Raw genomic sequence first — 60,948 nt, forward strand, 5'->3', positions numbered from 1 at the left:
CAGTCCTTTGTGGTGAGTGTAATTCCTATGAAAAATAATAATATGAAGCATTAATTACATAAATGATAACAATATAAAGCTGAACAGAATACTAAGTGCATTTCCATTCAATTCTTAACAGAAGGTGAAGTTCAGCATATATTCTAGAAGGAAAGAGAGAAATTCAAGTATCTATTTGCCAGGCTTTTTGATAAATTTGAAAATGAAGAGGTCTGTTTTAGTACATTAGAAGCACAGCCAAGAGGCTCCCACCCAGGAGGCCTGGCTAAGAGAGGAGGCAAAGAGAGAGGCCACAGGAAAGGCAGGCAGGAAGTAGATCCTCAGAGAAACAGGAAGTGCTAGCAGGTAATGTTTAGAAGCAGAGATCTGGCAGAGAAATAAACTGCTTTGTTTATTTTTGTTGTACCATTTCCACTAGCATCTAACCAGCAGAAAGAATATTAACATTTATCATCCATGTGCCTGTTTACTTTTTAAACAGCTTACCTCTTGCACTTCTTATCACTCTGGCCATTGTCCATTTATTTATTTTGAACTGTTGAACCATATTAAAGTAAGGTAAGTCATTATTATATTTGTTCATGCATGTATGTCAGTCTCCTTGGTAACACTAATTGTTAGTGGTAACACTAACAATGCTTATATTTCCCTCTTCCCCCATTCCAGGATCCTAATGCCGTTTGTGAAGACCTGCCTAATGGTCCTGCCTTCTGTGCAGACAATATGGAAGAGTGTGACAGATGTTGTCATTGGCCCATTGTGTGCAAGTGTGGGACGCTGTTTCTCATCTGTCAGTATGCAACTGAGCCACGACTGACAACTTAGACTCCAGGCCCAGATAATTGGATACTGTACTACTTGTTGATGTAACACTGAAGCACTACTGTTCTATTCACACCCCAATTGTTATAATCAAGAACACTGTTAAGATGGGACCCACGTTCATAAATGTTCACCGACAGATCTTAACAAATAATGATTTCTCCACTAAAAGACAAGGATTTCATATCTAATTTTATAACAAGTATTGGCAACATTCAGTGTAGGAACAGACAGTTTTTGCTTTAGTAGAAAACATCCATTTGTAGTGATGACTTGGTAATGGTCAAGGGGCAATTTCCTCAAATGCTTCAGTAATTCTGTACATAACTGCTCATAAAAGTATGGGATTTCTTAGTCTCTTTTACTCTAGGAGTAATACTTTTAAAATTACTTTTACAGATACCATCATGAGGCTAGCTAGAGATAATATATACAAACATTCTAGAAACTTCATGCAGTAACAAACACATATACCTATGATAATAACTATCAAATACAGTAAGACAAATAAATGTGAAAACGTGTTCCTCTGAGATATTATTAGTCTGCAAGCTTATTTAACAAGATGTTTCATTTTGCTGTATATTTTGTACCTAATGCAAGTGTTACTCTAATCCATTTGCTTTAGAATGTTTTTAATATGTTTGCCATCTTATTGATCTCATATGTAAGGTAAGCATAGCCACCACAGGGTGACTTTCTTTGTAAGATCGTCTGTCACATATGAGAATTTTTGTAGCTCCTTTGGATTGCAATGTCAAATGGGCTGTCTGGGTTTCCTCTCTGACTTTCCCAGCCAGTGTTTTGTGACTGGGGTTCATCTGGCTGTGACCATGAGACATGGAGTTACTTTTGTTTACTAGACTGTTTTTCTCCCATGTAGTTAGACACTTAATCTGTATCCTACATTCCTGTGAACGCTTCGATTACTTTCAAGTAATTCTGGTGCTAGTTAATGATGTTTTTATCTATCTCTAACATCTAAGTACAATTTTTACTACTGTGGCTCATGTAGAGAAAGTTACAGGAGAATTAACAATTGGGAGGGTTTATAGTACTGAAGTACTTGTGTAAATTAAAAGCTTATAGTTACCATTTTCAAGATGTTTTCTGGTATGAATTTTGTGACCTATAAACATTATCCTATGCTTTTTCATTTCTAGAGCCCTAATTTAGCATATGCTCACCATGGCCTTTAAAAAATTGGCATGTAAAAATTTCTACATTATAATTACTATAATTTTTCAAATTCCAGAATTATTATCAAAACCTGAACTAGCATTTTCTTAAATATCCTTATGGGTGTCAAATCTTCATTCAGTGAAAATTAATAAAACCTTTCCAATTTTCCAAGTCTGGTCAGTATTATGTATGGGTTACTAAATTGGAATTCTATTGCAAACCAGATCAAAAGATCATGTCAAGAAACTAAGTTGTAAAGCTCAAACTTTTTTTTAATGTAGTCACAAAAGAAACATTTCAAATCATCCTCAGAAGAGAGGCCACAGCCTGGTAATAACCACAAAGCATTGCCACTAACATGAATATGGAGACTGTATTATGTTAGTATCTAAGGTCAGTCTCATGACTTTATATTATTTTTTATAATTTAAGCTTTAAACACTTGGATATATTGATTAACCAAAAAATTTAATAACAAAATAACAAATGAATAAATTATAAGCTTCAACCTTTTAAAATAGTTTTGACATATTTTTAAAGATAATTATGTATAATTATATATAAAAACCTTTAATTTCTAATATATATTATTTCCTTTTTCTGAATATTATTATTTTCAAGTAATTTTTATTGAAACTTATCATGAATCATTTTGTACTAAAAAAACTCCAATTATGGATAAAGCAAATCAAAGTTAAATATGCAGATACATTGGTTCTTTTATATGGGGCAGTTGGAATTCAGAGGCAAAGAAATTCCCTCATAATCTAAAATAAAATCTAAAAAACAGTAAATGAGTCCATTGATTTTATTACATTTTATTTTTCTGCTGCTTACTTCATACATCTGGAACTGAAGAATAAGAGCCTTTTCAAATTCACTAAGACCTCTAACAGCAAGAGCATGAGTTATCGTTCCTTGCTGTGTCTCCTGGGAGGAGGAGATGGGTAAATGGCCGAAGTGCTTGCTCTGCAAGCACAGGACTAGAGTTTGGATCCCCAGAACCCACATAAAAGCCAGGTAGGCTTGGCAGTCCTCTTTAGCTCCATCTCTACAAAGACAGAGATGGGAGCCGCGGGGCCAGCTGGCAGACTAGTCATATCCACAAGCTCTGAGGTCAATGGAGAAAGCCTGCTTCAGTGAACGAGGTGGAAATAGAACACTTCCAACATCACACCTTGGGTCTCTGCATGCATCTGTATGCATGTATACCCACACATTCAAGTGTGTGCACACATGAGACAATGTGTACACACTCACCACAATGCACATAAGAAAAAAGAATGCTTTCCTTAAAAATTACGAGACTGCTCATCAGTTCTCTATTCTTCTAATACTTAAAGAGACTCTACGAAACGTTTTTGTCACTTGATGAATAATGTGCAGTGGCTCACAATCAACCACTCTTAATCTTTGCAAAATCTCATCTTACTAATCCTAAATAAACTGCTGTCTCTATTTCTAAGTCTTAAATACAAAAGTAATAATAATATAAATCACATGTTAAAATACCTTGTATTCCAAAGCCAGATTTATCCAAAATTATTTTTGGAAAGTAAGTATGTGAAGAACAATTGCTGATATTGGCATAGACTTTCTTGTGGTCAATTAATCTGACAATAAATCAGATGTTTGGCTTTTTAAAATGTTCTTTAGAGATTGAAAGAACTTTAAAAGTCCCTCTTTAATGGTCATCTAAATCCCACAAACTTATTTCCAAGTCTTCCTTGGAAAGCTGTTGCCTGTAGGAAAGAGACCCCTGCCCTAGACATCAGACATCTTGGTTCCACCCTCAGCACTACCATGACTCCTGTGGTTCACATCCTGCAAATGGCTTAGCCTCTGTGTCTTGGATTTCTTATTTGTAATGAAAAGACTGAATTAAATGGTCTCCCAAGAGTTCCACATCCCACTGTTTTCTATAACAGCAAGATTTGGGTATGTCTCTTCTTACAAATCTAACTGTTTAGGGACTATAATAATGATAATGATGATGACATAATATAGTTCCTGTCAGTTATTCAAATGGGATACTAAATATACATCCACAGATATACTTTCACTGTCCCACTGATTATAGGACTCCTTTTGTAACTTTGACACTTTATGACAGGAATTCCTAGATTTGTATGAGCTTTAATATTATTATTCTATTCCTTAAATTAACATATTACCAAATATTTTCATCAATTAATTTTAAATTAATTTCTATTTTAGATTAATTTGAAGATTTACCAACAAAATCAATGTTTTACCAATGTTGTGGTTTGGACTTTTAAATGGTCCCCAAAAGGTTCGTGTCCAAAAGGCTTGGTTATCTGCCTGTGGTACTATTGTAAGCCAGTAGAACCTTTAGGAGTCTAGATCTAGACAAAACAAGTCATGTCCTTGGAAGTGTGGCATGGAAGAAGATATTGGGTGTAGCATGAATTGTTAGAAGGTCTTATTAACAAAATCAAAGCTGAAGCCAGGTATTGGGGTGAATGCTGGAAGATCAGAGAAGCAGAACAAGCCACAGCCACCACACCTTGCCAGTTCCTCAGCTGATCCTGTTTCCTGAGACTGGAAGCTTCTGAGTCCTCATCCAAATGGATCTCAGCTGAACTGTGCTGCTCAAAAGCCTAAAAGCTTAACCAGCTCTAGTTCCTGGTCCTCACGCCTTAAATACCTTTCTGCTTTCTGCCATCAGCTCCTGAGATTAAAGGCCTGAGTCACCATGCCTGGCTGTTTCCAGTGTGGCTTTAAACTCGCAGAGATCCATCCGGATCTCTGCCTTAGGAATACTAGGATTAAAGGTGTGTGTGCCACCATTTTCTGACCTCTGTATCTAGTGGCTGTTCTGTTCTCTGACCCCAGATAAGTTTATTGGGGTGCACAATATTTTGGGGAACACAATATCACCACAATTGGGATCTGAGCCCCTTCCTGTCTCTTTCCTTTCACTTCCTGGTTACCATGAAGTAATCAGTTTACCACAAGTGTTATCCCTCAGTACAGCCCAAATGCAGCAACCAGGAATTGAAACCCTAAAAGAAAATATGAGCCCCAAATAACCCTCTCCATCTCGAAGTTACCGCAGCTGTTTGCCACAGCAGTAGAAAGCTGATTGAGAACCACCCACCCCCATTGTCATCACCACCATCAGCTCAGATGTCCCAACTGGCCTCGTCCTCTGCCTTCAATCGGTTCTCCACCCTGTGGAGATCCTGGAATGGTGGCAGCACCAAATGTATCCAGGCAGTGTTTTCTGAATGAATAACCAGATGAATAAAGAAAAGCGAGGACAATCTGGGGTGCTTATAGAATTAGGAGAAAGAGTCACATTTCAACCTCCTATTTTATTTTAAAAAGGAGTGTGAAACAGACTGATTTTGGTAAAAGTTTCCTACTCAGGTTTTCATGCTCGTAAACCACCAAGAGAAAACTAAACCTCACATAAGGCATATGAGCTGCAGTCCCTCCTTTGGGACAACACCAGTTGTGCTGGTCACTCTGCTCATTGCTGTGACTAGATCCTGGACAAATACAACTTCAGGTAGGGTTTATTTTGACTTGTGCTTTAAGAAGGGAAACACTGGGTCATGGTAGGAAAGGGGTAGAAGAGGAGTATGAGGTACTTGGTCCTATTAGAAGTCAGGAAGCAGAGAGCACACAGGAAGGCTCAGATAGACTCTCTAGACCCGCCCCCATAGACCCTACTTCCTCCAGCCAGGCTCCACCCTCTAAAGGTCTGTGGCTTCCTGCAGTTCTATCGACAGGGGACCAAATTTCGAATGTGTGACGTGGCTCACTCAAGCCATGCCTGTCTTATTCTTCATTGCCTTACTTGAAACCTACTTTCAAATCTTCAGAACAGGAGTCTCTACAACTTGGAAACTTGCTTGTAGGCATGCTTATGCACCCCTGAGATGGTAGTGTCTTTTGATACCCCATTTCCCACTGAAATAAACTGAAACACAATTTCTGTAAAATTTGACGTGTCAGAAAACACAGCCTATACATTGTGTCACTTGAGTTCTGGTACAAATTAAACGGCAGTGAAGAGCCCATACAAATGGCTCTATTTCTGCGGTTGCAATTTTATCACTGCTGCGTGTTTGTATAAGATAACAAGGGCTGCCAGAAGTTCCGTGGGGTTGCACAGAGCAGGCAGGAGAAGAAAAGTCGATAGAGCGGCAATGAGAACTTACGACAGCTGATGCAATTCATCACAAATCAGGATATAGGACATTTCCTCTAAAAAGCGAAGAGGAGGAGGCGAAAGATGTCAGTGACCAGAAATTCAGGATACAGACTTAAGGAATAAGAATAATTTGGGTTTGATTCACCCAGTGTCTTGTCTCTTCACTTCGAAGTAGTAAAATGAACCAAAGAAGTCTCCCCTCGTCATAGTTTAAAATCATTTTGTACCCTCTAGCCTTTCTCTGGCTAGCATCTGAAATGCTACCCCAGGGATCTTACCTCTGATGCTTTTTAAGTGGAAAATAGCCTTGAGTGGGGTCACATTTCAATTGATTGCAGCCTTATATTTTAAACTCCAGTATGAATGGGTAGTCTAAAGGGGACATTGAACGCTGCAGAAGGGATCCCAGGAAGAGCCCTGAGTACCGCATGGAGTACATACACAGACCAAGAAGAAAGCCAGGTTAGATGCACAAAGGCAGGCGGCTGCAATGGCACTGACCTTAACCCTTCCCAGCTCTGTTTTGGGGACCTCGGCTTCACATTCCTAAGCATGGCTCAGTGGAAACTGAATAGGAGTGGAGAGAGTTCAGTCCACAAAAGGGACTTCTTTTTCTCCGTAAAGAAGAATTGCTTTTGTCTTATTGAATGAAAATGGCCTGGGAGGGAGCCTGGGGGCTCTGCAGGAACCGTGTCCCCTAAAGACCATGCAGGGAGCAACCGCGAAGATGAAAATGGAAGTGTAGCTGTGACCACTTGTGTCTCTTTCACCTTGCCCTGCTCCACTGTTGACCCCAGCTATGGTGTCTGTGACAGAGAAAGGATACCACAGAGCAGCCAGAGAAATCAGAGGACACCACTTCAACAATTACCCCAAAATAGGACAAGGACACCTACCTGCCTGCACTTGGACGTGTTATGTTACGCAGCTTGGCTGCACGGCTGGAGAAGTCAATCTGCCATTATGAGAAAAGGTAGAGGTGGAGAGGGATGAGAGACAGGAAGAGGCGAGACCCAGCGGGAAACAGCACGTCGCCAAGGGCAAATACTTCTCCCTGATATAAATGGAACAGGAAGAGATGAGAGCAACAGGTCACCTCTAGAGCGTTCTTTTCTTTCCCTGCCTCCCAGCCACTTGTCACTGAGCACCTTCCAGTCACAAAAGGGGAGAGGAGGGCAGAAGGCAGGTCCGGCTTCAGCTGAATGGTAGATCAGTTCCAGGCAACTGCTGTCTCCGCTAACTGGGACAGTGAAACAAGGACTGGTTTGGGAAGTTGCAGGGCAGAACCAGGCTGTTTTTCAGGGAGGTGAGTGGCAAGGATTAGCATGCTTATTGTAGTCCTTCACGCATATACAGCTGAGAGTTGCGCTCTCAGTACAAGCAACGGCAGGAAGGTGCACATTGGCTAAGTACTTAAGAGCTGGGAACTTCATCTGAACCTTATGAGGTGGAGTCTACTGTCCCCATTTTCTAGATGATGGAAATGATGCCCGGGAGTTGAAGGATTTGCTCCCGATCACCCCTGAAATTAGGATTTGAGCCACGAAAATCTGACACGAAAATTTTGCACGTGGTCTCCACGGAGACATCTGCTTTCCCTAGGATTCTGTCCATGGTTTCTCCTGTCCGTCCTATTAGTATTCAATATAACCTTCTAGAAGCATGTGTTTTCATTCACCCATCTGAGTCAGTCCCATGACCTCAGAGGTAGGTCCTCTCCCAACCTGAAAGCTGTCCCCCGCTCTGTCTCCTTCTAACACAGCTCAGTACCTTGCTTCGCTAGGCACAGCCTTTCTTTTTACAGTCTTACTTCTCGCTCGTACATTCTGTTCAATGTCAGAAAATTACTTTTCAAATGCTATTATTCAAGGTAGAAGTTCAAGTCCCTCACAAGTCTCTCTACAATGTGTCTCAGCACAGTGATTTATCTAAACACTAGGCACATTGGCACATCTTAACAATGACATCAATTTCTGCTTAGGCTAATCAGTTCTCTAAGCAGAACTTATTTGGTTTCTTTATTTGTTCAAAATTTTCTTTTCTGTGTGTCCAACCCTTCATTTTATTCAACTTTGTCTGTCATTCTATTTTTAAAACCCAAGGAAAACATATATACATTTGTTTATTTTCTTATCATTGAAGATTTTATGATAATTTTCAAAAGTGGGGCTTCATTGAAGTAGAAGATCATATTAACAGTTTAGTTTTATATTGCCATACAGATGTACAATAGATGTATATAATGTGCAATTGCAACAGTAGTGTATCAGTAGTGTATTGTTATTTTATTTTAAGACAGAGTCTTACTATGTAGTCCTGGCTGTCCTGGAACTCACTATGTAGACCAGGCTGGTTTTGAACTCACAGACACCTGCCTGCCTTTATCTACCTCATGAGTGCTGGGATTAAAGATGTGTGCCACTATCCTATGCTGTGTATTATGATCTTGCTATCAGTGTTGGTACTGCGAAAAATTTGTTTATTCTATCAAAAGTGGTTAGCCCTCCAAAGACCAATAAATCTTATAAAAACTTTTATGCAAGTCTTTTAATCTCCTCTACCTTGTAAAACATTTATGTAAATGTGTTTAAATTACATTTTTAATATTTACTTATTTTTTACTTTTTACGTGCCTAAGTGTTTTTGCTTACATGTATGTATGTATGTACACTACAGGCACACTCAGTGCCCAGGAAGGCCAGAAGAGTGTGATAGACCCCCCAAACTGGAGAAATGGACAGCTGTAAGCCACCATATGGGTGCTGGAAACCAAGACCAGGTCTTTCAGTAAGCCGTCTCTATAGTCCCCTGTGCAAATCTTTTCATCTCCACGCCAAAGCCCTGCTGCATGCCAGGAACTTAATGACCCTTAGGACCCAATCCCTTTCCCCTTTCCTTCAGGCCACTTTCCCAATTAGCCAATTGGGAGTAGACTGTGAGGTTGAACCTCAGCCAACAAGGAGGAACAACCAAGATCCCCCTTGAATTAAGAATTAAAGACAGAGGCCATCTTGGCCATGGGTGCTGCTTCCTAATACAGTTTTATTACAGTGCACTTTTTTGCCTTAGACGTTGTCTTCTCAGGGTACTTCCACCGTTTTAGGTATTTCTCTGTGCAACACTGAGAATATTCTTTTGCAATTATATATATATATTATATATATGTAATATATACAATTTATGTAATATATATGTAAGTCAATAAGACTTTAAATTTTCTTTTCCTTTTTTTTTTACTTGTGCGTGTTTGCATGAGTGTGGGGAGTAGATATGACATGATGCACATGGGTATGGTGGTCTAAGGTTGATCTTGAGAATCTTCCTATACACTCTTTCTACCTTAGTCTTAGGCAAAGTCTCTCAAACAAACTCAGAATTCATCATCATGGTTAGTCTTGCTAGCCAGGTTCTCCAGGGGCACAAATATACCTTCTGAAGCTGGAACATTTATGCTAGTTCTGGAGACATGAACTCTAGTCCTCTTGCTTGTGCGGCCATATGTAGGAAATAGATGAATTGAAATTAGTACTCCGTGACACAGTTTCCACGAGGTCATCATCCATGATGGAGTGATGTAGTAAGGGTCCTCCTAGAACAAAGGGAAGGCAACATGGCATACGTAGCTGTAACATAAAGCACACAATTAGAACATTTGCTGCCATATGGCGAAAACAAAGGGACTAAAATGTAAAGGGGAACTAGAGGAGGGTAAGGCAATATTACAGGGTGCTTGGGGTTCAGACTTTAGATGTGAATCCATTTAGCCTGTGGCAGCACAAATAAATGTACTTCTTGACACAAAGTCTTGGTGTCCTATCTCTCTGTTTGAGCATGTACCAACAGTGGAACTTTGAGGTGATGCAGCTGTTTTGGAGTCTCCCATACTCTGCCAGAAAGCCCATTAAACTCATTGGTCTCGCCATGGTGTGATATTACTTTGGTCTGTCATTTTGGTGCTCATCTGGAGTGATTGGACATTCCTTCACATTTCCTCAAGAAAAGTTCAACATCGCCATTTTGCAAGTATAAAAAGTAAATGAGTATTTTTCTAGTGGCCATGAGCATGGCGATTCCTATGTTCATCTTTTACTCTAATTTTTCAATGGCTGTACTAAAACAGTGCAGGACTTTGCAATAATGGTTATACCAGGGGCTGGGAAGGTGGTTCAATGGTTAAGAGAGCACACTGCTCTTGCAGAGAACCCTAGTTAGGTTCCCAGCAGTCACATTGGGCAGCTCATTGCCTGTAACTCCAGCTCTGGTAGATCCAAAGTATGGGGCAAGATGTGTGCACATGCATAATTAGAAATAAGAAACATAAATATCTTAAAATATATTAGACCAGACTCCTGTCACAGGGCAAGGAGACTGTGTTGCTCAGTCTTAACTATGACTAATTCTTATCTGTTCGATCTTCTCTTCCTTTACTTCATCCCTCCTCCCCCTTCTCATTCAGTCCTGTGAACTGAATATTTTAAATGGCTCTAAAGGATGAAGAGTTTCATCATTTTGCCGTGAGACAAAAATTAATTGGACTACACAACATGGTTTTGGTTTATTTATAACTTTGTCTTAACTAGCCTAACAAAATTTAATGTTTTTCTGATTCAACTGTGTAAGATATAATACACCAAAATAAGTAAATCACCAAGTGAATGTGTTTCAAATACCAAATAGTTCTACATACATATATGTTCCTACAAAGCAATAGTTGTAGTCCCAACAATATCAGAGATGGGAGTGACAGTGGACATAGGAAACTTTGACTCAGTGATACATGAAGAGAAGCCAAAGACACAAGCACACTGTCTTCCTCGATGCCGATGCAGGCTTGCAGAGTATCACAAAAATAGCACACGTTTAGGACTCGATGACAGAAACAAGATGAAGTCTCTCCAGAGACACAGAGCAAAGTGGATCGGTATCAGCGCTAATGCTCTGTAATCAGACTGTGCAGATGTGCATAGGATTCAGGAGGTAGGGCTGTGATCAGAGCATTAAAAATAATAAAAAAAAAAGAAAGAAAATCATTTGGATCAGCTGGAAGATACAAGTGAGCAACCAATTGAATCACCTATATATACTCTGTTTAGTCAAGGGTAAGATCCTGGGATGATCACATTTTTAAAAATTAGGTCCTTAAAAAGCGTGAAAGTCTTTTGGTTTGATTTACCCCAGAGGTTGATTGGAAGGTCACTAACAGCATGATAACTAAAAATAATAATGATAATAAAGTCATCTTTGTTTAAAAGGACACAAGACACATACATGTACATACTTGCATGCCCACTCACACTGAATACTATAGCCATAAAGATATTCAAATAAGAGCAAAGACAAAAAGATTATGAAATAATTTGTCTGGAAGAACTTTGACAATGATTAATGCCTTCTACCAGGGGCAGGTACAAAGGAGACAATGCTTTATGCTGCATGGTGAATCAGGGATTTCTTCAGAAACTTCCACAAGGAAACATTCAGAAAAGAAACTATCTCAGCCTAAAGTCTACAGTTGAAGTCTCCGAAACAGATACCCTCTGGTAAAATCACTAGGCTGGTGTGCCTCAATTGCAGCTCACTGGTACCAGGTGTGTTTAATGCAATCCCGTCCCTTCTTAAAGGAAAAAAAAAAAAGAAGAAGAAAAGAAAACAACAACTACAAAAAAACAGTCATGCTGGTTACTGCCCAGTACATAATTTCTAATTTCACACCAATGAGACCAATTTCTAGGGAAAAATGCCATTTCCCTGCAAGCAATTTAGCCAAGGTAACCTGTGGGATTCCCTTTAGATGGTGCTCCCTGTCTTTTACTTACCAACATTTCTTTAAGAGTACGTTGCTTCCTTTTGTTGAATTAGAATTCCCTCTCAGTCACCCTGCTGCATTTCCATGAATCATCCTTTATTGTGAAGTGTTTTAGTGTTTGTGTTTTCTGTTTGTTTGTTTCTTTCTTTCTTTCTTTTGTTTTATCTATGGTTTCTGTACAGGTGAGTAGCATTTACTGGCATGGATCCTGCTTTTTGAATGTCTTAAAGTCTAAAGTTTTCAAGTTTCCTCTCAATCAGTACTTCTTAAAGACACTACAACTTGCATTGCCTGGGGATTTTGGTAAAATGCAATTCTGAGTCAGTGTGTCTGTGGCCCGACCTGGGACTCTGCATTTCTAGACATCGCTACTGTAATACTGAATCTCTAAGTCACCCTCTAAGTGGCATGACTCTAAAAAGCACTTTAAGTAAGATGTGGAAAGAGAGACATACGAAAGAGCTACAGAGAAAACAGTGATGACATTCATGTATTTGGCCTTATGAAAATGTACACCAGGTAATTTAAATATTAGAATTTTCTCTATCCACTTTAAAATGCATTCACATGCCCTCATCTTCTCTGAAGTAAGCAGAGTCAACTAAAGCTAAAGTGTAAAATTTGCAATAAAATCTAAACCTAGTCACCAGCCATATAAAAGCAAGCTTGCAGTGTTATATTTTCTCTGGGAAAAAAAAAGAGACTTTATACGATTGTGGAAAAGTTAAGTTCTATGTGGAAACCAAACCATTCAATAGCTAATGTAAAACTACACACACATACACACATGCATACACCCCAACACTTTTTTAAGACTTACATATTCATCATTGTATCATTGCCTTGAAGGAAGTGGTATGGAGACACATTTTCCCCAGGTAAAAGCAATTTCTGGTAAATAGTTTATTTACTAGGGAACTCACCAAAGGAAGGAAAGTTTCCTTTGTTAAATAATGACTTAAATCCAGATGTGTTTGTAAACAAAGGACTATTGTGGAAGACTCCTCCCAGAGACTTACATTTGTTCAAGGATAATATGAGAGCTTCATATCTCCACTCTATAATTTTGTGATATCAAAACTAAGGCCATTTTTATTCTTTATCATTTCATCATGATCAAAATACACGTTTTGACCCAATATTATTAAAAATAAAAGGAGTATAGTATTGCAATATAATACAAAAAAACTCTGTGGATAGTCTTCAAAACAGTATATATCTTAGCTTTGTTTTATTATATCAAAGTACACTAGGCTACATTATATTATGTATTGCAGCATGATTTGTAGTCAGTTCTGGATAGTATTTATGAGACACTTATATGTCCAAGGAGTCACTATTTATTTAGCTTGGGCAAGATGAAATGTAGTCATTATTGAACTACTGAAAATCTCTCAACTAGATAAAATGCAGTAATTTGCTTCACCACTTGCCTTCATATTTTCTGAAAACTTCTACACCTAAGACTTATTTATAGTAAATGTTTTCAAGTTTATGTTAAATAGAATTGCATTTGTATTTTCATTATTGATACACATCTACTCATATGAAAGAATAAACCAAATATTTATTTATTTTTAACTTCCTGCTTTCAGAATATATTATCCTTTGATTGTGTTATGATTGGCTGTAAGTTTGGACTAAGATTTCTTGTCTTGAATAATGGTAATACAGTTATGATCCAGTTATGAACATAAAGTAAATAGATTGCTCTATTTCATGGTAGCTAATTTGATTTGGTGTATGTCGTCGTGATAAGATAATTACCTGAACCTAGAATTTACATGGGCTTGAAGCACATCTCCCTATCCTGGAATATTGTTAATATACTGCATAAAGCTTTCTAAGAATGAGATAAAGGATAGGAATAGAGTACATATCAAAACTTAGATGAAAACTTAGAAAATCAGTAAAAAGACAGTCCCTAACAGTCCTCTGGCTTCCCTTTATTCACACCCTTACTATGGATTTCTCATTGGTAACATTTAGTTTCTCCTCCCTTGACTTGGGGTTAGGCCACATCATTTTCCTTAGGTCAGGGGACAAAGTAAAAGTCATAATTCGCCATTCCAGTTTTAGGCTTTGGAAGCACTCTCCTCTTGGGCCTCAGCTACTTCTTGGAGCATGAGAGGAACATGAACCATTCAGCTAGCTGGTACAAGGAAGATGAGAAGCATCCAGACCAGCCTCCGCAGACCAAATCATCCAACTGCAATGAACTAGCCAGTGAATCTTACAGAAGAAATGGTAGCTGTTTAAAACCACTGGAGTTTATATAAAGTGGCTTATTTATATAGCCATTTATATGAAACAATAACTGTTCAGTACACCATAAAGTGTAGTTTTTAGATATGTATCATAGTAAAATCATGCTGGCTCCCTCTAACTTTCACTTTCAGTTAGCTATTGTACCACATAGACAGAGCCGTAAAGCCATGATGGACTGCCAGTCTGTCACAAGTCGACCGTGCTTTCAGCAATTTTTGATGGGACTCAAAAACGAATTCACTTTTTTTGTTTGTTTGATTGGTTGACTGGTTTGGTTTGGTTTGGTTTGGTTTGGTTTGGTTTGGTTTGGTTTGGTTTGGTTTGGTTTGGTTTGGTTTTGGAGACAGGATTTCTCTGTGTGGTCCTGAATGTCCTGAAACTCTCTCTGTAGACCAGGCTGGCTTCACACTCAGCGATCTACCTGCCTCTGCCTCCTGAGTACTGAGATTAAAGGTGTGCCCAGCTAAAAACAAATTCACTTTCAATACAGGATTTGGTGCTCGAAAGTTTTCTGGAGATTTCATTCACAATGAGTAACCAGTCAGACTGACTTAGAATTGAGTAGTAAAAGGTTTACTGATTCAAGTGTGAACGGATGTAGTGAAAGCTACGTGGAGATCATATTGTTCCACTATTACTATTTTGAGATTAAATAGAGGAAGAAAAGCTTTACTACGACGCTGTCCATGAAATAGAAGTGTTGTTTGCAACTTGAGTCTGATGGTTTGTTACAGTTCAGACATAGTAAATAGAGCCCAGAGATGTTACTGAGCATGATGATACTTCTTCCCAAAGTCTTCTGATGCCCTTTTCTGATGCCCCCGAAGTTTTCCTTCTCTTCCCAAAGCAAGACTATGATGGAAAAAAAAAAAAGCAGAGTAGAGGCTCTTCATCCCCAAAGTCTTGCTCCTCGTGGATTCGGAGCATAGAAACATAAAAATATTACTGGGTGAGTCAGGGCTAGGCTGCCTGCTCAAGGCAGACGAAGCTAAGAGAATGAAAGAGCAATTTATTCTAGGTGTGCATTCATAAGCAGATAATTTAAGAGGTTCAGAGAGCAAAGATAATGCTTCTTGTTTCTGGACAGGACTCGTGCTGGTAGCAACACCCTGGTGTTTCTCTGAGCCAAGGCAAGCCTAGGGAGTGACTCTGTGTAATTTGGGATGAGACTCTATGCTCCTGCATCATTCCTGTCTTCCCAGTTCATCATCTTCCTTCAGAGCCCTAGGGACAGGACAGAAATAGTAAGAAAGCATCGCTGGTCGTAGACTAGTCAACTTCCTCTCCCTGGAACGAATGCTTGAGTTAGGAACTTGTAAGGAAGAAAGGGTTGTTCTGACTCCCAGTTTGTCTCCAGTCCATGGTCAGTTATTCCTATGGCTCAGGGGACAGATTTAAAGCAGCACATGGTGGGAGCATTGAGTAGGACAAAACTGACTGCTTTACGGTAGGGATGTAAAAGAGAGGAAGCGGAAGGAGCTGGAGTCCTACAGCACTCTTTGTGAGTTTGCCAACAGTGACCTAAAGGTCTCACCTCATAATGTTTCCACCACCTCCCAAAAGCACAACCCAGGGGACTTGGGGGGCAGTCAAGATACAGACTAGAGTCTCTCCTAAGAGGTACATTGAAGGACCATGAGGAATGGTGTAAGAACATCCACTGCCTGAGGACAGACAGGTGATGTACCTTTCAACAGTTGTCAGGCTGTAAAGCAAATAAAGGAACTCCTCCACATACATGCCTGGAAATTCCTCAGCAATTCATAAGCTCGCCTTTTGACACACCACTGAGAAAACAGAGGGAAGTAGGAATCGCCCTCAGTGAAGTTTCTGCCACACCTAAAGAAATGGGAGTTTTTAAGAGAAATTGAGTTCAACCGTAGTAAAGGGTTATTATGGTTCACAAGAGTGTTTAACCGTGTCTATAATGTTTTCCATTTAAATTCTAAAGCAAATATGAAACAAGGCAAAATGATTGTACCATCAAGCTTGATGGGGCCTGATCATATTATTTTTTCACTTTGGACAGTTGGATTATTTTATAGTAAAAATATTGTGTGGTGGTTTAAAAAGGAGCGGCCACAAAAGCTCATAGATTTGAAGGCTGGGTCATTAAGAGTGGTGCTACATGACAGGGATCAGGAGGTGTAGCCCTGTTGGCAGAACTGGGGCTGGGATTTGGGGGTTCAAATGACTAAGCCAGGCCCAGTGTCTCTTTCTGTCTTTTTTCCTGCTACCTGCGGATACAGATGTGGAACTCTCAGCCACTTCTCCAGAACCTTGTGGGCCCACTTGCAGCCATCTTCCTGCCATGAGGATAACAGACTAAACTTCTAAAAACTCTAAGCCCCAATTAAAAGTTTTGGTTTGTAAGAGTTGCTGGGGTTATGGTGTCTCTTCAGAGCAATAGAACATGGATTAAGACATATTGTGAAGTAAAATGAATCCATTCCATTATTGAGTTTGTGGTCTAAACTCCGTCCCCAAAGTTAGCAGCATCCATCACAATTTAGGTAGTTTCACCAATACTTCATTTTTTTAGTTAGTTAATTTATTTTACATCCCAACCTCAGTTTCCCTTTCTTCCTCTCCTCTCATTCTCTCCCACCTCTGCCTGACCTCCATTTTGCCCCTCCCCAATCCACTCCTCTGATTCTGTTCAGAAAAGGGGAGGCCTCCCATGGATATCAAGTGAACGTGGCATATCAATCAACTTGCAGTAAGACTAAGCACCTCCCCTTGTATTAAGGCTGGACAAGGCAATCCAGTATGAGAAGTAGGGTCCCAGTATGAGGAGTATGGTCCCAGTATAAGGAGTATGGTCCCAGTATGAGGAGTATGGTCCCAGTATGAGGAGTATGGTCCCAGTATGAGGAGTATGGTCCCAGTATGAGGAGTATGGTCCCAGCAGGCAGCCAAAGAGTCAGAGACAGCCCCTGCTCCCACTGTTAGGAGTCCCATAAAAGGAGCAAGTTATACAACTGTCCCATATGTGCAGAGGGCCTAGGTCAGGCCCAGGCAGGCTCCCTGGTTGTAGGTTCAGACTCTATGAGCTCCTATGAGCCCAGTAGTTGATTCTGTGGGTTTTCTTGGCTGCACCCATACTTTAACTGTGTCATCTCATGGAATGGTCACAGCATTCCTGATGGGTATGCATCAACTATACTTTCCTTTTTTTGTCTTTTTTTCTAATTTATTCTTTCATATATTGATATTGTATCCCAACTACAGTTTCCCTTCTCTCCTCCCTGCCCAGGCCCTCCTACATCCCCTCTTCCCCAGATCCACTTCTCCCCATTTCCATTCAGAAAAGGGCAGGCCTCTCAGGTTTATCAACCAAACCAAACATGACATGTCATTACAATAAAAATAATAAAATATTAGTTAAACAAAAATAATAATAAAGAGTGTAAAGCTAATTAAAAACAAGATTAAAATAGTACTCTACAGGAATCTTGATCAGAAAAACATAGAAACATGTCTTTTTAAATAAATTAAGTAGAAAAAAATGCCTTCAAAATATGGAAAGAAAAGCTAGGCATGACATGCTTATAAATTCCAGTATTTGATAAGTAGAGGCAGAGAGATCAGGAGTTTGACTTTGGATGATGATGATGACAATCAATATTAAACCATAGAAGGTCCCAGGTAGGCTTCAAGTCAGAGAGAGATAGGAAAGGAATTATCAAAACATAGCAAGTGTTCATTCAGAATGCTGTTACTTTTCAAGTAAAAACCAGAAAATACAGAAGGAAGGCCTCCATGGAATCTGGGAGACAAGTTGAGGAGGGAAAAGTATGTGAGGTGGTAATGATGATAAACTAGTGACTATCAGCTAGACAGAGCAATTAAATTTAGCAATTAATTGCTAAAATGTTGGCATGTTTGTACACATATGTGTAACTAGTAACTCCCTTGACATGTACCCTTTACCCAAAGGGTCATCAGCTAATTATCAGTGCTCTGAGAAAAGCCCCAGTGTCACAGCTCAAGTCTGGAATGAGTGGTGAATGACTTTGTCATACTTACATACACACACACACACACACACACACACACACACACGCACGCACGCACGCACGCACGCACGCACACGCACACAGCCATTTACAATCCACGCCAAAATCTCTTTTTTAAACTAATTGACAAAGACACACAGGTAATCTAGACATCTGAATGTTGGAAAACATTGAAAAGATTTTGCATCCTGTTTGAAGATGTATTTAGTTTATTTTACCCATATGAATGTTTTGTCTGCATGCATGTATGAGCACCATGTGTGTGTCAGTGCAGAAGAGGGCAGAGGGTCCTCTAGAACTGGAGTTACAGACAGTGTGACCTACCATTTGGAAACTCAAGCCAGGTCCTCTGCAAGAGCAACAAGTTCTCATAACTGTCCTCAGCTCTGAGCCATTGCTGCTGCCCCAGGTTTTGCTTCTTAAGACCACGGATGTTGTATGTGAGCAAACCTTAGGATTCTAACCACAGAGTAGAAAGAAGATAAAACCAGATGAGAAGATGAAGAGGAATCGGGCTGATGAGAATGGGAAAAGGGATGCATGGTAAGATGAGGAGGCTGGAAGAAAGGAGAGAACACAAAAATCACAATTCATTATTTAGCCATGAGCAGAACCCCCGTGTCCCAGACCTTACCAGATGCAGTTATTTGTCAACTTTAAAATGGTCTATCTTTCAACAAAATTTCCTCAGAAGGACTTTTAGTTGTGGAAACTTCAGTTTCTTCATCCCTAAAGTAGTGAGAATTAAGATTATCCGTGTCCTATGTAGTTCAGTATCTCTGCTAACACATAACCCACAAGCTGACTTTAACGTTGCTTCTAACATGGAAACAAAGCAAATAAACTGCAATTTCCACTCATTTCTGGTCAATGATTTAGAGAAAGTTATTAACTTGCCTTCCAGCCTAAAGTTATCTGTGCAGTACCTATCAAAGGAAAGAATTGTTTACGTCATCTATTCACTGAAATCTTATACCTAAGTTAGCAAGTTCTGCATCTTTACTTTCCAGGGGATTGGAGTTGTTTCTCCCAGCCAGCTGTAACAACCAGCATTAAGACTAGCTTGTCTTTGGTACCTGCTTCTTGTTGAGGCAGGTTACTTAAACAGTTTGTAGGTTTTCCACTCATTAAGAATTCATCTTGGCATTGACAACGCTTCACTGATCATTATGATGCCAAATGCCACTGCTGATTTGACTTGAATCTGTATCGTGTCCTCTGACAGGGTGTCCCGTTCCCCCCACCCCAGAGGTGGCTTTCCCTCTGCTGAAAACTAGTTAGGCATTTGTGGAGGACCTCTCTCTCCTGAAGCTCCTTTCCTGCCTGGAATGCAAGACAAGCTCTCCCCACTCCTGTGGACTTCTAAGACAAGCTCTCCCCACTCCTGTTGACTTCTAAGACAAGCTCTCCTGACCCCTGTGGACTTCTTCTAAGACAAGTTCTCCTGACTCCTGTGGACTTCTTGTAAGACGAGCTCTCCCAACTCGTGTGGACTTCTTCACAGTCAGAATTACTCACCAGCAGCTGCAAACTGAGTAACAATAGGTGGGAACCAGTTACTACATTTACCCTAGAACAGAACCAGAATTGCCTTGCACCCGATATTGATGAAAGAAAATGTATATTGATGAAAGACAGGGCACTCTCAGAGATCATCTGAAGTGGCCAATGCAGGCTATGTGAAGCCAGAAAGCATCCTTTTTCCGGTCGTCTATCATGTGCATTGGCACACAAGTTGATAGAAGACTTCAGAAGAGGTAACAGCAGAAATGAAACCAAGGGAACTTGTCTTTTGGAATATATCTTTAATCTCACGGTGAATAACAGCCAGTATAAGTCATCTCGTGTTTATCACACTGATTTTCCCTTGCCATTCCTTTTATGATCCTTTTATTTTTACAGTGCACAGTTAATCACCCTTATTTGATCAGTATAATATATGCAGTTGTTGAAAGATCACATCATTAGCAGTATGGTTATCACATGCTAATCAAAATAATTAATTCAAAAACGGATTGCCTTTTTTTCCCCATGAGCAGGGGCCGAGTCTGCTTAGATCATTGGTCTTTTCCTGTCTTTCCAGCTGGATGATCAGTTCTTCCAGGGTGCTATTCTCTACTCTCAGGCCGGTGTTTCCTCTTCATCTTCCCCCTGATCCCATGTTGCGGTCTACTGGTAGCCGTTCTTAAAATTTATCCTCTTCTAGTGTGCTATGGAAGTGTTTGCTTGTGGATGCTTAAGTAAAAACATGGTTTTCAGTTTGTAGGGGGTGAATTTCTTAGCTGCTGCCTCTAGTTAGTTACTTGATTCTTTAGTAAAAAGTTTATTTTATTTTTCTTTACAATAAAATAAAAGGAGGTTGGCCAGATTTTGAAACTGATATATTATTTGTTAACTTAAAAAAAAAGTCTAGTCAGTTTGTCAAAGACTGTCTCCTCTCAGTCTCACAGCCAAGTGTATCTTTCTGGGCAGGGATCCTCTAGGGCTGAGGGTGTAGTTCAATGGTAGAGTGTTTACCGCCAGGTAGAATGCACAAAACCCTGGGTTTGATCTCAAGCCAGGAAGAAAAATCCTCTAGGTAACAAACAAACCTCTAACTAAAGTTTTCTACAGTTGAAAATATTCAAAGTGCTTATGATTACAGCATGACCTGTTGTTAGAAATTTCATTTTCATTTTTACAGAGATCAATAAAGACATTACAGGCACCCACGCAGATTCCTTCCTTGTGTTTATGTGTAAAGTACTCCTTCAGTTTCCTAGTCATCTTGCATCCCTTCCTCTGTGAAACTGGGAGACAGATCAGCCCTGGGAGGTAATGGAATGTGGGCGAAGCCTTAGGACAGGGCAGGATTCCTTCTGCGCCGGATGCCCATACTGGGCATCTCTGCAAACTCTTGTGCTCCCTCCACCCCTGCTGAGATGATGCACTGGGAAAACATTCGCTCTCCCAGGGATGCCTCTCTGTTGGCTTATAGCTGGGAAAACGTTGCCCCGGGTCGAAAATATCTGCCCAAACAGCCAGAGCTGATGAAGGCTTTCTCACAGGCTCTCAGCTCCCCGCGGGCGCTCCCCGCCCTCTGCTGCCAGAACCTTGGGGATGTGCCTAGACCCGGCGCAGAGCACGTCCCAGCCAACTGAGAGCAGAACAAACCACTGGCCGACAGCCAAGAGGCTCCCTCCCAGCCACCGCCCCCCCGCCAGCGCCTTTTCCCCCCTATACAATACAAGATCTTCCTTCCTCAGTTCTCTTAAATCACAGCCCAGGGAAACCTCCTCAGAACCTGCAGCCAGCCACGCGCCAGCATGTCTGGGGGCAAATACGTAGACTCCGAGGTAGGCTTGGGTGAGGGCGCGCCGGCTCCAAAGTACCTGCTTTTGCTATCTCCCACTCCAAATGCTCGGGCTGCTTTCCTAAGCCCGAGTCCTCTCTCCACCTTCAGCGCACTCCGCTAGTGCTGGCACCGCTGAGGAATGGGCCTGGGTGGGGAGGTGAAGAAAAGCTAGGAACGTTTTAGGGCTCCCTTTTGGAGAGCGGACCGACAGAGCCCACCGGGAGGAGGATCAGCGTCCTGCGCTGGTAGTCTGCCGGACTTAGGAAAGTTTCCCAGGTGGCACTGTTCGCAAGACCCCCAGGGACAAGCCCCTACTACTGGGAGGCTGAGAGCTGGTGCTGTGTGTGTGTGTGTGTGTGTGTGTGTGTGTGTGTGTGTGTGTGTGTGTGTGTGTGTGTTTGGAGGGGGGGGGGTCCTTTGCCCACAGTCCTGAGGACAATCCCCATCAGGAGCCTAAAGTGGCCGGCTTGGGCGGTGGCGGCGCGCGTGTATTGCACTTAGCAAAGTTCTTGAGCACTTCAACAATTTCTGTCCCTGGGCGGCGGCCGGGGGAGTTCCGAGGTGGGGGAGCCTCCTTCCTCACAAGTACCACCACCATTGGCAACTACTTCTTGGCACTCAGGTGGCCTAAACGTGGAGACCTCCGTTCCCAAACGTGACTACAGCTCTGCCTCGGGCAGACAGCCTAGGGGTGATCTAAGTAAGGGTGGGTCAGGGAGTCCTTCAGGTGACATGTCCTAGAACATTGGGGGTTGGGGGTGGGGTCTGGCACATGCCTCTGCTCGGAGATGAAAGTATATTAGATTTTGACCCACCTAATCCACCCCCACGGCCTAAAGAAAACCATGAAGCAAAAGGGGCTAGAAGGGTAGGGGACGCGGCAGGTGCGAGGGAGACACACGGAGGAACAGAGACGATGGGACCACTGAGTCTGTATGGTCCAGTTGGATCTTAAAGTTAATGGTGGAAGGATCGTGGGACAAGATTAACAGGGCCAGGGTGGGGCAGTGGAGCAGGTGAGGTTGTGGGGACGCTGGTGGTCTGGCAGAGAGAAGGGAGGCACAGCAGGCGGAACGCGGACCCCCAGGCTGGGGAGTCGCGGCGGGGAGCGGCGGGGTGCAGGAGGACGTGCATGGGGCTTCGCCCTGACCCCTGGCGGCGGGCGCGGGAGGCAGGCGCTCCCTGCCTGGTACCGAGGGGTGTGGTGTCCTCTCCTCCGTCCTCTTAAAAAGCTTGAGGCGCTGGAGTTTTCTGTGCGCAACGCCTTCGAGGCTGAAGCTAGCGAGCCTCGGAGCTCCAGGCTCCCCCGACAGCCAGGCTGACTCCTGACGCTTGTTTTTCTTTCTGAACTTTTCTTCCCACCGCCGTTGCCGCCCTCCCCTGGCTTGGCCGGCTGCCCTCACAGGGACATCTCTACACTGTTCCCATCCGGGAACAGGGCAACATCTACAAGCCCAACAACAAGGCCATGGCAGACGAGGTGAATGAGAAACAAGTGTACGACGCGCACACCAAGGAGATCGACCTGGTCAACCGGGACCCCAAGCATCTCAACGATGACGTGGTCAAGGTAAGCCGTGGTGGCTGTCTGGGTCCCACAACCCTACTCTCGCAAGTAATTGTGCATCTTTTCATAGCTTCGTCACACAAGCACTGTTTCCTAGGCTTGGCTGTCTGTGAACCCCTGCGGTCCCTTGTCAGAAATATCTCGTCAGGCTTCCTCCTCCTCCTGGCTAGTTCAGCAGGAATTTAGCTAAAGTGAGCCTTGCGGGAGTTCATAGAAGCTCAGCCACAGGTGGGCCCCCACATTCCTTGGGAAAGGAAGATGATTGTGGTTCATCGCCGTGTTATAAGTCCAGTGACAGGTCATTTATGTGTTGGCAAAATAATTGTGTGAGACTTTGTACCACCGGTGAAGGTCAGAATACAGAATGAGCATATTCCTTCAGCTAAAATCATCTAAAGTGATTAGCTTAAAAATATTAAATGAGTGGAAATGTTTAACACTAATAACATATGCAGATAATGTACATATTTTGTATGCATATTACATGTATATGAATAGTGTTTTAACTATAAAAACACAGCACATGTGCAAGGCTAAGCCAATTTACCAAACTGAAATAATTTCCACCTCAACTTCTGGATCCCTCTTGCTAAATGTGGAAAGATGCATCTGTGGTGACAGCCAAGGTCAGCCTGCCCTGGGCTAACAGAACATTCAGGTTGGAGTTCTGTTTTGCACTTTCACGATACACTTGTTGAGATTACAAATACGTTACTTTCCTGGGTGGTTGGCCGAATGCAGATTTGACACAGTGGTCTGATTATCATTGTCATTTTGTTATTCAACTTTGACCCTTCCAGCAATGCTAGCTCAAGGAATTTATTGTCTGAATCCGTGTGGGTTGAGAAACGCTGGACTTGAGCTGTCCTTGGCAGAGGGCTTCCTCTGAGTGGCCTGGAGGGCCAAGGAAAATCCTGGCCTCAAGGGTTCCAGTGGGAAGCTGCTGTCCTGCCCCGCCCCTAATGCACCCGGGAGCCGCTCACGGAGTTTCCTCCCACAGCCTCCTATCTATGGATGGGAGGAGCTCCAGCACAGTTTCACCTTTATGAATAATATATTTCAGAAAGAGAAGCGGTTTAATCTACAACCGGAGGGAAAGTGTACCTGTCAGAATTTACTCTCTTGGTTTGCTAGTAGAGAGAAAGGGAAAATTGGACCGTTTTCTGCTGGCCAGATTGTGGAATATTTAAAACCAGCAATGAAGGCAACTCATAAACTGGAAGTTAAGATTGCTAAAATCTGTTTAGTAGCCACATTTCCTTAAAGGGGAAAGGACGTGTTGCTTCTCAGCCATCTTGTGCTGGCTGTTTTGGTCAAGGAGGGGACTGGAAGGATTTCAGATGGGCTCCCTTGGCTGGACCCTCCCTGTTGCTGCCCTGTGCTGGGAGAGGGATTCCCTGGAGCCAAGGAGCCTCCTGGGATGAGTCAGAAAGGCCAGCAGTGTGGATGTGGGTCTCCACAGAGCATGACTAAGTGGAGAAAGAAGGCCCCGCTGGGAAAAAAAGACTTCAACACAGATGGAAAAAAGGCATGACAGGCTTGGAGGAAATAGCAGCTTACAAAATATCATTTCAAGGGCGAGTGTGGGGATCCTCACATTAGAGAAATTAGAAAGCTACAGCCACGCCTGCCTACTTGCTCACAGAAACAGGAGCAACTCCAGACAGTCAGGCAGACAAGAAAAACTCACCTTGAGAAAAGAATTTGGCAAGATTTAGGCAGAAGCCCTACCTAGGAGGATGTCTTCAGAGAACTCTGGCTCTGCAGAGAGACACCCAGGCTACCCCCGCACATTCTGCACCTCCCCTCCCCCACAGTACTAGCTAGAAATTTTCCATCATCATAGACATCTCTGCTGGACAATGTCTGGCTACGGTGTCCCCTGCTCTTCACGAATACCTTCGTATCAAGATGAAAAACACAGCTAAACAAGCCCTCTCTGTAGAGAAGAAATGAGACCCAAATTTAAAGTGTGAACAGCATAGTGCATTGTGCACATCCTTCTAGTCCTGCACGTCAAGTATGGAGGCGTGGTTGGCCTCCAAAGCCTTGTGCACTCTACACTTGCTCTTCAGTAACACAGAGCATAATTACCCAGGCCACTGGTGGCAAGAATATCAATTTAAATGTAGAATTGATTGCCAACAAAATCATTTTTGTATAGAGGTTCACCATTCCACATAACGATTTATCTGCATACATACATTTACCCCAAAATATTGCGATTTGAATGTTTTCTTAACTTTCTTCTACTGAGTGGTTAAAACTCAGATCCACCATTCTTCCTCTAACATTTCTAAGTTTTCTTATTATATAAGTATATTATGTTCATAATATACTTACTACATGTGATTAGAATTTGGAAGTAAATAAAATGCTTTAAAATGTATGATTCTTATATCTTATTAATTATCCATCAATTTGTTACATTGTTATGATGTGTTAGACTGGATGCTTGCTATTTAATTCTTAAAATAAATCCAGCAAATAAGAATATTACTGTTAATGAGACAAGAAATGCACATATTATTAAAATCTTAATCCTAAAAACACACACAAGCACCACGGGTCCTCTAGTTTTGCCTTAACTGCCTTGACACATGTAGCTAGATTTTTTTATTTTTTATTTTATTTACTCTCTCACATGTGGTTTTATGTTTTTACTTCCTTTTTTTTACTGGCATGCAGTTTTATGAGGCTTTATTGTAAACCTTGTCATTTTAGAAATAGACAAAATATATGATATAAGTCAAAGTAAATAGTATCACATATTGCAGGATAAAAATGTTTTTAAAATAGTGATTACCATTGACTAACTGTCAGGAAGATGCTGCTATGGAAAGAGCAACAGGTAGATGGAAGATTCATTACAAACACTTTAATGGAGAGGGTCATGAAGGGCGTACAATCTGACCAGGGGAGGACCACAGTCTGCATGCAGTGCTTAGGGGGTGCAGGAGGATGCAAGGAAGATAGACAGGGCTGTCTCACACAGACACTTTTAAAAAATATTTTCATACACATATTTCATATATTATGTTTTGAGATATATTGTTATATATTATATAATACATCATATGTTATCATATTAAATTTATATACATATAATATCATATTATAATATAATAATATATTATATTTTGACATATATTTCATATATATTATATTTATAATATACGTTGTATTTTAAGCATATTCTCTTCTATATTTCCCTACCATTTCCCTTCCATTTTCACCCTTCTTCTTCCCATTTGTCTTCTTTGTTCCCCTAGACACTTCTACATTTTTTTCTAGTTTTTGAGATTATAATTACATCACCCCCCCCTTCCCTTTCCTCCTTCCAGGCTCTCCCATTGTAACCCCTGGCTCTTTCTCAGATTCATAGCTGCTTTTTCTTTAATTGCTGTTACATATCTATGTGTACACATATTTCTAAATATATAGCTCCAACCTGTTCAGCCCACATAGTGTTACTTGTGTGTATATGTTTTCAGGGCTGATCATTTGGTATTGGAAGGATAACCAGTTGGTGTGCTCTTCCCTGAGGAAGACAATTTCTCCCACTCTTAGTTACTTGTGATTCTTTGTCTAGGGTTGAGGCCTCATGATCTTTCCCCCTTCCTTAGCACATCTATTGATGATGCTATCCTTGCTCAGGTCTTGTTCAGTCAGTCATGTTGGTGAGGATTCATGGATGTTGCTACTCTGACATTCCTAGGAGACAGAGCGTCACAGTAAACTTCCTGTTCCTCTGACTCTTAGAATCCTTCCGCCCCCTCTTCCACAACAACCCCTGGGTATTAGGTATGGCTGTACCATACAAGTCTTACCATCTCACTCCGACTGGAATCTAGAGATTCATTTGGCACAGAAGAAGCCAGTAAAAATGGAATGAGTGATTCTGACCAAACAGCAGAGGCCTGAATCTCACACTCACTTGAAGGGTGTAGGCTCCCCAGCCAGCCATGCAAAGCTGTGGAAGAATTCAAGTATCGGCTTGGTGTGAGAAGCTGGAGTTTTGGAAAAGACTGGGGTGAAGTGCAGGTGTGATGCAGTCATGCTGGGGAAGGAGGAAAGAGTTGAAATACAAGTGGCCCACAACGCACAATGGTTCAACCTGATTATTCAGTTTTACAAAGCTACAACAACATAACAAATTCAGTAGGAACTATTCTTCAAAACTGTGAATCTTGACCTTTCCCTAGTCGAGTGATTTGTAGTACAATGGTCTCTTGTGATGCTGGGCAGTGGCAGGGAGCCATAGCTGCCAGTTGGCCACAAGATTACAAGAAGAAACAACCACCAGTACTACAGTGTACCGGTGGCTAAACTATGGTGTTCGGTATGTTAGGCCCATTAAATGAGTCCGTGATGTGAAATATTTTCAACTTAAGATGAACATAATCAAATGTAATCCCTAGTAATTTGAGTAGTATCTCTATTTAATCCATGATCCAGATGTGAAGATGAAAATGATGGTACATACACTGGGAATAGAATCATCTAACACAAAACAACATAATTTGTGGGAATGTAATAGCTACCATCCAGGCTTCTAGTTCCCCCTTTTGACATCAATAGAAATTAAGGGTTAATGAAGTTTAAAATGTTTCCCATAGTTTCAAGGAGTGCTCAAAACAGATATTTTGAAATGTATGACTAAGGAAGAATAGACAAGATTACATGATTCATCATGGGTTATTGTTGTGGGGAAGAAATGAGTTTAGTTATTCTGAGATTAGCATTGAGACAAATCAGAACATCTGGGAAAAGGTCTTTGTTCAAAAGTAAAAATGTATACTTGTAACTTTCTCTCCTAAAACATGAATGTAATGATTCTTAAATACATACACAATTTTCGTTAATCATGTAGTGAAGGCATGTGTGTGGTGTGCAGACCAATATCAGTGGAGTTTCCTGATGCATCTATAACCCTTTTATGTGAGAAAATAAATAGTCTAGAAAAATTGTGATTAATGTCAGATAAGCATCACATAAAATTAAGGCACTTTAATATACATATAATCAAAGCACATTTCCCAGGCCATGGTAGCATCCTTTTCTGTTTAAATTGATAGCAGTTGTATGTGTTTTTTTCTTTGTTTAAGATTCTTCATAAGATGGTAATTAATATTCTGCCACACCTGAAATCATACCTGGAATTCAGGAATTCCAGTTTATAAAACCACATTGCAGTCATCTCTGATTGGAAGTCTTTACACATTACTGAGCAAAGAAAGATACTAAAAGGAGGAACATTGCTTATTTCTAAGCATATGAAGTGACTTTAAGTTCAGCAGAAACGATATGTGTGTGCACGTGTCTGCACATGTGTGTGTGTGATGTTTTTTAAAAAGTTGCCCTTTTTATCTCTATCTCTTAACTAAGGTTAGAAAGCAGTGAGAAATTACCCAAACTTTGACTTTAACTGTATAAAATTGTGTATTACTTATTATATCCAAGTATACTATATATCATTGAATTATGCAGAGTTCATGATGTGGGATATTTTTCCATTAACAGCGAGCAGTGCTGGCTACATTTTAAGAGGGTTGAGTTATGAACACCTGCAGTGGGGAACAGGATCTCAAAAGTCCAGGAATTTCCAAAGCCACCTGCTTATGCATCCTGTCCACTCAAGTGTATAACACAGCAGGCACGTTTTAGTTCTTCTGAGTGTGCCCCACTTTGAAACGGCAGTTCACTATGATGAAATGCCTAGAGAGAGTTGATTGCTAGGAAGAGGAGCCTGTGTAGACTGACCAGTGGGGCTCTGGATGCTTCTATAACGCTACGTCTGCAGTAGGGAAAGGGTAGGGAGGATGAATTCCTACGAAGATGGCTTGTTCCAGGATGTATACATTCTTTTCTCTGCTCTGGACAACTTGTATATATATGCATATATGTATACAAATGCACTCTGTGGAATTGTTTATTATATGATACGCATTGTACATAAGATTATATATTCTATCTATATATATATATATATAAAAAACTTATATGATGCCAGTGAATTATCTTTGCAAAGATATTTTGTCTTTGAAAGATACATATGTCTTTGAAAAGAACGTAGTAAAAGAGCCCTCCTCTCCCACAAAGGAGGAATTCAGAGATATCCTGGTATAGTGGGAGGAGTACTGTGCTAAGAAAATACTTATAAACAATGTTCTCTTTTGGAGTTCTGTAAACTGTGATTAGATTGTATAAAATATTACAGTTAATATTTAATATTCTTTCCTCCCATATTGGCTTTCTAATTTTCCTATTGAAAATGTGAAATCTGAAGCCTTAAGAAAATGTGTAGCTCCTTTACAAACCCTAGGGGTTTCACAAATTTAGTCAAAACATCAGAGTCAAGAGAGGAATTCTTAAAAATCCAGATGCCTGGGAATACCAAGATCTCTTAAATCGGAACATATAGACAGCAGGCCTGAGTACCTACATTTTCAGAGCTCCAAATGATTCTCCACACGATTACGTCATTAAGTCAGCTTTAGAAAAAGTTGTACCCAAGTTGGCTTAAGGATACATACTCAGGTTTCTTCTACCCCAAGAGAACAGATGAGTCACGTGGTAGAGGCTTTATTTTTTGTTTTGTTTTATTTTGTTTGTTGGTTGGTTCTTGTTTTTTGTTTTTTGTTTTTTGGGTTGTTTTTGACATTTTCTGTGACAGAACACTATTTGAGGGTCTGGAATTTTAAACCTCACCAGAGAATTTTGAAACAACATGGAGTACTCCCAAGTCAGCCTTGCTCAATGGCTCTCCATCTCTTGAGGCCATTTGCGTTTAGAGCCAACTGGAATCCCAAAGCCCCAGGGTAGCCTGAGTGAGGCAACTATATATTCCATGTTGCCCCATACCAGACAACACTGATCAGTCTTGGGCAACCAGTTTTTTTTAAACCTTGAGCAACTATCAATTCATACCCAGAAGTGCCTCAATTTGGAAGAAAAAAATGTTCAAAAGCATGATCAAAAATGCATTGGCAATCACCTGTTACTGATTCTTACGCCTGGGACACACTAGAAATCTCTCCACTCACTTGTCTAACAGATGGTACAAAATTTTCACATCCCAAGTGTACACTGCCTCCCTCCCTCCACATTCTCCAGCATCACATCTTTCCTGCCCTTCACCACAGCCAGCAAGCTGCTCCATTATCTGGATGTGCAGTTTCAAAACTCAACCTACCCTATACTACCCCATTGGATTCTTTCCTTAAATCACAGGGTTAAATAAACTGACATGCCTCCATCACATACTTGTCAGTGACTCAATCCAAAGACTAAAATGTTTAACTATTTTTCAGTTAGTCCAGGAAACATAAAACAGCATATTTTCACATGAGCCATTGTTTAGGGAGGGGGAAATGTTTTTGAATTCTGTTTTAAAGGAAATCTGTGTGATCCATGTACTGGGCGACTACCAAGGGATTTAGTTGGTAGAACAGTGGTACACCTGCAGAGAATACATATTTCCTGCCTCTCCCGGAAACTGTGTTGATGGTTCAGATATAAAATACATCTTGCTTTCTTTATTGAACCTGATGAAGATGTCTCTTGTTGGTCATTACTTCATGGAAAGGGAAGTTCAAGTTTCCTTTTAGCCATTGCTGCCTGTTTTGGTGATTAAAAACCAGGCGCTTTTAATTTTGAGGATACTTAAATATGCTTTGGTGGAGTATATCTCACAGTAATTTAAAAGTTAACATTTTAAAGCTGCATTAAGTATAAAAACCTTCGCTGAGCCCAATAGCAGCATTATATGATAGCTAGACCATGACAGACTCAATGCTAGATATTTGTGTCTAGAAATCATCCTGGGTCATGTGTGTTGCAGATGTCAAACACAGGCGCATTTCTCATTTACAGTGAATATTGAAAGACACTGAGCCCAAGTAGTGAAAAAGCAGGAGATGGAATGCAAACAAACAAAAATTTAAAAAGTTTTATAACCTCTTTGTCCCTCGCTAGCCACCTGCTCTGTGCTAGGCTGGGCGACACACAAATATCAACTCCAGCTCCAACTTCCCCCAAATTCACTTCTTTTTACACAGTGCTACCATGTATTCATGCATGGCAGGCTTAGGTATGAATTCATACATTCATATATACAGCCAGGCTCAGGCATTACCTGAGCAGCTAAATCATGCTCCGTCCCCAAGGGTATAGGATTTAGGGGAGAGATATGCACATAGGTAATTGTGAGTAAGATCATATAACTAAAGCAATCAGGCACAAAGCAGAGAGTTCTTCCTAGTCTTCAAAATCAAGTGCATGTTTGTGCAGAAAAGGTTCCCACCAAGAGCAGCCAGGGAGGCGAAGGTGCCTGGCGCCAGCAGCAGCTTAGTGTGGCCAGAGCCACATGCAAACCAGAAGCCAGTTCAACACAGCCTTCTTCACCCAACCAGAGTATTTGTATCTTTATAGGCATCGGTGACCCACAAACAGGTTTTGGGGCCACACAGTCAGCTGATGGTACAAGCCCTTTCAAGGGCTGGTTCCAGCATCCTGGTGCTAAATGTGTGTGTAGAAGGGAGAGAGGAATGGGACACCCCCTCCAGCACTTCTTACAGCATGGCTCAATGGGACTTACTCCTCCAGCAGTCCTGTGAGCTACATACTTTTGTTACTACTATCAACAGCACACCCATTTTGCAAAAAGAAAATGCAGATTGCTCAGAGCTGCACAAATAGAAAGTAGAAGAGTCGAGATTAGAACCCAAACAGTAGAACATAAAAGCCTGGGCTCTTAACCATTGTAATCCTATACCCTTCTGCAAACAGGTCACACTCCAGGGAAACAGTGGTGCTATGAAATAACTGAAATACGTGATGGCAGCCTCACCTTGACCAAACAGGCATTTTTGATGTGGTCTCCGTTGGGAGTGACAGGAATATCACTGTAGGCCCTGACTCCAGATTCTGATGGGTTGGTAGGAGAGAAGAAAAACTGATGTACAAACCTATGTAAATCCCCAGGGAGGTAAAGGACACAAAGTTGCAAAGACCTGAAATAAGCACAAACTCCTGGGGCTTCTCAGTGAGTGGAAGTAGCATTGATAGGAGAGCTTTTAAAGTGCCTGGATTATCCAGACTCATGAAAGTACCTGGGGCGGGGCTGGTCTTGCTGGATGTGAAGGGTGGGGTAACCACCAGCGAACAACGAAGCCAGTCCCAACAAGTACAAAACAACTGTTCTGAAGGCCCTCAGTTGCCTGTTCAGTATCTATAGACATACGTGCCATGGAGCCATACATTGTGAAAACAGGAAGCTATTGAAATAGTTAGATGCTGGTGGGAGAAAGGTCTATTGAGTTCTGCAGGGAGTTTCTCTGAGACTTCCTCCCTAGGCATTACATGTTTGTTCTAAAAAACAAATGCCAGGAACAAAAACAGACTTAACTAGTGCATTTTACAAGGCAGCGTTAGTCTCTTAGAAGAACTGAAGTGTTACATCAGTCATGCCTCACTGTTTGCCTTCCCGAGGCTGTCAGCCATAGAACACGGCCGGAAGTGGGCATACCCGCACAGAGCAAGGAAAGGGCACTACATTTGTTAGAATCATCGCTGATTCCTTTTGTTACTTCAGTAAATTCTTGTCTTGTTTGTTCCTCAAAAAGCCAGGCTTTTTGTCTGTTTCGTTGTTTCGTTTTTTGGAGATGGCATCACTGAAAACAAGAAGAAAAATAAAAACAAACAAAAAACAGTTCCAACCAATTCCCCAAACTATTTTTTGATAACCCCCTTCCATTTTCTGTAGTTAAATAGATCTGAGAATGAATCGTTCCAATAAAACATGCTCAAGAAATACCTAGGAAGACCAACTCCCCACCAGACCCAGAGTACATGGAGTCCCAGAACACTACCCCACACCCCACCATGCAGGACTCCAGCCACCCTGCAGCAGCAGCCTGGGATGCCCGAGAGTCGGCAAAGTCTGCTCTTTCCTCTAGCAGTTATGTTCTCACTGTTAGAGCATTGTATAGCTTTCCAGTCACGGTCTCAGGGCTCACTAAGAGCAAAGTGGTTTCCTCTCTTTCTTTTGAGGAGAGTGGTCTATCTCTTTCTAGCCCCATTTCATATCTGAGTTCCGCAGAGCCAGGCAATGACCCTCACTTCTATAGCTGCCCCAAACCTCCAGGTAGACCCCACAGCCCAGCACTGAGTCAGCCACCAGAAAATAGAGGCTCAACTGAATCAACACTCTGAACTTCTTTGACTGATTTAGTCTTTTTGTATGAAAACACAGTTGAATTACAATATCACCTGGCTTCATTTGTGCCCTTTTTATTGACTACAGCTTAAAATTTTGTAAGAAAACAAAAATCTGATACAGTGATAAAAATGTCCAAATTATCAGTCAAAGGAAAATGTGTTCTATATGTATATATGCCTAAAGATACACATATTTGTCTGTATTTATAATACTTGTATATGTATTTTTAAGATGTATTTTTTTCAATGTTATTTTGATTTTTTTAAACTCCAGTATCAGATGAACACAATATCGTACATCTTCCTTAGACCTTCCAGTGTTGACCTCCTGGGGTGCCACAGATCAAATCCAAGCTCCAGGGTATCCCAAGCACATTCCAAGGATGCCATTGGCTGCTGCCTGGCTTCCCCACTTCTTCCTTCACTTCTGCTTTATCACTCTGAGATGATGAGCATGCAGAACCTGAGGTTTACTTGCTTAGAGGATCTGAATTGTCATCCACTATTCCAACAGCAGAGACATTTCCTCTTATCCCAGAGCTGACCTCTTGCAGATCACAGATCTTGTCTCACAGAAAAAGGTAAAAATAAAACCAGAACAGAGACAAAATGGAACTCTGGGGTCAGATGGTACTACTTCATTACTGCGTCTGTGCATTGAACAATGAAAGATAAGCTTTTATCTCAGATATGCAATCTATTCTTGTCTCCTATAATAGCAGATAGATTTACTAGAATACGTCTAAGAATCATCAGCTTGACTTCCAATAGGAGTCTCAGCAACAGAAAGAGTGTAAAATATCTGCATTATTATTCAGTTAAAAATGTATAGGAAGAGGAAGTGCCATCAAGAAAGAGTGTTGAAGTGTAATGAGAATGTTAGAGGTGATGTATGACTTGGTTTCAAACATGCAGGCCAGAACCACAATCTTAGTACATACAATGTTTTGTCAGAGACTGGAGTGGACAAGTTAAGAGGTCTTTCATCTCAGAAATGACACCAGTTATTAATATCCTTGATTAAAACAAAATCAAAGTGATTTTGACAAGTTACAGATAGACTGTAAACATAATGACCATTACAAAGCACAATTTTGTTAAAGGACTAGAAATAAAATATATAATGAGAAGCAGATAATTAAACATGAAAAACAGGAAAGAAACAGGGAAAGATGGTCCTTTTCAAGGGAACATGTGATGTGGAAAGCCAATATTCCCGTTGAGCATAGTGGAATAGAACTCTCCGCCATAATGGTTCCACAGTGTTCTGAGATCACGACCTCCTTTGGGGACCAAGACCTGTTTTGAGAATCACTGGTGTAAATATGCCCTTAATGGATGCACACACAAAACCCCTTGGGCAATGGGAGATGCCAATTATGTATGTCCATTGCTCCAGAACATTAAGCATCTCCATAATCAAATAATGCTTTAAAGCAAGTGTGATTTGATGTCTCAAAAGAAATGTCACCTTCAAGATTCTTTACCTTACCAGGCTACAGACTGCTTGGTCTTGAAAGGGAGTGGAGCCTCTGGATGATATTTTGAAATATATTTTGAAAAATGGTATTTTGGAAAAAAACAAGGAATGACAGCCCTTTGCTTATTGTCAGATTACTGGGAGATTTACAATAGAAAAATTATTCAGATAGAGCCATCATTCAAGAAAAGAGAAGCCTAACATTATTTGCTTTTAAAAAAAAAAGTATAAAATATTATCAAGTAGTAACAGTGGTTAATCCCAGGAATGTATCACAAGAAGCAGCTCCCTGATAGTTGTGTTTATTTCCTTGTCTATACAACTTCTCAAATCTTCCTCCTTCCCTCTACAATTACAGTTTTGTGTATGACAGCACACACATGCAGCCTGACACAGACATATATGAACACCTTCCTCTATTTCAGCAGAGTACCTGATTTGCTTGGGTAAAGAGTTGAGTAGCTTTGCTTTAATCAGCCTTGTAGAATGAAAGAGGTAAACATCCAAAAGCAGAACACTGAAAAATGCATGCATTGTAGTGACCAAAAGGTCAGCACGAAGCATTATCTGTGTGGCAAGCCCGCCCTCCACTCCCTCCTACACAGCACATATTCACAGAGCTGGCTGCATTTATAAACCCCATTGTGGTAGAACCTTGAGATGTAACTTCATGCAAGCATGTGGCTTCCACGGAGAAGCTCTTCATCCAGCCTCAAATCATCTGGAGAGCATTTTAAAACACTGTACATCTGCACATTGGATGCAGAAAATCTGATGTAATTGGTCTATGGTAGGGCCCAAGCCCCATGGAATCTTCCTTTGTAGCTCCTAGATACAGCTGATACATAGTCAGAATTAAATTCACATTGGGTTAGACTCTTGAGATTTATTAATAAAAAACCATGTGTCACAGTAAGATTTTCACAACCATAAAGGCAGTAAGGTATTACTTCACTAGCTCCTTATTAATGGTGTGCAGGAGGGTCTTAGCCATTTTGCCAGAATATAATGTTTTCTGCTGTCGCAGCTATATGAGATACACTTTCCATGCAGAGTGAAGTTCATGGTACTTGTAAAATCCAGCTATGGACTGCCTTCTGTGCATTTGATTATGCTTCTCTATTCTCCCCCAAGAGGACAGTCTGTTGTTTGAAGCACCAAAATGTCACCTCCAGTTCTTTTTTCTTACCTACCTTGGAGCTATCAATTCACACTAGTTTTTCTCCTAAAAATGCTGTAAAACACCTTTATACCAGTAGCCAAGGGATCTTCAGAGAATCCACACCAGGCAGGTGTTTCAAAGTTCTCCAGTGCTTCACAGAGAAGAGAATCCCAAGTTACTGACTGACATTTACTGATGCCAGTCACTCTTCAGAACAGAAGGGGAAACTAAGTCCAAAAGCATAATTTAATTCTAGTCCTCTCTTGGACATGTATCTCCAGTGTTATTTGGGGCCTTGGAAAAGTCCTATCTATTTCCTGTGTCTATAATAATCAAAAGGAAGAACCAAGACAATGCCTAATAACTTTCATTTCTAAAGATTATTGTATACTTGTATATTGTATACTTATAATTCAAGTATACAAACATTCATACAACAGTAGAAACCCAGAAAAATACCTGAAAAAGAGGGAGATTTTGCATCAATAAATTGTGTGTGTGTGTGTGTATGTGTGTTGAGACAGGGTCTTATTAAGTAACTGTGGCTGCTCTGGGACCATCTATGTAGGTGAGGCTGGCCTTGAATTCACAGACATCCACCTGCCTCTGCCTCTAAAGTACTAGGACTAAAAGCTTATGCCACCAAGCCCAGCTAATCATCAATAGTATTTTTATTATGAATTTCCTAAATTTTTCCATTTGGCATCCTCTTAATACTGCAACTACGATGATTAATTAAATCATCTTTGAAAGACTAAACTCGAAGGTGGCCTGCTGAACCCATGTGTTCCACAATATGCACTTAGTTCTGAAGACGATCTGGAGCTGGGGTTCACGTCACGCATCCGGACTCTGTACTTCGCACTCTTCTCTTTTACTGCCTCCAGATTGGTCGCTTATGTTCCAAAATGAACCAGAAGTCAGTTCCAAAGTTGGCTACAAACCTTCAAGTTTTCCTTTTCCTTTTTTGCAGCTAGTCAGTTCATCCAAGTTCAGAAAGCAGAGAAGTCAAAGTTGAAGCTTGGTTAGAGCCGTGGTCTAATAAAGACCTAGCTAAATAGAAAATTCCTGTGAAGCCAACAGTTGTCAAGTTCACCTAGTTCCTGTGGCCCTGTTTCTGGAGTTCCTTTAAGGCCCATCTGTGAGCAATAGGATCAGATGACTAACAGGCAAAAAAGGCAGCATTACTTTGAGTCATATTTTCCTGTCAGGGAGCTGTAAAATTTGTTTCTCTCCAACTGACATAAAGTTTAGCATTTAAAGGCCCACATGATTGCAATCCCATCACTTAGCACCCCGGCTGTGAGACTCTGAAGGTAAACATGAAGTCACTTGAGTTCTAGGCCACCTGAGCACTCTTAGAAGGACCCATCAGCTCTCACAGGCAAAGCTACACCCAGACCTGTAGGTTGGAATCCGAATTTTCATTATACACAAAACTCAATTAAGCCATCTTTCTTGCCGTTAGTCAGTCTCTGTGTATGCTTTTACCAAAATTATTATACCTGGATTGAAAAAAATGACTATACCAGTGAATTCAGTTTCTAATCCATGAGCCAGATAATAACATATTCAGAACTCTGTTTCTCAAAGGGGATGTAAGGAAGACAGTGATTGCTCTTGTAAGGAGGAGGAGGTATGACCTACAAATGCCCAGTGTGGTGCTTTAAAGGAGAAAGGCCCCCATAGGCTCATATACTCAAATGTTTGATTCCAAGTTGGTGGAGCTGTTCAGGAGGAATTAAGTAGTGTGTACTTGTTGGAAGAGGTAGTCACTGGGGGTGGGCTTCAAGGTTTCAGAAGCCCATGCCAGGCCCAGTCTCACTTTCTCTGTCTTCTGCCTTTGGATCAGTTTGTAAGGTCAGCTGATACTCTACCACCATGCCTGCCTGCCTGCCATATGCTTCCCCCACCCTCATGATGGTCATGGATTAACCCTTGAAACCATAAGCAAGGCCCCAATGAAATGCTTTCTTTTATAAGCTGCCTTGGTCATGGTGTCTCTTCGAAGCAATAGAAGAGTAATCAAGACAGCAAGTTTCACTAATTCATTCATATATTTAACAAATACTGATTTATGAACCACTGTATTTCATAAACGTAGAGTCTAGTAGCAGAAACAATACACACACACACACACACACACACAAAGAGTAGGGAGAGGGAGGGAGAGAGGTAGAAAGGGAGAGAAGGAGAGAGAGAGAGAGAGAGAGAGAGAGAGAGAGAGAGAGAGAGAGAGAGAGAGAGAGAGAGAGAGAGAGAGAGAGAGGTATACCATTAAATATAGAGTGATAGCCGGTTGGTGGTGGCGGCGGCGGCGGCGGCGGCGGCGGCGGCGGCGGCGGCGGCGGCGCACGCCTTTAATCCCAGCACTCAGGAGGCAGAGCCAGGCAGATCTCTGTGAGTTCGAGGCCAGCCTGGGCTACCAAGTGAGTTCCAGGAAAGTTGCAAAGCTACATGGAGAAACCCTGTCTCGAAAAACCAAATAAATAAATAAATATAGAGTGATAAAGATATAAAGTGATATAAAGTTGAAGTGATAACCTGGGTAGAAAAAAGGGTTCAAGTGAGAAACCAGTGTGAGACTAGAAGGAAATCTTCAAGGCAGGATGAGATATAGAGAAGTAGCCAGGTAGACAGTGTTGGGGGAAGCAAGTCAAGCACATCCCACAGCCAGTGAGAGGCTCGGTAGCAGGAATGGACTTGGGCATGGGCCTGGGTCTAGACCTGTGCCTGGGACATGTCATCCTTCATTCCTCAAAATTCTAGTAACTAGTGATCTGGAGCCATGAGGGATAATGACTTCCTCTCTTACCTAAAAGCAAATGAGTCCATCCCAGAATGACAACACTCATCCCTGGCGATGATTCCTAAGTGAGTCTGCAAAGCCAAAGTTCATGTCTATTTAATTATACTGTCCCCTTTTCTACGACCCACAGCCACCCTTATGACCTTGACCTGGCCCTGTCTCCTCATTTCATTTATTCCATCCTCAAAAAGCAAATGCTTCCCAAATGTTAGATGGATAAATAAAGGGCTCCACTAGGCCACGGCCATGCAAAGCAAACATCCCTGCAATAAACAGAAGCATTCCAGGCTGCAGATACTTCTAAACTGAAGGTATCGCCTTATCCTAGCATATTATGATGTTTTTAGGGCAGGATTCTCAACCAGGTGCAATTTTTCCTCCCTTCCAAGGGGATATCTGGCAATGTCTGGAGACAGCGCTACTTGTCACAATTTAGATGTTATTACCGGCATCTCGTGAGTAGGCTTCAGGGACACAGATAATCATCCCACAGTGCACCCTCACAACGGGGGCTTATATAAACCTAAATATCAAGCTGCCAATCATGTCCGTGTGGACAACCCCATTGTAAAGGTCAGGGACTGTGTCTGGACAGTTACTTTGCTTAAAGTGTCAGTTCTGTACAATGGGCTGTGATCCTCCTTGCGAGGATACTCGTGTATATCCTTCCCCCTGTTTCCCGAGTCGCGTCCGGGCCTGCAGGGATTTATTTGATTCATTTTCTATTTGTTTAATAAACAGACTAAAAGCACTGGAGGAAAAAATATTCCAGCCGTGAGGCAAAGTGAATGCTGTTTATAATGCGCCTTTGAGCGGAATGGTAGGATGCTGCATCTGCCACCAGGAAGGACACTGTGACGGTTACAAAAGGAGTCCATACTGTTTAAAAAGCTCAAGCAAACACATTTAGGGACTACGGGAGTAGCCTGCAAATGGCGAAGACATGTCTGCTTGTTGTATCTTCAATAAAATGTAAAGAGCCTTTTTTTTAATATGGTAATCATTCATATCTATCCCATGGCATGTCCAGAAGCTTAAAGAATAGCAAACACCAGAGCATAAACACAGAACTCAGTGAGCAAGCCAGACCTTCAGATGAGCCCTCTAATTGGGTGTTAGCACAAAATAAGATTTCCACACATTTAGTGAGGCAGGCCTTTTCTGTTGGAGACAGCATTTACGACGCTCTGGATGGCTACAGTTATTCCTTCTCCTGCATGGCAAATGTAAGTGGGCCAGAATAGTCAGTCCTCTCTGTCCAAGTTCCCTAACACGCAGTCTCCAGCTTCCTATCTCTGGTCCTTTCTTGGTCTATTTTTACACTGTTGTCTGTTCTCTGTCACCTGTTTGGTGACACTCATCATCAACAAGTGGCACTGAATGGACACCAGAAGTCTGTGGAGAATAAAAGGAATCAGGAGGTACTCAGCCTGCTTTGTAGAGAGACATCTGCAGCTAGACACTTAGTGATAAGGAAAATGTGAAGGTGTATGAACAAAGTATATTAGATTCCCTAAGGAGACTCCTGGCCAACAGGCCTCAATTACATGATCTGGTTTTAGGTTCCCACCCAGATCACCCTAAAAGAGTGCACACTGTATATGAAGAGGTGTGGAAACACTCAGGAATCCCTAAACCCTGACATTGAAAACAGGGATGTATATGCATTTCCTAGGAGTTCCCACCACCCAACTGTTACAAGTGGGGTGACATTAAAGCAGCAGATATCCGTTGTCTCCTGGACTGAAGACAGGGGGTCCAAAGTCAAGGCACTGGGAAGGCCATGCTCCCTGTGAAGCCTCTGGTGGATATGTCTTTTCCTTGTTTCTGGTGGTGTGTTGAGCATTCTCGGCAGATTGTAGACAGCAGCTACTTAACACAATTCCCTGACTCCATCGTCACTTGCCTTCTCCCTGTGTTTACTGGAAATCAGGGTTCTAATTTGGCTTGTAATGGGGACATAATTCAATGCATGGCAAAATATAAACTAGGAATGTACACCTGTGTTATCAGACCGGGGATATTCAGTCTACAATGGGGAAATGTAATGTGAACCTCAGAGTACTTCTTACTCCTTCCTGACCAAGACCACTGGACTAGTGCTCCTGGTGCAGCTGGCACTATCCTAGACATATTCCATAAGTTAACCATAAAATAATTAGAATATCCCTATGGCATTGACACCACCATACCTGCATGTTCTAAATAAGAAACCAAGGCAAGGAGCCGATTAGCTGTTTGTGTGATGTGATACCACCACGAAAGAGGGCAAATCCAGCCTCTGTGGTGTTGACCTGGAAAATGTATTGCATTTCAAAAACAATACACACATATGCTATTACGTTAATTCAGATCTACATACTGAGGTTTGTAGATCTCTCTATTAGCAGCTTTGTTTTTCTTTCCTAGACCTCCTGCATCAAATTCCAAGTGGGAGGGAAAGATGCCCAGATACCACACACAGACCACTGATTCTGATTCAAGACCCAGAAACTTGGGTTTTCACAGTATCTCCAGGAAACTCTGAAGTATTTCAGTGTTTGAGAAACTGTCCGTCAGGGATAAGGAAGAAATAAAATGCTATGGTTAAAAGAGAGAGAGAGAGAGAGAGAGAGAGAGAGCTGGGCGGTGGTGGCACACGCCTTTAATCCCAGCATTCGGGAGGCAGGCTGGTCTCCAAAGCGAGTTCCAGGAAAGGGGCAAAGCTACACAGAGAAACCCTGTGTCAAAAAACCAAAAGAGAGAGAGAGAGAGAGAGAGAGAGAGAGAGAGAGAGAGAGAGAGAGAGAGAGAGAGACGGACGGAGGGAGGGAGGGAGGGACGGAGGGACGGAGGGAGGGAGGGAGGGAGGGAGGGAGGGAGGAAGGAAGGAAGGAAGGAAGGAAGGAAGGAAGGAAGGAAGGAAGGAAGGAAGGAAGGAAGAGAACAGAAAGGAATAGCAAGGCAAGGGCCCCAGAGGTTGAAAAGAGTGAGGTTGCTGAGGACTGGACGTGAGGGAGAGAGTTCAAGGCCAGGTTAAATCCAGGCTTCTCACTGCAGACCCTTTCCTGCCCTGTAATCCATACCCCAAACTCTTCACTTGTTCACGATTGTCAACTTGCACTGACACTCTGGTTATGGATGCATCCTTCCCCCTTGCTCCTCCAAAGACAGTCCTGGGAACTTTTGAAAGATGGGGTTACTTCCCATCTTCCACTACAAAGCAGCAGGCCTTCAAGCCAAGAGCATGCATCAATGTTCCTACCCCAGATTTACATCCTCTAAAGTTACGGGTGGTTCACAGTGGGGTTCATGTGACTGTAGGTGTTTGTAACATAATCCAGACCCTCTGCCTTCAGAACTGGCTGCAAGAACGCCGCAGCTTCTTGCCCAGTGGTGCCAGTTTTGTCCAGTAAAGTCTGCCTCTGAGAAAACACATGGGAATTATGGCAATGTTGCTGTGTTCTGGTAACGTTTAATTGCGTTCTTTCTCATCCTCATCCATACCCACATGCTCATACACAATATTATTCCATCAGCTTCAAAGGCCTCTCAACATGTTGGAAATCTGTGTGGGAACAGAGAAGGGGTTTGGAATACACTCTCTGCTTGTGACTAGATTTGGTGTACACATTAGAATTTTAGAAATATGTATTTAATTTGGAAAAAAAACATCCATTTGTTTTTATTGAATATAGGGTGATAGAAGTACACCAGGATTTCTACTGAGTGGTTTTTCATAATAATCATGGTAAATTTTAACCAATTATCCATATTTGTAGATTAAAATTAGGAAAACCTGCTCTGAGGGTGTTTCCATTTGTTTATCCATTAGATCCTGATGTCATCCAGCATATCAGGACCCCAGAGATAGAAGAAGGAAGAAAGTCAGGGCTGCAAGGCCAGAGGATACAGTGTAAAGGCAACAGGGCTGCCGTTCACTGCAGGAGCCATGGCAGGCTCCAGTACTGTTTATCACTGAAATAAGAAAAGAAATCTTGTTTAACACGAAAGCCTTGGAGGCTAGAGAAACAGCTCAGTGGTTCAGAGAGGGAAAAGCTCTTTCTGAGGATACCAGTTCAGTTCCCAGTATCCTTATCAGATGTCTCACAATCACTTGTAACTCCAACTCCAGGGCATGCTACACACTTTTCTATACTCTGCAGGTACCTACACTCATGTGCCTATATACTGACCCACAAGCAGACAGATTCACACACAAATGATTTTGAAGTGAACTAAAAATAAAATGAGAGCCTCAGAACCAGGCTTGTCGTCTTAGCACTCAGAAGGCTGAGGCAGGAAGGTCAGTTCAAGACTAGCCTGGGCTACATAAGGAAATCTTATCTGAAATAATGAAAGTGCAGACCCCAGATCCCAGCCCAGAGAGTCTGATGAGAGTGTCAACTGAGAATATGCATTTTAGCACATTTTTCCTTAGAAAAATCCTCTTGCCATGCGGCTCATGCTGAGAACTTCTGAAAACCAAGAACCATAACTACTGCATTTTAAAGTAGTAAATTTAAAAGTCTAGATTTGCTTGTCTAGGTGTGTTTTCTAGATCAAAATGTCTCTTGGTCTTTGGAGCACATCTGATGTTCTGGCAGGGTTCTCCTGGAAAATAGAACCAGGGGAATGTATGTCTTATAGAAGAGAAGTTATTAGAGCAACTTACACATAGGGGCTGCATAGTCTAACAATAACCAACTGCACACTGGACAGGCTGGGAATCCAGTAGCTTCTTCAGTCAGGAAACTGGATGTCTCAGTAGACCCAAACAGGTCCTGTATGCCAGGAAGATTCCTGGAGAGCTGCTAGTATCCAGTCCACAGTGGAAGGCCAAAGAAACTGGAATTGGATGCCCTCAGAAAGAAACAAATGCAAGCAGACAATATTGCTTTTCCTTCAGACCTCTTCAAATATCAGCTACCATTGGAAGGCACCACCCATCTTAAGGCAGTTGATCCACTCTGGAAATGGGTTGGATTGTAAATACTGGATTGATTTCAGATCCTGTTAAGGTGACAACTAAGATCAGCTATCATGTGCAGTGGGATGTTCTCTATGGCAAATGTGTTAATAAATAAAACACTGATTGGCCAATAGCCAGACAGGAAGTATAGGCGGGACTAACAGAGAGGAGAATTGAGGGAACAGGAACGGAAGGGAGAGACTGCCTGCAGCCGCTGCCGCCAGGACAAGGAAGATGTAAGGTACTAGTAAGCCGCTAGCCACATGGCAAAGTATAGATTAATAGAAATGGGCTGAATATAAGAGTAAGGGCTAGATAATGATAGGCCTGAGCTAATGGCCAAGCAGTTTAAATATATAAGCGTCTGTATGCTTATTTTATAAGTGGGCTAAGGGACTGCTAGGGCTTGGTAGGACCCGGAGAGAAAACTCTCCAGCTACAATCACATTTGGTTTTAAGCTCGAGCCATTTGAGGCATATGGGTGGACAGTCTTTTTTTTTTTTTTTTTTTTTTTGGTTTTTCGAGACAGGGTTTCTCTGTGTAGTTTTGCGCCTTTCCTGGAACTCGCTTTGGAGACCGGGCTGGCCTCGAACTCACAGAGATCCGCCTGCCTCTGCCTCCTGAGTGCTGGGATTAAAGGCGTGAGCCACCACCGCCCGGCAAGGCATATGGGTGGACAGTCTTATACAAACACTGTAAATGGTCTAATTATTTTTCTAAGATTGTGTGGATTATAGAAAGTTTAAGATGTTATATTTCCTTCTCATATACTTAGGGATTTTTGCCTCAGCACCAAATTCTAAGAAATTAGGTATACATTCACTGTGAACGTTTATATGTAAGTATGAAAGTTAAATTGTCTAATATAAAAGATAAAATTAAAATGATAACGTAAGAGTGACTTGCTTTAGAATTGGATTCATTATCTACACCTTCATAACCAATTATCCTCAAATTTAGTAATGTAGAGCAACAAACATCCATCACTCTACCCTTTCTGTGTAGTGGGCATGAAAGTGTGACCTCTCTGAGTAGTTGTTCGGGGTCTCTCACAAGGTGCAAGGCAGTTGTCAGGACTGGATCCTTCCAAAGCCAAGGTCGGAGAGGTAACATATCCAGCCTCATCCACATGGGTGGTGACTAACCCTTTCCTTCCAAACTGTTGGAATGAGGACTTCAGTGTCTCAGTGTTTGATAACCAGAGGCTGCCTTTAGTTCTTACCCATGCCTTTCTCTTCCAAGGGAATCCAATCATGGCAGCTAACTTCCAGCAGAGCAAGCCAGAGAGCAAGAAAGGCACACAATAGCTGTTACAGTGTTTTGTAAACCCACCTTCAAAACGACACCCTTCACTTTTGAAGGACAATCACGACTTCTAGCCACCAACTCAAGCAGAGGGCATTGAAGGATGTGAATAGCTGGAGAGGGATCCTTGAGACCGATTGTAGATACTATTACATCTAAATTTCATTTTTATAGATGAGAAACACATTGTACTGCTTCCTTCAAAGTTAATTTATCATTCTGATATTAATGTAAACATTTCCTAAATTAAGTTTGGCTGCATTCTGTGGGAATTTCTCGCAATGTGGGGAGGTTGAAGCCAGATATGGGACATGTTTCTAAATGTGTACACAGTATGCCTACCAACAGAGAAGTGTGTTCTGGGAATTAAACCTAGAGCTGCAGTTTAAAATAATGGTATGGACATACCACATAGGAAAAGCCACTTGGTCAACATTGCTGGCCCTGTTTCCACAGCTGGTAAATGGCAAAAGAGCATCATTTCCATCCCCTCACCCTTTTACTCATTCATGTCACCTCATGGTCATGAGACGACATCACTTTATGTAGTCAGCACATACTGTTGTAAGCAGGATGAGAGGGGTTTCCCCCATAAGACCCAGTCTTTTTTATTAAGGAAGATAAAGTTTTCCTGGAGGCTGGAAATATGACTTAGCAGTTGAGAATGCTTAGTGCTCTCACAGAGGACCAGAGTTAGATTCCTGACACCCACATTGGGTATCTCAAGACTGCCTCTAACTTCAGCTTCAGGGAATCTGATGCCCTATCCTGGCTTCTGCCAGCTCATCTACACATGTACACACACTAACACACACACACACACACACACACACACACACACACACACACACACACACACACTAAATGAATAAAATGTAAATCTTAAAAAGAAACGTTCTTGAAATTTCTACCTAGCCGACTTACTTAAATCTTATTGGTCAGAACTAGTCACATCTATATTCTCAACAAACCACGAGCCATTTACCAAGAAGACTAGCATAATAATCCCATGTATAAACTAACCATGGCATAACTTTAAGATCAGAAGACCTTTCCAATTACCTAAGTGGTTAGGACTCTGTTGGGACAGCAGTGTGACTGTGTTGAACAGACAACAGATGAGTCTTCAGCAAACATCTTGGTAGCTGCTTTGTGATATGTCCTACATATACATTTTAAACATGCTAATAATGTTCTAATGGATATTTCTTATATTCCAATACAATCCGTTTCCACTGACAGTATAAAAATATATCTTCCTCACAGAAACCAAACGTGAAAACATTGTGCATAAAACCACAAAGGTACCTAAATTTTTCTTGACTACTTCTTATTCAGAAAAAAGATCCATATTTTGAGACAGAAAAAAAAAACTTGACCATGTTTCTTTAATCCTGTGTACATGTAAACTGCCTTTAAAATATTATCTTAAGATACATTTAACAGGATGGGCCTTCTGAGATTTATTGCATTAGCTAAACATTATCAAAACATAACAAGACAGATTGCTTTTCTTGACATCTGTTGCTAGATTTTGTTATGTTTCAGAAACAGCCACTGCTTTGCAAAGGTATTTTAGCATCATTTATAAAAATCTAGTAATATAAACTGTTGACTCCTGAGAAAGCATCCATTGGGACACGGAAATATTGCTGAAGCACATCCGTACTTTTGATCTGTAGGTCTACGGAAGGATTATTAGCAAAATGGCAACATGGTCCTTAGATTACAGGACAGAAAATCATTTCTTCGGTGGGCTAATTGAGCGTCATTAGAGGCACCTCATTCTAACCCACAGGTGCTTACATCACTTGGGTGTGTTCTTGTCTCATCTTTGAAGAAAAGCCAATTTCTAACTTGTATGCCTTTCCGAATCTGAGTGAGCACATGAAGTATTGTTCTCAGTGAGGCCAGCAACACAACAGAACATGGTTCACAAACAGTCACCTAGTCAATGCCAGAGCAAAATTCCACACCAACCAAGGTACAGGCACAATGGAGAAGAACAAGTGGAATAAGCCCCCTGGGAAACAGGACTCAAGAGTGGCTGTTTTGATGGAAGGTTAATCAGTCTGATGCTTTATGTAAACAGTGAGTGCCCAGGGGACTGGCAGAAAAAGGTGCCATCACTTGTCTCACAAATGGGCCTGTGGGGCCTCTGGCGATCAAGACAATGTTTACATTCAAGTACAAGACCAGAAGTTGTTCTTGTTGGTCACAGAACACAGCCACCAGACTGACTGGGAGCATGTGGTGATGGCAGGCAGTGGTAGCAGAAGCCAGGAGTGTTGCTGAGCCTGAGTTCCAATCCTGTGTCTATCATTTGATGAGTAGATAGCCTTGTTCTAGCCAAGACAGTGGTGGTCATTGGTTCCTGTGTTTTAAATGGGACTCCGGTTCTTTATGAATCCTTTGCTTTAAATTTCTATCAATCTACTACATAACTCTACTTTGGTTGGTGTGGAATTTTGCCCTGCCATTGACTAGATGACTGTTCACGTAAAGGAAATATGCTCAGTTCAGTGTACTTTGAATGAAAGTCAAAATATATACTAAAGGTAGTTTTGGGTTTTTTTTTTTAAGTATTCCTCATGGCTTAGTGATTAAAAGTGCTTGCTATACAATTATAGATGACAAAGTTTAGACCCCACCACTGCCCCACAGACCAGCACACCCAGATGAGCAGACACACATGCACACACACACACACACACACACACACACACACACACACACACTTTTAAAAAAGGTATCCATTTCCAATTTTCTTCACCCTGGCTGAAGTATGAAAATGTCGTGAGCACAGTATTAAGAGACATCTCTCTAAGACATATGCAGAGATACTGCCAAGCCAAAGTCTGAGATGGCAGGGGGAGATTTGTGGGTACCTAGAGATCAAATAGGTACGTGGGAAAAGGGAGGCGGGGTGGGGGGTGGGCAGAGCTCTGGCTATTTGTACACTTGGAAATTGTAAAATTAGTATTCTAATTTTAGCTTTTCTACCAATTCACTTGGGACCATGATATTGTCTGCCTCGTTTTAATCATTTTGTGCCTCAGTTTCCATTTCTACCATTTAGCTTGACAGTCCCTGGCTGAATTCCCAGGATAGTAAGAACATACTGTTCCAAGCAATATAAATATAATCAGTTCACACAATTCAAAATATCCCTGTTACCAGATGTCCTGACTTAAAGTGGTAATGCTAACAAGAGCCATTCCTTCAACTACAGAGTGCTTCTGGGTGCCAGTCTACCAGGCAAAAATTAAGCACCAAGGCTAGTGTAAGCATTTGGATTCCCAGCAATGCAGAAGCAAAAGGAAGGTTGACCTGCAATGTGACACATGCCGGCTTTGCTCTCTAGCATCTGGGTGACCTGGAGCAAATTATTAACTTCCCTTAATATCCTCATCTACGAAAAGGAGTGAGAATGGGCATCTCAGAGGCTTGCAAGAAAGGCGATCACAAGCACAGGTTAGCCCTTGTGAGCCAGGGGTAGGCACTGAATTTGCATCTTTTCTGGGCTGTGTCAATCATCCTTGCTTATCTATTAAAACCCTAGTCAGCAGATCAAGGAGCTTGTCAATGCTGTTGCTTGCTGAGAAGTTGCTGTATTCCAGGGCTTTGTACTCACAGGAAGCACTCTCCTCAGTACCTGGATGTCGCTGTAGAAATGGAGGTGGAGAGGTGGAGAGGAGGAAACATCCTCTGGATTTAGTGCTTCATTAGTCTTCCTTGCCTCTGCCCCCATCTACACCTGATTGGGCTGTACTGTTTCATTCTTTTAAGCCACTGTCAATTCTTAAGACTAAATTAGCAACGTAACTATATTTATGTAATTTTTCATTGTTTTTTCCAGAAAACCTGGACAAAATTCTCTGGGATACTTGAATACTGTGCTCACTTCCTGTTTTTGGAAGGCACTGAAAATGTTTCAAAAGTACCTAAAATGAGGGAAAGAAAGGATTTCCAATATGCTTACTTAGATGTACAGTTAAGGAAATTGTTATCAAGAAAGTTTACGTATAAACACATGTTCCTAGATATCTTCCCTAACAGAATATACTTTGACAGTTTAGCCAATTACATATATTCACATATATGTATACATCCAGACATGCACATATATGTTGTACCTCCCCTAAGGCCATGCTAAGGAAAGGTTAAATGTAGTAAGCTTCTAAAGCTATTAACTTGCCTTTTCATTATTGTGAAATACTCTTCACATTCAAATGAAGAGTATTTTTGTTTTGTAAAAAGTGGCTCAGTATTTAAGAAAGCATCAACTTCCTTTAGAACAGAGTTGAGTCTCAAACCAACCTCTTATTCACCTTGACAATTCATTGTCATTTCTGGGGTAATAAGTAATAGACGTTCCTTTTAATAAAAACAATGGGCCATTGTCCTTTGTGCACTCAAGCAGGTGTGCACTCCCAGGACACTTGTAAACCACCATGGTTTATACTTTGATCCCAGATTTATATTTTCCTGAAAATTTTGCGATTTTGACATCTTCAGTTTCACTTACAAAATAATGGCATCTTTAAACAGTTAAAAAAAAAAAAAGGAATGTATTTCAGTTGAATTGAGGGAAAATCATCAGTTCTCATTTTTCATTTTTTTTGGAAGAATTTATTATCATAACCTTGAAAACAGACAATTACAAATAAATATAATACATTATAATTATAAATAAACATATTATTCAAGTATTGATCTGATTTGCCTTGTATTTCCTGTATGGTGCATGTGTGTGTGTGTACATGTACATGTGTATGTGTACAGTTACGTGTGTGTGTGCACGTGCGTGTGCGTGTGCGCGTGTGTGTGTGTGTGTGTGTGTGTGTGTGTGTGTGTTAGAGGACATATCAGGCATTGTTTACTCCAAAGCCACCCATCTTTTTTATTAAGGACAAAGTCTCCCACTGGTTGGGAACTTCACAATTGGACTAGGCTGGGTGGCCTACGGAGCTCTATGTCTGTTGTTTTTGGTTTTTGTTTTTTATTTTTTCAAGTGGGTTCTGGGGGCTAAACTCAAGCCCTTGTGATTGTAACTGAGCTATCTTCCTGACTTCTTACAAGCTGTGAAAAAAAAACACAAGTGGATGTTTACCTCTGAGTCTAGTTCTAAATGTGCTGAGGAAAAAAATACAATGACTATTTACAAAATTATAGCTGAACTATTTTTGCATATTATACTATTAGGACACTGGGCAATAGAGCAAGAAACAGAATGTTCTGGAAAATAAACTTTAAAACTGGTAAGCATCATGTACTTTTTCCAAAAGACATTTTGGTGTGTTAAATCAAAGGTGGCTCGTTGGCCCCGAACAGCGGCCAGAAGTTCTAGCCTTGACTCTGAGCTCTGGTGGCTGCAGAAATAGTCATCAGTTTGTGCCAATTTCAGACTACGCTAGAACCCTTCACGTAGCAGCCACCAGGAAGCAGTAGCCCAGAACTATCCAGCCTTCCTGATGATAATTTGTTTTCAATCCTGTGCTTCATTTAGTTTATATAAAGTCTCAGAGTTAACTATGTCCGTGAGCAGGTACCTAGAAGGGGATGTTAGTACAGAAGGGATGAGTTTGCACCAGCAGAGTTTGCACTAGCATCCCCCCATTGCTGTGACTCTGTCCTTAGACAGTCACCGTGAGTCTCTTCTTCTGTAAAGTGACAGGAACCTGCTATTCCAGGGAGCTTTGAAATCCCAGATCACCAACCCAGAGAAGAGTTTGGTGGATGAAGAGCTATGTGACTGCAAACTTGCTTGCTTGGTTCCCAGGAGCCATTTCTAAAGTATTCACAATTTCTGGACCACTGGTATTTATCTTGATCGCTACCAAAAACTATATTCTCAACTTGTCTAATCTAAAGTGAGGTTCTCTTCTCCTAATTTAATTTTTTTCTTCCTAATTTTCTCCTTGCTCAAATGTTGCCTGTGTTCTCCCCAACAGTTAGATCAGGAGTTCGAAGGTCATCCTTTGCTCCTCTTTTTGAAGTAACCAAATCTTCCCATACTATCCAGAAATTCTTTTCTCTCTTCTCTTGCTTCTTTTCCTTCCTTTTCCCTCCTCCTTTCTCCCCTACTTCTTTCCTCCTTTTATTTTCCTTTTATGACCACTTTCCCATCTTGACTGCACCATCTTCACTTGGGTGTGCCACAGGCTCCCTGCTGTTCTCCTGTAGCTAGAAATTTTCCTGTGTCCTGGCTGGCTGGCGATTGGGACAAATCTCTCCCACTTGCATCCCCCAAGTAAACACATAGAGGCTTATATTAATTAAAACTGCTCGGTCGTTAGCTCAGGCTTACTACTGACTAGCTCTTACACTTAAACTCAGCCCATTTTTATTAATCTCTATGTTGCCACATGTTCCATGGCTTTACCTGTGTGCCATTACGTGCTGCTCCTTGGACGACAGGCTGGCATCTCCTCACTCAGCCTTCCTCTTCCCAGAATTCACTTTGTCTGCTTATCCTGCCTATACTTCCTGCCTGGCTACTGGCCAATCAACATTTTATTTATCAACCAATCAGAGCAACACATTCACAGCATGCAGAGTGATATCATCTATCAGTCTCCTTTCCCCTTTGTCCAGCATACATACACACACAAATCACACACATAAACACACACATACACACACACACACATACACACACACACACACACACACACACACACACACACACACACACACACACACACTTGCGCATGCACATGCACTCACATTACATTGTCAAATTCATTGATGAAATTCTACATGGTTGTGACTGAACTTCCCTGCTCTAAGATCCTCATAGACTCTCACCAATTGGATAACAATATTTTTGTCTCAACCTCTTTCCACCTGGTCATTCTAGTCTCCTCTGCCTGTGACACTCCCCATCCTCATTCTAACTTGCTCCTGAGGCTTGGCTCCCAACATTTCCAATCTCCTTCTTTCCTTTCCCTGTCACGCACATTTCCAAAGCTCTGCTAGAGTCTTGCCTCTCATCTCAATGTCTCAGCTCACCCAGGACCTGATTTCCTGAAATGATTCTGCTAATTCTGTTTGGAAAGTCATTAATGAATTCTAAACTAACTAGTCCTCAGCACTGCATGTGTGATTGTCTTTGAAGGCAGTTAAATTATGTCACATTCTTTACATTTTACCATGTTTTGTGTGTCCTTAGCCATGTTTCTGAGTTTTACTTTAAAGCAAGAAGTTTAAACGTACTCATTTGTTCTAAAAGCAGTAGTTCTCAACTGTTGACACAGTAAAGAAACACCTGGAGAATTTGTTAAAATTCTTTTGGGCTCCACCCTAGAACAATCAGATCTGAGAGGCACTCACATATTCGTTTTTCCAAGTGAGTTCCAAGGAGGCAGATGCCTGATTATTATCTGGCACAGGGCTGGCAAACAAATCTTAGACATTTACATAAATCTCCAGTTGTGTCTCCCCCTTTTCTTCTCTTCACACTCACATTCTGCAACTTCTTTCTTTCAGATCGACTTTGAAGATGTGATTGCAGAACCAGAAGGGACACACAGTTTTGACGGCATCTGGAAGGCCAGCTTTACCACCTTCACTGTGACAAAATATTGGTTCTACCGCTTGTTGTCTACCATCTTTGGCATCCCTATGGCGCTCATCTGGGGCATTTACTTTGCCATTCTCTCTTTCCTGCACATCTGGGCAGTTGTACCATGCATCAAGAGCTTCCTGATTGAGATTCAGTGCATCAGCCGCGTTTATTCCATCTATGTCCACACCTTCTGTGACCCACTCTTTGAAGCTATTGGCAAGATATTCAGCAATATCCGTATCAACATGCAGAAAGAAATATGAGTGACATTTCAGGGATGGAAGTATTCTCAATTCTTTTTTCTTCCTTATTATTTCCTTGGTGCCAATTTCAAGTTTCAAGTTGCTATCACAGCAGCAATTTATGAATGGTTTGTCTTGGTCCAGAACAAAGAAGTCATTTGCTCAGTTTTCCTATGTACTGCTTGTCTCTTGAGCTACTGCATCTATTTTTGACAGTCTGAAATGTTTAAACCCACTCCCACCCTCTCTTTGCATGTGGATCATTGTTTGATTGGCTAAAATACAAACATATCGTTGAAAGAGAAAAACGATTAGAATTGGGGTAGGGTGGGGATGGAAAAAGAGGACCACCAACCTCAACTGCCCATTCTAAAATGATGATGTCATAGAAAGGGAAGACTTCCAGGCTAAGGCCTCATGTCTAGGAACATGAGGGCAGGTTTTAAACAGATACTTCCTCAGCCATCTGAGGAGTTAGCTGTTGCCATTACTCTTAACAATCACAATCTAGTGGGATCTAGTGACCACTGTCAACTTGGAGACAATAACCTTCATGCTCATGGTATCAGTAATGTCTTATTCATCTTGACATTTTAACCCATTATCTTATGTACCTGAATATTTGTTATTACCTATAATAAAACCTGGGTGCCTTCTAATTTTCCATGTTTCCTTTTCAAAGAGGGTGTAACTCATCAGCTCTCATTATGCCAGCAGCTTTCCTAAAAAACAAAACATAGAAAATCTACTTGCTAGAACTCTATACTTGTTTCTGACTCTGCGATACAGAACCTGTTGAAATTGATATCTGTGCTTGGTCATGTAGCATCTTTCTCTATGTCAAACCTGGTCAACATTAACCCAAAGAGATGATTTAAAGCAGACAAATGGGGCTGAGCTCTCTCTGGGCCAGCAGGAGTGGAAGCCAGTTTTTCCTGCCTCTCAGCAACGGAATGAGGTCAGCATGTCTATTCAACTTCACTTATTTTCAAGAACAACCACACTTTCCTGACTCGAAGCTAATTCATCACTGGGATGGTTTAGTGGCTCAACACTGTGCTCCCTTTCCAACTGATCAGTGGGCCTCCAGGGAGGGCTGTCAAAAAGGAGGCCACCAAAATGAGACCGCCAAAACTGTTGCAAGCATGATCCCTTCTACGCATAGCGCTTGCAATAGTCTGTAATGCTGTGACATGTGACCCCTCCCCCTGCCAGGAGCCTTTGGACTAATGCAAGCATCACTTTGCTCAGAGTGAAGATGCGGGAGGGGTGGCAATAAAAGCTTGAGGTGATGTTCTTGCTGGAATAAGTTCTAGTTCTTCTGAACCCAAACTGAGGAATTTCACCTGTATACCTGAGTCCCTCCTGAAAGCTGCCTACCTGAGACACCCAGAAGCTTTTTAGTCCCCCACTCACATTTCAGCTCTGCCCTGGGGGCTATTTTTTTTAATTCCAGGTAGGCTTTTCTTTTAATATATTTCATACATTTATTGGAATTCTGCTTGACTTTTGTTTCCTCCCTCAGTTCCGCTGACACTTTAACTTCCAACCTGCTACCTGCTTTGATTGTTTGCATTGAAAACAGACACTGGCGTGGACACAGTTTGACTTTTCAACTGTGTACATAACTGAAAATGTACTATACTGCATACTTGTTCAAATGGAAAGATAATCTTTATCTTTATATAAGGAGAATCACTTGGGAAATGGTTCTGCGATTCAGTCTATAAACTGTGTGTCCTAAGACATGTCTGTTATTCTAGATGCTTGATCTCATGTAAGTCAGTTGCTGGTTCAAAAAGTTACTGAAATTTTATATGCTTACTGATATATTTTACACTTTTTTATGCTGCATGTCCTATAAATATTTCAAACCTGCACAATAAAAATGTTTAACAGTTAAACAGGTATGTGTGTGTATGTATGTGTATGTGTGTGTGTTTGTATGTAGTAAGCATGTGTATAATGTGTATTTGCATATTTGTATTGTTTTTTGGGGGTAGCAAACTTCTGAAATATTAAAAATTCATTTAAGTGAGATATTTCTGCTAAAATTCATTGCTATTCATGGATTACTTCAAATAATTTAGCTATAATTCATAACTAAAAACAAGGGTTTTTTTTTTTAGCAATTTACACAATGATTTATTACCTATTAACCTGAAACCAAATAACTTTATATTATGGAAAATGATATTGTCATCTAATTCTACCTAAATTTATATTTGGATTTCTGTATTAAAGTTTTCCAAAGAAACAAATATGATAACAATGGAGATTGAGACAGAAACCAAGGTAAGAATGGAGAATAAGAGAATTATCAGAAGAACTTGGTTTTATGATTTTGGATACTGGCTAGTTCTAGAAGGTGAGCCAGGATCCTGGGGATCCAGCTAAAGGCCTATGAGCTCAAGACTCCAGAAAAACTAATATTCCACTTTTTCAATAGTAACAGTGGGAGAAACTAATATACCAGTTGGCAGCATCCAAGTAGAAGGACCTCTCTCTGTCTTGAGGGAAGATCAGCCTCTTATTGTGCTTAGATCTCCAACTGGTGGAATGAGGTCTCCCTAAGGAAATGAAGGCAACAATTAAAACATAACATCATTCAAACCACTCTTGAAGGAACCCCAGGATAATGACTGACCAGAAATCTGGTCAGCCCAAGATCCAGTCAATGTGACAAATAAAATTAGACAGCAGAAGCTTCCAAATTCAATCTAGGTTTTTTTTAAATTCCTGAATTCTTTCAGCTGAGAAAATTTCATGAACATTACAAGGTTCTTCTCTTTGCTGAGAAAACATGGAAGGTGCTTAGCTGACTATTCTGCATGGAATATGAATTTATCCATCTTTTTGTTTCCACTACACACACCCTGATTATCATCACATGATCCAGGCAGAAATGAGACTTTCACTTAAAGGCGAATGAGTGAGGTGTCCATAGACAGGAATAAATAATCCTTCTATCCTGTGATGTGAATGTCTGACTGTCTATATTTGAACAAAAATCACACTGTAGCATGGTTCATCCACACACATGAAACAGGTCCATCACTGGATACACAAACAGCCACATGGTTTGGGGAGACTTTAATTCCATATTGACAATAAAAAGCTTCATATATCACACATTTATATAGTTCCAGGTACATAAAAAGACATGTCAACCCAGGGGACTAGGGCTCAGTCTGAATAACTTACTTATATCTTCTCCAACATGAGTACTGATTTTCCAACATTTTATCTTTCAAATTTTCCACATTTTGAGGAAATATAAATTGACAAAAGACACCCTTACTATTGAAAATGGGTAAAGCAACAAAAGCAAAGATTTGCTTTATGAATACATAAAGGTATTAAATTTCTATACATCAAAAATATATAAAATAAATGGCAAAGAGAACCAGAAACCATTTGCTTTATATATAAATTACATAGCACACCACATTATAATATACTTGAAATATAAATTCTTTATAATTTCCTAAATTAAGATAGTAAATGTGAAAATAAAAAGGTATTAGTAATTTATACACACATGATAATAATAAAACATTTTAATAGGCAAATTAAATTATTTGTGGGGTTTGCTGATATTTTGCTTTAAAAAATAGAAAAGGGACATTTGATTAAAATATCTCATTATTTCTGATTCTCAGATACTTATCATTGTTTACATAAAATATTTAAAACTAGTTGAGTTTGTAAAACTGCCCCCATTTTACAATAAGATTCACAGGGTGTACTGAGTCTCTACTAGTCCCCATAGCTAATGTACTGTAATATTGCTCCATCCCTGTGTGTCACCCACCAAACCTCTTTTCTTAATTTGTTGCTTCGTTATCATTAACACCTAAGAAATCATCACCAAACCAAAGACTAGAACGGTGACTATATTACATATGCATTTCATGTCAACTATCAAATATAGCATGAATCTTAAATGGTCTTATTAATAAGATCAAACCTGAGGCCAGTTATTGGGGTGAACACTGGAAGGTCAGAGAGACAGAACAAGCCACAGCTAATCTCACCTGGCCAACTTCTCAGCTTATCCTGTTTCCTCAGACTGGAAGCCTCTGTGTCCTCATATCCGAATGGTTCTCAGCTGAACTGTGCTGCTCAAAACCTAAAAGCTTAACCAGCCAAATGCTTCTAGTTTCTGGTCTTCACGCCTTATATATCTTTCTCTTTCTGCAATCACTCCCTGGGATTAAAGGCTTGCTTTCTGGGATTAAAGGCGTGTGTCACCATGCTTGGCTGTATCCTTGAACAGATGGATTTCTGCCTCTGGAATGCTAGGATTAAAGGTGTGAGTGCCACCATTTTCTAGCCTCTGTATCTAGTGGCTGTCTGTTCTCTGACCCCAGATAAATTTATTAGGGTGCACAATATTTTGGGGAATACAATACCACCACAATCAAATATTGAAGAACATACTTACTTAGAAATATGGTGTTTTGTCCTGCATGGGGTCATAGACTCTATACCTCAGGAGCCTGAAACAGGAAGATCCAGAATACAGGACCAACCTGGGATGTGTAGTGAGGCTCCATCTCAAGAAACCAAGGTGTGGGGATTGCAAGTGCAAGGGATAGCACGTGCAAGGTCCTGGGCTCTACCCTCTGCACCACAGACCCAACTTGCATCTGTTTTTTGTTTTCACTTTTTTTTAGATTATAATACAATTACATTTTCTCCTTTACTCTCCTCTGTCTAAATCCTCCCATAGACAACCCCTCCTTGATCTCTATCAAATTGATGGCCTCTTTTTTCATTCATTGTTATTCATATGAATACATATATGCAAACATATATATATGTATATATATATATATGTCTATATGTTTCTAAATGTAAGCTGATCCTTTTTTTAATTTATGTGGACTGGTATTTTGCCTACATGTACGTCTAAATGTGGGGGTCAGTTGGAGTTACAGTCATGAGCTGCCATGTGGGTGCTGGGAATTGAACCTGGGTCCTCCGGAAGAACAGTCAGTGTTCTTAACCACTGAGCCATCTCTCCAGCCCCGCTGATCATTTTTTTATATTACTTGTATATTTTGTTTTCATGGCTGACCAGTGGTATTGGTTAACCAGTTGATGTGCTCTTCTCCAGGGAAGACTATTTCTCCCACTCAGAGCATTCTTTAACTGCATGTAGTTCTTTGTATAGGGTTGTATAGCACTCTAGCAAAATAAACTTTAAGACGAAACAATTCATTTAATATAGAAAGACTCACTACATAACTGTGGAAGATTCTATAGATTGATTAGATAGATGGATGGATGGATGGATAGATAGATAGATAGATAGATAGATAGATAGATAGATAGATAGATAGATAAATAGCTTTAACTTAGTGACTTACCTGCATGTGATAAAGTTTATTTTGCTAGATAGTTATGTGACTTTACCATTCTTGCCTGATGTGTTCATTTCCAGTCTTTCCCTTCTGGGCTGCTATGCAAGGCCGCACTGGTAGTACAGTATACAAAACTACACTATACACATTGTAGTGTCTTTCAGAGAGACTGCTATATAGATAGCACCCCTTGGGTTGTACACAGGTAAACATTCTATGGACCTATACATTATGTCTTTTAGAAAACGCAGAGTTGGAACTGGCAGTATGTTGTTTGACTAACAAGTTAAGTTTACTTGTAAATGTTGGAAACATTCTGGTTTTGAGGGTTGCTTTTAAAGAAGCACACACATACCACAGCTTATACCTCTCTTATGGTTTCTCATTGTATTCGGTATAAAATTATCTAGACTTGCATAGTCTTATATAGTCCTGTCCATGCCCATTTCTCTGACCTCATCTTGTCCCATATCCTCCCTGCCTGTGCTCTGGACACACCTATGTTCCCCCATCTCTAGGAGTGGGCTGTACCCTCCTGGCCACAAGACCATGAGCAGTTGCTTCCTCTGCCTCTGCTCCCCGCTTTCACCCTTTAGCTCCCAGTCTGAATGTCAGCAGGGAGATCGTCCATGTCTTCCTTAACTGAGTTAAGTCCTTTCCTCTCAATTCCTACCTTGACCTCTTCCCCTTCTCTTTCTCAGCATATTTCAATTATTTTCTCTGACTGTTCAGAAGACAGGCATTTTATCATAATAGTTCATATTTACTGGATATATTCTTTCTCAAACTGTCCAGAGGCCTATGAAGGCATGAACTATCAAGTTCACGCCCTTATCACTAGTAAGGCCATGAAGTCTCCTAACCAATTCTGAAAAGAATTACAATATTGGCAACAAGACCTTTGTCATTTCTGTTCTTCTTTTATTTCATTTATTTAATTCATTGTTCTCCATCAGAACTTCTAAAGTCCTCATTCAAACATTCTGTGTCAAAATGTGAACTTCAAGGCTGGAGAGATGGCTCGGTGGTTAAAAGCACTCTCTGCTCTTCCAGAAGACTCAAGTTTGATTACCAGCATAAGCATAGTGACTCACAACCATCTGTAACTCCAGTTCCAGGAGATCCAACATCCTTTGCTAGCCGCTATGAGCACCAGGCATGCAAATGGTCCACAGATACGCATGCAGGAGAAACAACCATACACATAAAATTAAATTAAAATCAAAACTGAAATTATTTTGGAAGCATGAATTCCTCTAGCGAAAATTTTAGTGAAGGCTAGCATGGAGGTTTGATGCATCTATTTTTTTCTCACTGGGATAATAGCAAACACATGTTGATAGGGCTATTAAGGAGAAATAATTTCCAGCAGCTGTTGACCTCATCAATTCCACTATGCAATGAGTCATTCTAAGCTACACAGTTACAACTGAGGAAGTGTAGGGTTTTTTTCAATCACAGTGAGAAGAGTGGGAAGAGTTAGACAGAGAGAAAATGAAAAATAGTAGCCAACCGAAGGAGGGATTGCATACTATAGAAGCCGAGTAATCCACGTGCTAAAAAGGGGGGGGTGCATCTACCAAGTGCTTTAATGGAACAAGTGGGGTGCAGGGGACTGGAAACTGCAGAAGGAGTGGGATTTTTACAACAGAAAGAAAATATCCTCTTTTTTGTGCAAAGAGTGGCAGCAGCTGCCAGCGAGAGCCGCTCTATGAACTTCCAATAAAGAAGCCTGCTCCTTGCCTTCAGCTATATTAATTCTGCCAACTATTAATGAGTTAATAGCTGTTCTGGACATTAGTCAGCACTTCTTTCAAAGATACTTCTCTTAAATCCCATATCATATCGCCCAGCATCTTGGAAAAAGTGACATCAACTACCTGCCAACTCTAAGTTGGAGGCTGGGCTGACCATGTAATACAAGTGTGCATTCTGCAGTGTGCACAGCCAATCTGTTCATTGATGGGTGTCATTTGGGGCTGGGCAGAGACTTTTCTTTTGCCTTATTGCCTTTTCTATTATTCTGAATAATAGATTACATTTATTGAGCACATATTGAGCTATACTCTAGGCATATCCTAAACATTTTATAAATACCACAACAGCCTTGACTTTCTTATTACCGAAGTCCAGTGGATACCATTGATCTGTTTTAAAGACTAGGAAGCCAAAGCTTAGAGAAGGTCAATAACTCAATCTGGGTCAGTTAATGAATTGAAGACCCATGACTGTTAGCTTTAAAGTTTTTCTGGGTGAAAAAGCTCGTATTATCCTTGGACGAATGTTCCAAAGTGTAGTTCCATTTTAAAGCCCTCCGACAGCATTGTATGTCATCAGCCAGAAAAATAGAATAGCAAATGGTTAAAAGAGATTGAAACAATGTACTTATTATTTAGTATATGGTTCTTTTAACAATGTTATTAAATTTATTTTCTCAACAGGCATTAGTGGAACAATGATTTAGCATTATGGGGAATAGGAAGGTCAATAAAACAAAGGTCTTTGTCTCCATGGTGTTAATGAAGCCCCAGTGGCAGCAACTGCAACATCAGATGGATTCGTATTTTGTTGTCTTCTTCTGGGGAAAAAAAAGTAGCTTTTTGTAAAACAAAAATTTTTTATAATAAATTGTATAGCTTAATACAATGATCTCAAAA

General features: G+C 41.0%; 2 protein-coding genes and 1 long non-coding RNA gene across 3 annotated transcripts in view; 2 read left to right on the forward strand and 1 right to left on the reverse strand.

Annotated features, from left to right (window-relative positions):
- Window positions 1-2,175, forward strand: part of Cav2 (caveolin 2) — a 7,008-nt gene extending 4,833 nt beyond the window's left edge. Inside the window, exon 3 of the mRNA XM_052719706.1 lies at window positions 667-2,175. Coding sequence (XP_052575666.1) covers window positions 667-817 — 151 coding nt within the window. The 3' untranslated portion in view covers window positions 818-2,175. The remainder of the gene's footprint in view (window positions 1-666) is intronic.
- Window positions 1-7,373, reverse strand: part of LOC128098497 (uncharacterized) — a 17,250-nt gene extending 9,877 nt beyond the window's left edge. The window contains exon 1 of the long non-coding RNA XR_008214271.1: window positions 7,084-7,373. This is a non-coding gene — a long non-coding RNA (uncharacterized LOC128098497). The remainder of the gene's footprint in view (window positions 1-7,083) is intronic.
- Window positions 7,374-21,482: 14,109 nt separating this feature from the next.
- On the forward strand, window positions 21,483-54,826 carry Cav1 (caveolin 1). The gene is made up of 3 exons (XM_052719705.1): window positions 21,483-21,615; window positions 23,020-23,184; window positions 52,602-54,826. Exons 1-3 carry the CDS (start codon window positions 21,586-21,588, stop codon window positions 52,941-52,943), a joined length of 537 nt encoding a protein of 178 aa, XP_052575665.1. The 5' UTR covers window positions 21,483-21,585; the 3' UTR covers window positions 52,944-54,826.
- The last annotated feature ends 6,122 nt before the right edge of the window (window positions 54,827-60,948 follow it).

The sequence above is a fragment of the Peromyscus californicus genome, unplaced genomic scaffold (genome assembly GCF_007827085.1).
Source record: "Peromyscus californicus insignis strain IS unplaced genomic scaffold, ASM782708v3 Scaffold_6__1_contigs__length_162567912, whole genome shotgun sequence".
In the NCBI taxonomy this organism is placed as follows: Eukaryota; Metazoa; Chordata; class Mammalia; order Rodentia; family Cricetidae; genus Peromyscus; species Peromyscus californicus.

Coding starts and splice junctions, on each gene's coding strand:
- Cav1 (XM_052719705.1), top strand. CDS start 21,586: ATGTCTGGGGGCAAATACGTAGACTCCGAG. Junction 21,616..23,019: donor GCAAATACGTAGACTCCGAG/GTAGGCTTGGGT, acceptor CTGCCCTCACAG/GGACATCTCTACACTGTTCC. Junction 23,185..52,601: donor TCAACGATGACGTGGTCAAG/GTAAGCCGTGGT, acceptor TCTTTCTTTCAG/ATCGACTTTGAAGATGTGAT.